Source organism: Hyperoodon ampullatus (genome assembly GCF_949752795.1).
Source record: "Hyperoodon ampullatus genome assembly, chromosome: X".
NCBI classification, from domain to species: domain Eukaryota; kingdom Metazoa; phylum Chordata; class Mammalia; order Artiodactyla; family Ziphiidae; genus Hyperoodon; species Hyperoodon ampullatus.
Window position 1 is genome coordinate 231,459 of NC_136913.1, and position 71,265 is coordinate 302,723.

At 56.3% G+C, this 71,265-nt stretch overlaps 1 protein-coding gene across 1 annotated transcript; it reads right to left on the minus strand.

The window, feature by feature from the left end:
* Window positions 1-859: 859 nt before the first annotated feature.
* PPP2R3B (protein phosphatase 2 regulatory subunit B''beta) lies at window positions 860-57,620 on the minus strand. The gene is made up of 13 exons (XM_079727921.1): window positions 57,271-57,620; window positions 36,294-36,479; window positions 15,838-15,941; window positions 15,496-15,598; window positions 14,672-14,746; window positions 13,143-13,229; window positions 11,916-12,072; window positions 6,369-6,417; window positions 5,737-5,826; window positions 5,333-5,508; window positions 4,563-4,681; window positions 4,283-4,389; window positions 860-1,025 (listed from the first exon to the last, which is right to left on the minus strand). Exons 1-13 carry the CDS (start codon window positions 57,601-57,603, stop codon window positions 875-877), a joined length of 1,737 nt encoding a protein of 578 aa, XP_079584047.1. The 5' UTR covers window positions 57,604-57,620; the 3' UTR covers window positions 860-874.
* Between the last annotated feature and the right edge of the window lie 13,645 nt (window positions 57,621-71,265).

Here is a 71,265-nt window from a genome sequence, read left to right on the forward strand (position 1 = left end):
GCACAGGTCAGAAGTGACCGCAGGTGAGAGTGGCCATCCAGATGGCCTCAGCCCCAGCACCGCGGCCAGAGGGTCAGGCTGCGAAAGCCCGGGGACCTGCGCCCCCGGCTCCCTGCCCTGAGGGCCGCCACACCCTGTGGTCTCCCCGCAGTGACACCACTGTCTGTCCCCACGTCCCTCTGTGACCTCAGTTCGGAATCCCTGGCCGCTGTGTCCGTTTTTGTCCCAAGGTGAGCCTGGGGCTCAAAATCTTTAAATTCTTTATTTGAAAATACAAACGTGATCTCATAAAACGTTTTTAAACTGCTCTGCACGGCAAATAAAACTCAACTTTACATATGCTGTACATTTACACAAAAACAATTAAAGATATGCTGACGTGGGCACTCCCTCTGGGGTAGAAGCTGCGGCCGGGACAGTGGCCCCTGCGGGGGCGCCCACGGGATGGAGGCGCCGGGGCTCTGGAATGTTCCTGACGACCACACCCCGCCCCGAAGTCAGCGCACATCCACGACCGCGGGCAGATCTTCTGGGGCGGCGCCTGGTTGCTGCTCAGCCAGACGACGCGAGTCTGGAAACACCTACACTTGGAAGCTGGACAGCGGGGCCGAGGTCACCCTGCCCGCCGGGGACGCTGGGGCGTGTGCGTCCTCACCGCCAGGCCGGGCCTGGGGCCCTCGCACGCGCGTCAGCTCCTCCGGGGCGGGTGGGGACCCACCTCAGTGACCATGGCCGTCTCTGACCAGCTTCTGTGCTGAATAAATAAGAATGTCTCTCCATACAAACGCACTTCACTTCCTATAAAAGGGCTCAACAAGCACACAGTTCTGTTCCTGAGGCAGAGGCTGCGCTCACGCCCCACGGAGGCCACAGGTCACGAGGGCGGCAGGTCGTCACCCCCGCGCTCGTACTCATATAGCTCGACGGCGCCCAGGCCGGTTGGCACCTCGAAGAAGGGCCTCTGGGCCAGCGGAGACCGCAGCGCACTCAGCTTCTGGTCCACGGGGCTGAGCTCCGCCTCGTACCTGTAGGGAGGGGCTTGGTGAGGACGCAGGCGGGCGCGCACCCCACCTGTGCTCCCCTACGGCCACAGGTGCTGCTGGCAGCCCCCCGACGCGTGAGCGCAGGGCCGCCACGCCGACGGCCTCCTTGCTGAGTCCTGCCCGTGGGGAAAACAGGCACGTCTTCCACCCAAACTCCTCCAGAGGGTGGGCGGAGGCCCCCTCACTGTTGCAGGAGGCCGTGACCCCGATTCCAGGGTGGCTGACAGGAGGCCAGCGTGAGCCCGGTGCCAAAGCAGGGCACGGTGTCACAAGGAAGTGCACGTCCTCTCTGCAGCACAGTCCAAGGACCAACGAGAAGGCCCACGCACTGTGACCAGGTCTGTCACGGGAAGGCACGGCCGGTTCAAGCACGAGACCCTCGCCGTGTCTGTATCGGCAGATGACAGGCAAGCAGCCATCTGGCCACAAAGGCACCTGACAAAGGGCAGGACTCAGAGCCTCCGCGGACGGCAGTGAGGCGCGGCGTCCGCAGGCTGGGGAAGCACGTGGGCTGGAACATCCCACAGCAGCGTCACGCTTTCCGGGCAGCGGGGGACTCCACACCTGACGTGGGATCGAGGCCACACCGTCCCCCGTCACCACGTTCATTCAGCATCGTGCCAGGGGGCGGAGGAACCACAACACGATGAATAAACCACATTTCTCTACGTCACCAGTGAACTGCCGGGATGGAGACTTTAGCAGGACCTTTTCAACGCCAAAAATGACGACGTACTCAAGTACAAATCTCACAAAATACGTGTAAGATCCACACACTGGAACCTACAAGACACTGGCAGGAGAAGTCAGAGACCTAAATAACCGGAAAGGGTGCTTTGTGGATCAGGAAACTCGATGTCACTAAGGTGTCACTGTCCCCAGAGCACGCGTTCCTTCCTCAGAGTCTCAGCTTAATATTGTGTAGAGACAAGCTTGTTTGTAAACATCCACGTCCAAACAAAGGAACCAGGACAGCCAACACCGTGCTGAAGGATGCAGGGTCTCACCACGCAGAGGCTGGGCTTCCTCGGAGCTGCAGGAAGCACAGCCGGTGGGGGGGTGGTGCGGCAAGAGGCCAGCCACACCGGTCACGGGACAGACGGTCCCGAGACCAACTCACAGGTGGTCACCTGGCCACGGTGCCAAGTCTCACCATGTAGAGACCAGGCTCAGCCCAGTAAATGTCCCCCAGGCTCTTCCTGGACAGTCAGGCCGACTCTATATGATTCACACAGAAGCCAGAGCAACCGGAGTGACCCAGACGATTCTGAGCGAGACCAGAGTCAGAGGCCTTGCTACGTGAGTCCACTGCCCACACCCCAAGGCCACGGCAGGCGAGACGGCGTTGCACTGGTGGCTGGACAGAGATGAGCGTCAACAGAACCGAAGGAGCTCACAGACCCCACAGACACGGTCCACTGATTCTCAACAGAGATGCCGATCTGGTGGCCTTGCGTTAAACTGGACATCCACGTGCGTAAAAAAGTAACCTGGACCAGACCCCATGCCCCCCAGAGGAGGTCACTCAGAGCAGATCACAGACCCAGCGTAAAATGAAAAACGCTGAAACTTCCAGAAGGGTCTCTGTGGCTTTGGATTAGACAATCCTTTCTTACACATGACACCAAAGCCCAGCCCACGAAGACAAAGTGACAAATGGCAGTTCATCAAAGTTCAGAGCGTCTCCTCCGTGATACACAAGGTTAGGAGAAGGAAAAGATACACCACAAACCGCTAGGAAATACAAGTCCCCTCCCTCCTGAAGGACTTGTATCCAGAAGACGTAAAGAACCCCTGAGACTCCATCAGAAGAAAACAAGTAACCCACGATGGGGAACAGAAGACAGAGCCCTTCACCAGAAAAGAGCAACAAGGACACGAATAGCTAAAGCCGGGATGCAATCCTGCTGCACACGTACGAGTGGCTACAATTTAAAAAACAAACCAACCGTAACCACGGCAGAGCCGGCGAGGATGTGGAGCCACGGGAACTCACGCCCGACGCTTGCGGGGACGCAAAGTGGCGCAGCCACGTGGGAAGATGGGTGGGCGGCTTGTGGAGGTAAAGGTGCATCTGTATACCAGGTGACCCGGAACCCCCCGCCCAGGTTCTGAGCCAGGAGATGAGCGCTTACAGCCCCACAAATCCAGCTCGCGCAGCTCGACAGCGGCACCGGCCACGCGTGCCCAGGCCCGAAGCAACGGCCACCAGGAAGCCAACGTCCACTGCTGGTGAGGACGCGACCAGGTGTGAAGGGGCCCCACCTCCTGACGCGCCCAGGGACCCGCGGGGCTCTCGGAGGCCTCGTGCTGAGAGCAAAGGCGGGCCTGAAGGGGCTCCACCTCCATGACCTTCTGGAGAAGACCAAACCCCTGGACCAAAGACAGGGCCTGAGGGTGGGCGGGACCTGGGGTGACGGGCGTGCTCACCCTCCTGCCCACTCTGAGCCCCCTCGGGGTGGGAGTCTGAGGACCCCTGGGCAGGCAGCATTGCTGGCAGCAAACTGAAGCCCCCCCTCAGAGGCAGAGGGTGACCCTCAGGCCCCGGGCTCCACTGCCACCCCGAGCACCACACGAGCAGCTGTGCCAACCCCGGCCCTGGTGCCGAGCAGCCACGCCAGGGGAGGAGGCAGGTCGGGCGGCTCTGGGCGGGGCTGGGCGGGGGTCCGAGCCCGCCAGGGACCCAGGCATGATCACTGGACCCCAACCCTCCTCTACCGCAAGGCTGCTTTCAAACCTGAGGACCAAGGCCCTGGGGGAGACGCCCAGTCCCCGGCCCCGCCCCCTCACCTGTCCACACCCGTCAGCCACGGAGGAGGAGCATCGTCAGCAGACGTGCCCACTGAGCTACAGCCACGCTCCCCGACGGGAGACTCCACGAGGGGCCGCCCCTCCGCAGGGGTGGGGTCTGCGCCCCTCCAGCCGTCTGCCGGTCCCAGCCCCGGAGAGCGGAGGGAGCTCGGGAGACGGGGCCCTGGAGGAGCCCGTGGGAGCCGGGGAAGGGGCTGCCTCAGCAGGAAGCCCTCCCGGGCTCAGGGCGGCGTGAGGCCGGGCGGTGGGGCGGGGGGCTGAGGGCCCGGCCTCCGTGGGTCCCTGCCCTCGGGGCGGGGAGGCGGCAGGTGGAGCGGAGCAGGCGTCTCTTGCCTGCGGCCTCAGGCCCTGGGCCGGCGGGCTCCTCGGGCTGTGACACGGGGCGAGCGTCCCCGCGTCCGGGGCCCCCGTCCCCGCCGCACCCTTACCCGTCCTCCCAGGGCTCCCCCACGGCCTCCTCAGCCACCAGGATGTCGTACTCCTCAGCGGCGTACCTCTCCCAGTCCGACAGCTCGGGGCCCTCGCTCTCGCTGTCCTGCGGGAAGCATGCGCGTCGTGTCACACGGTGGGGGGGACCCCGAGGTGCCCCCATGCGTCCCCCCCGCCGCGCCCCCCCGCCCCCACGCGACCCTCCACGCCCCACCACGCCCCTCCACGCCCCACGCCCCCACCATGCGCCCTCCCGCGCCCCCCCACGCTCCCCCGCACCCTGAACAGCGAGATCTGCTCCCTCTGCTCGTGGTCCAGGTACTTCTCGATGTTGAAGAAGGTGTCGAAGAAGACGCTGGCCAGCTTGCACCTCTTCAGGTCGTGAAGCGTGATCCTCCCTGCGGGCAAGGGCGGCACGTGAGCACACGCAGCTCCCACGCATGCCCAGGAACCACGTCCCCTCCGTGCGTGCGTGCGTAATGACACGCCTTAGGACACGGCACCCCCTGCCGCGAACCGGGCCACGGGTGTGGGCAGAGCCCGGGGGGTGGGAGGGGTCGGGAGGCAGGGCCCAACGCAGTGAGGGCCACCCGCGAGTCACCTGAGGGCGGGACCCAAGCTGCCCTGGACCCGCGGACACGGGGCAGGAAGGCCCAGGCCACCGTGGCCCCCGGTGACGACACCTGAGACCAGGGTCCAGGACATGGACGCACGACACCGACTGAGGCGGGTGGCTTCGGGCAGACCCTCCCTTTGATGCTGGAAGGTGTCCTGGGCGCCCCTGGATGGACGCACCTGGCGGGCTCCCGGCTCCCACACCCACGACACACACCCCGGGGACCCCAGCACAGGGCCGGACGAGGGGGAGCCGAGGGCGGGGTGCCTCTGCAGTGCCCACACTGGGGTTCCCGGCTTGGCCTCCCCACGTGGGCCCTGAAGGAGCACAGGCACAGGGCCATAGGGTCAGGGGACCACCTTCCCAACCCCCAAGGACCCACTCCCCCTGGGGTGCCCCTGTCTCACTGGGGGACCCCGCCCCCCGGCACCACCTTCGCTCTGGGGCTTCACCAGGTCCAGCATCTGGCACAGGCAGTCCTCAAAGGGCAGGGCCTCGATGGCCATGCTGTCCAGCCGGCGGCACTGCTCCTCATAGAAGTATTCCAGCTCGAACATGGACAGCACCCCGTCCCCATCCAGGTCCATGCAGCGGAACCAGTACTCAATGCTGTGACACCAGGCCACGGTCAGCATGGACGCCCAGGACGGACCCCACCACCTGGGGACGCCTCCCCCAGTGCGAGCCCCGCGTGGGACAGACGCCACCACCCGGGGACCCCCCCCAGCGCGAGCCCAGGTGGATCATGGGGCGGGGGCGCCCTGGCTCAGGGTGAGCTCTAGCCCCTGCTTCTAAGGGTTCCAGCAGTGGAGCAGAGGGCGGCTGCCAGACACTCACCTGGTCGGGGTTTTCTTGTCTTCCTCAGAGATCAGGAACCAGACAAAGTCAGCGTAGCTTATTTTTCCTTCTTTCTGCACTTTTTTCCCTCTGGATTCAGGGCCGGAATCGAGAGACAAAGACTGCGTCAGGGAGAAGCAGCCTGAGGCGGGGACCCACCCACTTCCCCCGGGGCGCAGGGAACCCTGCGTCTGGCCCAGGCCTGTACCCTTGGCTCCTACTCGGGACAAGGCCTGAGAGAGACCACGTGACCCGGAGGAGGGTCCCTGGGGCCCAGCTCGGGCAGAAGCAGCCGCCAGGGTCACAGCCGCCTCACAGCCTCAGGTGCAGGGGCCTGTGTCCCCGGACTCACGACCTCGTGGCAGAGGCGTGTATGCGTCCCAAGTTACGACCCCGTGTGACGATGGCGTGCCCCTTACATGTGACCTCATGTGGCTGGCATGTGTCCCCGACTCGTGACCTCGTGTGACAAAGGTGTGTACGCGTGTCCCTAACTCACGACCTCCTGTGACGATGGCACGCACTCCCAGAGCACGGCCACCTCACATCAGGAGCGAATGAGCTAGAGCCGGATGTGCATGTGCAACGTCAGCCCAAACCCTGACGAGCCCCGCTGGGCGGCTGGGACGTACCGCGTCACGGCTCCGGAGAAGATCCTGTCGATCATCTTGGTGGATATGGCTGCAAAAGAGGACGCAGGCCGTGAGCCCCGCACGCTGCTCCTGGCCCAACGTCGCGGCCCTGCAGGTGGCTGGGCGGGGCCCAAGCCCAGTCAGGGGAACCCTCGGGACCAAATCTCCTGCTCCCGGCCTCCCTCGGGCGCTGCCCGGCGCGTTCCTGTCCAGGACCTGAGCCCAGAGCAAAGCCGGAGTGAAGAGCTGGCCCAGGGGCCCCAAGACAGAGCGGCCGGTAAAGGCAGGACGCGCACGTCCACCCTCTCAGAGGCTCTGCCTCCAAACACTGTTTGTTGTGATCAGCACACAAATGCGTCCAACCCCCAGGCAACTAAGAGGCTGAAAGAGTGAAAGACATCGAATTAGTCGGCTGGGGCTGCCATAACGAAGCACCGCAGACGGGGCGGCTTAAACAGCACACGTTATGTCTCCCCCATCCCGGAGGCTGGAGTCTGAGATCCCGGTGTGGGCAGGGTGGTCCCTCCCGAGGCCTCTCTCCTGGGCGTGTAGACGGCCGTCTCCGCCCTGTGTCCTCACGTGGTCGTCCCTCTGTGTCTGTGTCCTGATCTCCTCTTCTTATAAGGACACCAGTCCTATGGGATCAGGACCCACCCCAGTGACCTCACTGTACCTTCGTCCCCTCTTTAAAGGCCCCATCTCCAAATACAGTCACATCCTGAGGTCCCGGGGGTCAGGGCTTCATCGTGTAAATTTTGGGGACACTTTGCAGCCCATATCCAAGATCTATAACCATGAAAATGGAGAAATAAAGACAAAGTGTCTTTTCCCCCAAGTCATCCTGCCTCAATGAAAGTCACCTCTAATGGGAAATGACTGGATGGTGTCAGAGGCTGAACAGTGTTTCTCAGAAAGACATGTCCACGTCCTCACTCCTGGGCTGTGAACGGGACCTTATATGGAAACAGGGTCTCTGCAGATGTGATGCAGTGAAGGGTCTGAGATGAGGTCCTCCTGGAGGAGGGTGGCCCTACATCCAATGACAGGGTCCTTCTAAGACACAGAAGAGGAGAGACACAGACACAGAGGAGAAGCCCCGGGAAGACAGAGGCAGAGACGGGAGGGACGCGGCCACGAGCCCAGGGACGCCCGGAGCCCCCAGAAGCTGGAAGAGGCGGGAAGGACCCTCCCCTGGAGCCTCTGGAGGGACCACAGCCCTGGGACACCCTGAGCTCAGACGTCTGGTCCCCAGGCTGGGGGAGGATGGATTTTAAGCCCCTGATTTGCGCTCATCCGATACAGCCGCCTCAGGAAGCCCCTCCTGGAAGACAGTCCTTCATAAATGCGCTGATTCTGGACCTCTGGCCTCAGAGCTGGGAGGATCATTTCCTGTTCTTTGAGGGTCCGCCCCCCAGCCCCCTGCCCGCCATGACGACAGCCCCAGGGAACTGGACAGCCGACTCACTCACTGCCACGGCCGGCCATCTGAGAGCAGAGCCCGCTCGTCCGTGGGACACGCGACAGGCCAGCCCTGCCTCTCCGCCCACTCCTTCCCACGACGTGAGGAGGAGCCCTGCTGCCTCTCATGCAGGACCGGGTAGGCTAGGAACCGGCAGGTGGAAAGGGAGGGATGCATCACGGCGCTCACGTCTGCAGCTGGGGGGCTGTGCCCGAAGCCACCCAGTGTCCTGTGCTGCCCGCAAGACCACGGTCCCCACAGTCAGTCGTGTCTCGAGGCCACAACGCCACCAGCCCTGCCTGGTGACAAAGCCCCGACACCGGCCCCACGAGATGCCCTGATGTGAGACCTCGATGGGGTGGACACAGGGACACAGGGATGTGGGCCCCAGGAGAGGGTCGTGGGGACGGGCAGGGACAGGTGACCCCCGATCTGGGGAACCACGTGCCGGCCACCACGGGTCTGTGCCTGGAGCTATTCCCGAGATCACAGAGGGAGTTGGAGTTGAGACCAGGCATCGAATTTAGGGACGGAGTTGAGAGAGACCCACGTCCGCTCAGGCGTCCACAAGCCAGCGTTCACGGCACCCTCGCGAGGCCAGTCTGAGAGATACAGCAAGCAGACGGTGCCCTGGGGAGCTCACATCAGGGGACCGTCCGGGCCCCATCGACCACAGATGAAACACACACCCGGAGAATCAGAAATTCGGGCGTGTGTGTGGGTACGTGAAAAATCCGTTACATGAAAACGTGCAGTCTTAAGAAAACTGTTTCTAAAACTAAGAACCCACGGCGCACTTAAATTCTGGCCCACTCTGTGCACCCTGAGCATGTGACTTCTTGTCACAGGAGGTGGGAGGTGATCATTTTCTCTTATCACAGAAGCGTTTACACTGGATCCCCCCGCTGCTCCTGAGCTGTGCGCAGGCCACAGTTCACCTTCTCAGGCCTCTGTGACGAGAACGCACGGAAGCTCAGCCAAACCCAGAAGCCAGAAGTGAAACCTCTCAGGGAACCGCGTCTCTGCTCCGCCGTTCCGGCCCCTCAGAACGACTCCTGGAGGCCGCCGCCACCGTCCCACCCGCTGCAGCCCAAGTGGCCCCGAGCTGGAATTTGGCCTCAGGACGGTGCCCAGAGCCATCCACGCAGACAGGGCACCATGCACTCCGCGGACAGGCCGCTCGAGGCCCTGACACAGAGCAGGAAGCCGCGGGAGGAGGGAGGGAGTGGGGGAACGCTGCCCCACCTGCAGAACAGGTGTTTGCTCAGCTACAGGAACAGGTGCTGGGAGCTCAGGGCGGCACCCAGACTGGCCCACGCCAGGGCTCATCAGGAGACCTGGCGTGAAATGACGGGTGGGGTGGCCCCCAAATACCTGAGGACAAATGGAGGGGAGGTGGGGCGGGGAGAGCCGGGGGATGGACGGATGCGGCCTGTGTGGGGCAGCCGCTACCTCTGCTCAGGACGGGGGCTCCACGCCCCCCAGAGAGTGCCTCCACCAACGGCAGGACCTCTGCGTCCTGGTCCCCGCAGGTCCTGTGCTGTGTCCCGTGCCCGCCCCGTTCCCCGTGTGTCCTGTGCTGCGTCCCGTGTCCGCCCCGGTCCCCATGTGTCCCGTGCTGTGTCCCATGTCTGCCCCATTCCCCATGCATCCTGTGCCGTGTCCCGTGTCCGCCCCGGTCCCTGTGGGTCCTGTGCTGTGTCCCATGTCTGCCCCGTTCCCCATGCATCCCGTGCTGTGTCCCGTGTCCGCCCCGTTCCCCATGCGTCCCGCGCTGTGTCCCGTGTCCGCCCCGGTCCCCATGCATCCTGTGCTGTGTCCTGTGTCTGCCCCGGTCCCTGTGGGTCCTGTGCTGTGTCCCGTGTCCACCCCGTTCCCCATGCATCCCGTGCTGTGTCCCGTGTCCGCCCCGTTCCCCATGCATCCCGTGCTGTGTCCGGTGTCCGCCCCGGTCCCTGTGGGTCCTGTGCTGTGTCCTGTGTCCGCCCCGGTCCCTGTGGGTCCTGTGCTGTGTACCGTGTCCGCCCCGTTCCCCATGCATCCCGTGCTGTGTCCGGTGTCCGCCCCGGTCCTTGTGGGTCCTGTGCTGTGTCCCGTGTCCGCCCCGGTCCCCATGCATCCTGTGCCATGTCCGGTGTCCATCCCAGTCCCTGTGGGTCCTCTGCTGTGTCCTGTGTCCGCCCCGGTCCCTGTGGGTCCTGTGCTGTGTCCTGTGTCCGCCCCGGTCCCTGTGGGTCCTGTGCTGTGTACCGTGTCCGCCCCGTTCCCCATGCATCCCGTGCTGTGTCCGGTGTCCGCCCCGGTCCCTGTGGGTCCTGTGCTGTGTCCTGTGTCCGCCCCGGTCCCTGTGGGTCCTGTGCTGTGTACCGTGTCCGCCCCGTTCCCCATGCATCCCGTGCTGTGTCCGGTGTCCGCCCCAGTCCCTGTGGGTCCTGTGCTGTGTCCTGTGTCCGCCCCGGTCCCTGTGGGTCCTGTGCTGTGTACCGTGTCCACCCCGTTCCCCATGCATCCCGTGCTGTGTCCGGTGTCCGCCCCGTTCCCCATGCATCCCGTGCTGTGTCCAGTGTCCGCCCCGGTCCCTGTGGGTCCTGTGCTGTGTCCTGTGTCCGCCCCGGTCCCTGTGGGTCCTGTGATGTGTACCGTGTCCACCCCGTTCCCCATGCATCCCGTGCTGTGTCCGGTGTCTGCCCCGTTCCCCATGCATCCCGTGCTGTGTCCCGTGTCCGCCCCAGTCCCTGTGGGTCCTGTGCTGTGTCCCGTGTCCGCCCCGTTCCCCATGCATCCCGTGCTGTGTCCGGTGTCCGCCCCGTTCCCCATGCATCCCGTGCTGTGTCCGGTGTCCGCCCCGTTCCCCATGCATCCCGTGCTGTGTCCCGTGTCCGCCCCGGTCCCTGTGGGTCCTGTGCTGTGTCCTGTGTCCGCCCCGGTCCCTGTAGGTCCTGTGCTGTGTCCCGTGTCCGCCCCGTTCCCCATGCATCCCGTGCTGTGTCCGGTGTCCGCCCCGGTCCCTGTGGGTCCTGTGCTGTGTCCTGTGTCCGCCCCGGTCCCTGTAGGTCCTGTGCTGTGTCCCGTGTCCGCCCCGTTCCCCATGCATCCCGTGCTGTGTCCCGTGTCCACCCCGGTCCCTGTGGGTCCTGTGCTGTGTCCGGTGTCCGCCCCGTTCCCCATGCATCCCGTGCTGTGTCCGGTGTCCGCCCCGTTCCCCATGCATCCCGTGCTGTGTCCCGTGTCCGCCCCGGTCCCTGTGGGTCCTGTGCTGTGTCCTGTGTCCGCCCCGGTCCCTGTAGGTCCTGTGCTGTGTCCCGTGTCCGCCCCGTTCCCCATGCATCCCGTGCTGTGTCCGGTGTCTGCCCCGGTCCCTGTGGGTCCTGTGCTGTGTCCCGTGTCCACCCCGTTCCCCATGCATCCTGTGCCGTGTCCCGTGTCCGTCCCGGTCCCTGTGGGTCCTGTGCTGTGTCCCGTGTCCGCCCCGGTCCCCATGCATCCTGTGCCGTGTCCGGTGTCCATCCCAGTCCCCGTGGGTCCTCTGCTGTGTCCTGTGTCCGCCCCGGTTCCTGTGGGTCCTGTGCTGTGTACCGTGTCCGCCCCATTCCCCATGCATCCCGTGCTGTGTCCGGTGTCCGCCCCGGTCCCTGTGGGTCCTGTGCTGTGTACCGTGTCCGCCCCGTTCCCCATGCATCCCGTGCTGTGTCCGGTGTCCGCCCCGGTCCCTGTGGGTCCTGTGCTGTGTCCCGTGTCTGTCCCGTTCCCCATGCATCCTGTGCAGTGTCCAGTGTCCATCCCGGTCCCCGTGGGTCCTCTGCTGTGTCCCGTGTCCGCCCCGGTCCTTGTGGGTCCTGTGCTGTGTCCCGTGTCTGCCCCGTTTCCCACGCGTCCTGTGCCATGTCCCATGTCTGCCCCGGTCCCCAGGGTCCTGTGCTGTGTCCCTGTCTCCCGTGTGTCCTGCAGGAGGACACCAGAGGCAGTACAAGGTTCAGGCCTCGAGGGTCAGGGAAGGCAGCCATGCTGGTCTCCCTGGAGACGCAGGAGCCCAAGGGCAGCGCCCGCCCCAGTGCTGTGTCCCTGCTGCCCGCAGGCCACGTCCTCACCGTGGTCATTGTGCCGGGCCAGGTCCTGCGCGTCAATGAGCAGGTCGTGGTCCGTGTCCAGCTCCCAGAACTTGCAGTAGATGACATAGAAGTGCTCGTAAGAGAAGAACTCCGTCAGCTGGTTGATGTCCACCTCATCTTCCAGGAGCGCCACGTTCTGCCACGACAAACCCAGAAAACCGCTGCCAGGCACCCCCGGCTGCAGCATGGGGACGGGCCTCCCGCAGGTGGGAGGCCCCCCAGGAGTCTCACGTCATGAGGGTGGAGGGTCAGAGCTGGTGGAGACCTGCTTGAGGGCCGGGAGCCCAGCACCCAGGTCGGGGTGCACCTGGTCAGGGCCGCGAGACTGCAGCACGGAGCAGCCCAAGCACGTTTGCTCCCGTGGCCGGGGGCTCCTGACGCGAGCGGGTCGGCCCCGCCCTTGCTGTCACGCACAGGTCCACGGAACCCGGGTGCACCCGCTCCCCAGAGGGCGGGGCCGTGCCTCCGGGACGGACGAGGGCAAAGGAAGGGCACACGACAAACGGAAGAAGAAAAAGCGGGGGCGGGTGGATAAGTGAGAGGCAGGACAATGAACGGATGACGGACGAGTCGGGGGGTGAGGGGTGGACGACGGCGGAGGGCCGGAAGGTGGGTGGGGTGACGACGACAGGTGGGCAGGTGAACGGGGTGACCGCTGGGAAGCTGGGTGCTGGGTGGGTGGAGGGAGGGGGAGGGAGGCTGGGAGGGCGGACAGACGGATGACCCGGGGTTGGTGTAGCGATGGGTTATGGTGGTGGGGGACGGTTGCAGGGACAGGCGATAGGGTCGGGGAGGAGTGGGTGACGGCCGGGCGGGGGGACAAGAAGGTGGACGACGGGTGGGTGGACTGCGTGGGAGGCACAGGTGATGCGTCAGTCGATGGAGGGACGGGTGACAGGCTGGTGGGTGCAGGGAGACACGACGGGTGGGCGGACCGACGGGCGACGTGTATGTGGGTAAAGACTGCGCTGCTGGCGTGTGGGTGGAGAAATGGATGGCGCTGGGGAAGGGAGGGAAGGGGTCCGGGTGGGGTAATGACGACGGCTGGGTAGACGAGTGGGGTGACCGCTGCCAGGCTGGGGGAGGGATGGGGCATCGATGGGGGGCGGGGGCAGGGCGGGTGGATGGGTCGCGGTGGAAACTGGGGAGGATGAGTGGGCGGCGCATGCAGGAGGCCCCGTGTCCCCTCGGCCAGCCGCCACGCACCTGCAGGAACGTGCTCCTCCGGAGCTCTGCGCACGTGATCCTCCCGGACCAGGACCTGTTGACCGTGTAGAAGATCCTCTGTATGACCTGTAGGAGGAGGCCCGTCGGCTAAGCACCGGGACGCTGGGGGCTGGGGGCCCCGCACGTGACTGTGCAGCAACCCCACGTGTGGTCCTGCAGGTACCGGCCTGGGACCTCGCCTACGAGCTCCTGCCTGGCCTCACCAGGAGCTCCGCACCCTGGGCCGCAGGGCCCCGTGTCGCCGGCAGAGGGCGACCGCCCCGCACGTCATCAGACGGGGGTGGTGGGGGGAGCAGTCCCGCCTCCAGCTGCAGGGAGGACACAGGTGGCAGGAGAAGCGGACCCGCTGCCACGTGCGGGGGGACGTCCGGGTGAGACGGCCGCCCCTGAGCTGGGACGGCGTGGGCACGGAGTTCCTGCGTGGCTGGGAGCCCGTCTTACACTGCGGGTGGTTTGAGAGACTGCCCCCAACGCTTCCACGGACACTCAACTGACCACTGAGTGAAAAACGTTAACTTAAGGGCAGACAGTGCCCCTGCCCCCTGCACAGTGAGGCCCACCTTGGCCACGGGGCTCAGCTCCGCTCCCAGGTGCGGATGTCCCCACCTGGGACACCCCTCGCCTGTCCCTGTCACGGGCCGTCCCCTCACCTGCCCTCCTCCCGCGGCATCCCCGCCAACCTGTCCTCGTCCGAGACATCCCCTCCCCCCCTCCCCCCGGACGTGCCCTGCCTTGTCCTGTCTGCACAGGGAGGTCGGGGCATGGGAACGGAGCACCTGGCGCACGGCCCCGTTCCCACGCAGCGCTCCCTGCCGCCGCTGGAATGAGGCACGGCTCCGGGGGCCGCTCCTCGGCCACGAGCCCTCAGGGCGACGCGGACCGGTGAGGGGGCGGAGGGAGGCCTGGGGAGCCGCGGGCACGCGGACTGCCACGAGCGTCCGCTCCGCGCCGCACGACAAGCGCGCCCCCGGCCGGCGTGCCACGGGGCCGCCGCGCCGCCCGCGTCCACCTACAGCCGGAGGGCGTCCTCCCCCCGTGACCTCAGACCGGGGCGGGGGCTGGGCCACGGGGTCCTCGTGTCCCCGGGCCAGGCCGGCACCCCGCCTGCAGCGCTCAGAGCGCCGCGCTCCAACTCGCTGGGCGTGCTCGCCTGGACCCGAGGAGACCGGGCCCTCAGGAGGAGGGTCCCGGGCGTCCTCTGAGGCCCCTCCTGCCCAGAGAGGGAGACCGCTGGGTCTCTGGACGTCCCCTCGCCTGCCCCGCCCTGTCCGACCCCGGGGCACGCGGCCAGGACCACCCAGGCTCTCGCTGAGTGCGCCCAGCTGGGGACCCAGGGGGGATACACAACCCGCCCGCGCCCGAGGCCCACACCCGCTTCCTGGTGAGAAAGCGGGCCGTAAAGGGCCATGGGTCCAGGGGCTGGGTGTCCGTTCCCTCACGGTGGGCCTGGAGCCCGGGCCTCAGGCGCCCACGGAAGCCACAGGGGCAGCGGACGTGCTCGTACTCACTGTGGTGATGTAGCGGGAGTGGAACTCTGACGCTTCCTTCAGGAATGCCAAGCCCGGGTGGGTGTTCACCACGTCCTGCACACGGGGGACAGGACACGGCCCTGGGATGTGCCACCAGGCCCAGGGATAAGAACGCACGTGTCCACCACCAACATCCAGCTTCACACATCCAGCCACAGAGCCGCTCACGCGTCACCCCAAACACACGGTTACATGAAATCACATCAAATTAAAGGATCACACAGAATCATCTGGGCCACGAGCTAAGGAAGCACGCCACCTCTCGCGGCCAAGGGTAATAATCTGACACGTGGAAATGTATAAAAGACCACCGTGGAAGTCCATCCCGGATTCTGAGAAAGAAACCTTGCGATATCCTCACTCAGCAGAGCACTGCAGTCCCAGGAGCCCTGTAAGTCTCTTCCATTCAAATGGTTTTGGAAACTTTGGTTACTCCGTGTTCATGGGAAACACGCGGGTAACCGGGGACCGCCTTCGATTCCCCTCTACAGGATGTAACACAAAGCGCTAAATAAAACCGTGTTTACAGGAACCAGAACGGCATTTGCAAACGAGCGTTCTGCAAACCGCGACCGGCCGGGGTGCCCGGCGCCCCGAAGGTGCTAAGCCCTGTCCAGCGCCACGCTCCGCACGCTCAGGTGTGGAGCTGTCCACGCCGTCCTGCCTCTCACGCGGGTTTGGAGGGGCTGCATGGAGCCAGCTTCGGAGGAGCCCGCCCGCCCACCCGCCCCCGGGGCTCAGACACTGGGGCGCGCCTGCGAGGAGGGGGCGAGGGCGTGTGCAGCGGGGAGGCGGGGCCGCACCTGCAAGAAGGGGACGAAGTCCTCCTGCGCCAGGGAGTTGCCGCCGGGGCTCGTGAGCAGGTGGACGAACTTGGCCGCGTCATCGTGACAGCTCTGGAGCATCCTGGGCGACAGAGAGCACCCCGGCTGCACCCCGCGCGCGCGTCCACAGGCCCCTCCCCAGACTCCGGGGTCGGGTGCTCCGTGAGGACGGGCACAGACGGATGGGGCCCCGCAAGGGACACGACGGCCGTGCCGGGCACCCCTGGACATCCGTCTCAGTCCCTTACTGTCCCGGCCGCAGGAGCACCGGCCAGTGGAGGCAGAGGCACGGCCGGGCCACCATCCCGCCCCGGGACTCACTTTCTCCACATGGCGACGAACTTGTGCACGGAGACGGAGCCCGTGCGCTCTCCCCCGGCGCCGCAGAAGAGCGGCCCCTTCCAGTAGAGCGGGCAGCCGCAGGCCTGCGGGGGGAAGGGGGGACGACACAGGGTTAGCGCGCCCTGGGCCCCCGGCTGCCCGAGCCCCCGAGGCGGCCGGGCGCGCACCGCGTGCAGACAGCCCTACCGCGCAGCCCAGCGCCTGCGCCAGCCGCAGGGGCCTCGGGGGGAGGAGCAGCCTCTCCCAGTGGACACTCCGGAGACGCTGACGGAAACGGCGCTCCCGAGTACGGGGCACAAACCACCCGCCCCAACTGGTGGTGGCTCGTCGGCAGCTGTACAGAGGCAACGAGCACGTCCCCAGCCCTGAACGTGCAGCACCTCCGACGATGCGTCAGGATGGCGTAAACGACAGAGCAGGTCAGGAGACGCTCGGGGTGCGACAAGGCCGAGGCTGCGGCCCGGGCACATCTCGGGGGTCGGGGCGACCGCAGGGCCGTCAGCGCAGGTGCTGACCGGGAAGCAGGCGGGAAACCTGCGCTCTGAGCCTCCCTCCCGAAGACGCAGAAGAAGGGCGGAAACAACGAAGGCTGAGAGAAGAGACAGAGAGAGAGGATCCGCGACAGAGAAAAGCCAGCACGGCCGAGCCAGCTCTGCGGAAAGCCTCTACGCAGGCAGCAGCCCTCAGCGACACTCCTGCAGGAGCAGAAAAAGGAGGCGCGCGCTCCGCACGTCAGCGGTCACTGCAGAGCCCACCAGCGCCGCGCAGACAGGCAGTGGACACTCCCAGCAGTGGAGGCCGGGAAACGCAACAACTGCAGGCGAACGGCCGGACTCCTGACTAGCGAACGTGTCTAACCAGAACTGACAACGGACATCCAGAAGGTTCTACATTTCAAGAGAGCGAACCCGTGGCTTAAAACCTTCCCACTAAGAAAATCCCGGGCCCAGCTTTAGGGAAGAAATCACGTGGATGTACCCACACTCTTCCAGAGAATGGAAACAAGGGACGTCTCCCAACTCCTGTTACGAGGCTGCACGTCCTGGACCCGGACACCTGTGAAGGGAGATCAGGCGCCCTCAGCTCCCAGGAACAGAGACGCCAACATCCCACACAAATCCAGGCCGGCAAATCGAATCCAGCAGTAAAAAAAAAAAAGAAAAATCACAGTGAAACAAACAACAGGCCAGGAAACTTAAGAACAGGAGGGAACACAGCACTGTAATTGGGGGCGTACACAGGAGCCCACGGCTCGCATCTGCACGTGGGGAAGCGCGCAGGCCAGCTCTGCCCTGAGCTGGAACGGGACAGGCTCCACCAGCAGAGATGGAGGAGGGGACGCTCGGGGCAGAGACAAAGGGGAACCTGGTAATTCAAAAACACGTGGCGCTAGGGAGAATTCCGAAGGGGTTACGAAGTACCAGAATGACACTAAGTCCCCTACACACGAACGAGTTCCATCCCGAGAGCACGTTCCGAAGTCCAGTTTGTCCGTAAGTCCGACAAAGTCAGCCTAGGTACCCAACTAACACAATCGGCTGCATAGTACTGAACTGTAACAGGTTTCTAATGCTTTCCATGCAAATGATACATTAAAAACAAACACAAAAGATGAAGAAAACATTTTTACAGTCCCTTGAAAAGTACAGTAGTGCAGTACAACAGCTGGCACATGGGGGCTGGCATCGAGGGAACAGGCCAGAAGGGTTACTGCCTGGAGGAGAGGGAGGAGGTGGGAGATGGTAGAGCTGAAGGGTCGCCAGCAGTACCCGGCGGAGGGCCAGCTGCGGTGCCACTCGCACTCGTGCCTGACGCTGACAGTAAGCCCGTTTGCATCTCGAAACGTTCCCAACTTGAAGGTTGTGTACGTAGGGGACTCACGTGTAACAGAAAACCAGCAAAGCTGCGGGATCCCAGGACAATGTACAAAAATCAATTCTATTTCCACACACTGGCAACAAGCAATTAGAAAATAAAAAAGTGCCGTCCATGAAAAGCATAAAAAACATCAACCTACAGGTAAACGTAACTGAAAGTGCGAGATCTCTACAAAGGGAATGAGAAAGCGTGGCTGGGAGAAATCAAAGACCCCCCAAATGGAGGGACAGACCATACAGATTCCTGGACTGGACACTTAATGCTGCTGACACGTTTTTGACCGGAGACGTTATTACAGGAACAGGCGTTAGTTTCTGCAAAAATACCCCGGTCAATAATGTGTGAAAATGTCAACTGTTCCCCAGATGACCCACAGATTCAACGCAAAGCCAATGCACACCCAGCAAGGTGTGTTTTGCAGAAATCAACCAGCTCATTCAAAGCCCACATGCAAACGCACACGACTGTCAAGCCTTCCGTGCAGTCACAGCAGTGAGGCTGTGCATCAGGGCAAAGAGGAAGTGATCAGTTTAGGGTCAGACCCCCCACGTGCCACCCACCAACTCAGCACACAGACAAAGCTGGCGGCAGCTCAGAGGGAACGAGTGTCTCTAGTGAGAGCCCAGCTGGTCAGCGGGGCAACTCTACAAAACCATGAGGGAGGGATCCCAGCCCCAAGCGTGGACGGTGAAACTCCAGAAGGAAATGTAGGAGATCGTCCCGATGCTGGAGAAGCAAAGGTTCCCTAAACGTGACTCAAACACCAAAACTCTGAAAGAGAAGGTGGGTGAACTGAACCGCTTCCCCACCAGAACTCCAGGGCAGAGGTCACCGAGAGCATAAAAACAAGCCGCAGACCAGGAAAACGTTCGCAGGGCATTATCCTGACAAAGAGGTCACACACAGACTTTAAAGCAAAGGTACAGGAGAAAAGGCAAAGGGCCCAAGAGAGCGACAGGCCCTGCAGGGAAAAGGGTGTGAACACGGCCAGGACTCCGGAGGGAGAGGCAGAGGAAAGGCGCAAACCGGGTCCCCACAGAAGCCCACACAGGACCCGGGTCACGGGCATCGCCCGCAGGTCAGGGAGCTGCCGGCAGATGGTCTGGCAGGACGCACCGCCCGACCCGAGCACCGGCCATGCACGCCCGTGGCCAGGGGCCGCCCTGAGGGAGACCACCAGAGTCCGCTCCTGCCCACTGTGCCAGGCCCAGAACGTACCGGCGCCTTATCCTCGGAGCCCCAGGAGGGAGCAGCCCAGCTGCGCGGGAGCCGTGCGTGTGGACGCTCTGTGGCTTCACGCACACGCTGGGGTGGGGACCACGGGGCTAGGTTCGGGCACAGTGCGGGCTGAAAGGCCTCTGCTCCGTGCAGGTGGGCGCGCGTCCTGGGGCGACGGGCAGCAGAGGCCTCCTGCCAGGGATGCTGGCGCCAGGGCCCCGAGGGGGCTGCGTGAGCCGGGGCGTGGAGGACACTGGCCGCTCCCCGGGACGGGGGAGCCAGGGGCTGCGGGCATCTCGCCTGGGGTGCTCGTGCGGACACGTGAGAGCTCGCTGGGCGGACTTGGGCGACGGCACCGTCCCGTCCCACGGCCGTGCGTCCGTCCACCGCACGGCAGTAGTGTGCCCTTGCCCGTGGGGTGACGCCTGCATTCCCGTCCCCAGACGAGCGGCGCCTGCACTTCCAGGCCCACCCCCCGCCCCCACAGGCAGCTGCAGAGTCCATCCTAACGCTGTCACTGTGACCTCTGTCCGCTACCTCTCAGGACCGTCTACAAACATTCTAAGGGAACGGGAAACACCAACTCTGAAATCCAGAGGTACGAAGAAACGCGTTTAAAAATATGGTAAAATGTCACCCTGAAAGGAAAAACACACGACATGGTAAGGTTTTACAGGTTTGTAACGTCTATCTAGTGTACGTGATGGGAGACCCGGGCAAACGCCGAGGCCCGCGTCACCCCGTCAGGAGCAGCCCTGCGGTGACCCCGATCCCCGCCCTCACGCCCCTTATGGCACCCCCCGACGCCTGCGCACACACAGAGCTCTCCGTCTGTCTACACAGCCTGTCCCGAACACGGCAGCATCTGGCTGGGGCCTGGGGTCTGGCTCTGCTCACGTGGCACAGGGCATCTGACGTCCACCCGTGCAGGACTCTGCGTGTGGACCGTGAGCAGGTGCACGCTCGCCTTTGCCCGGTTCCCCCTATGGGGCTCCTGACCGCGTGGGATCCCCTCAGAGAGGGAGTCCCAGAGCAGCTGTGCTCGCGCCACGAACACCTGGTGCCGGGAGCGTCTTCTGCTCTGATATTTGGCCTCTGCCCCCGGCTCCTGACACGGAGCCCCCAAGTCCCTTGGAATCTCCTGGGGGGACGGGAGCCTGTTGGGTCGTGGGCGGGGCTGTCCTTACAGAGCTCACGCCATGGTTCCTGAGCCAGAGCTGTCAGCCCCCGGCGTTCTCTGCAGAGGGTGAGGGCAGAGGCGGAGGGAAGCCTCGATCATGCGCACGGGATGAAGCCTCTGAAACACCCGCTAAGGGAGCGGGTGCGGGGGCCTTCCAAGTTAGGGAACGACTCCACCGCACCAGGTCAGAGGTGCACCCCAGCTCCGCCGGGACAGACTGCTGCACTGGGGACCCCCGACGCCCCACCCCGACGCCTCTTCACCGGGCCGCTCACCTGCACGCCTCCTCATACCCTCTATAAGGATCCCTTTATAGTGAACTGGTGTTTCCCTGAGTCCTGTGGGCTGCTGAGCAAACTGCGGAACTCAAGGGGGGGTCGTGGGAACTCCCGGAATCCAGAGCCGGTCAGATGGACACACAGGTGACAGCCTCGGACTCGGGCCTGGCGTGTGCAATGAGGGCGGCCCTGTGGGTTCAGCAACCCCCGTGCTAACTCCAGGCCGAAGGGCTCAGAACTGGACGGACTGCAGGACGCCCAGATCAAAGCCCACGCGTGTGCCGACAGAGGCCTCCGTGCGCAGGGAAAGGAAGCGGAGACTGCCCTTTTCACGGATCAGCCGTTTGCCCCTCTCTGTGTTCAGAGAAGCCGGTCCACTGATCGTGGGCGCGCAGGCTCCCGAGAAACACGTCTCGGCAAGAACAAGAGTCGTGTCGCGATGACGGGAGAGAAGACGGGGTGTGAGGACGGAGCTGATCTGGGGACGGGGACAAGAGGTCCTCACACGACACAGCCGCCCACAGAGGCACAAAGGCCACGGCCCCCAGCCCACAGCTCCCCGGGGAGACCCCGCAGCCACTCAGCATCGGGAGCAGCACCCTCTCCCGTAAGCGACGGAACAGGCAGAAGCTACCGAAACGCCGGGACCTGGACACGCTCGGAACCCAGGGAGCAAACCGACACTCAAGGGCTGGAGGACCTTCAAGTGCACGTCTACCAAGACGACCACTCTCAGCCCAGAAAACACGTCTCAGTACATCTGGAAGCCCTGAGACCAGAACACCCCTGCCCACGACAGAACGAAACTGGAAATCAGTAACCAAAACATGTCTAAACAAGCTGCAGGAGTTGAAAATCAAAACAACGAAATTCTAAATAACACATCGGCCAAAGGAGAAGTTACAAGACAAACACAAATGTAGTTTGCACTGAATGAGAAGGAAAAAAAAACACGAGAAAACCCCAAAACCAACACATCAACAGCGTGTGGGATGTCGGCCAAGCAGCACCGGAAGGAAGTTCACAGCATTGAGTGCTTGCGTGAGCAAAGCAGAAAGGCTGAGTGGACAAAGCTGCCTCGTAAGAAACCGCAAGGAGAACACTTAGCCCTAATGTGAGCAGAAGAGGGGAAACAATAAAGACGGGAAATCGATGCGATAGGACATCATTACAAAACAGTTAGCGAAACTAAAAGCTAGTTCTCAGAAAAGATCAGGAAAATAAAAAACTTCGGGCCCAACTGACTGAGGATAAAGACAGAGAACACAAATGCCAACATCACAAGTGGCAGAGGGAGGTCAGTACAGGCCCTAAACGTGTGGAATCTCATCAACAACGTGTGCCAATAAATTCACCAAGTCATGGGAGCTGGGCACACACTTGAAAGACGGGAACTACCCCATCAAACGCAATGTCCACAACCTTCCCAGGGAGAGAATGTCCAGCCCCAATGCTTCACTGTGAATTCTGCCAACGTTTAACATAGAACACCAGCCCAGTTCTAAACACGTGGCTCCAGAAAAGAGGGCAATAGCCCAACCAATTCTGTGAGGCCAGGCCACCCTGCTACCGAACCAGAGAACTCACTAGACAAGGCATCTCCAGATGGGCGTCTTTCCAGAGCCGGGATTTAAACCTTAACAAGACACAAGCAATCAGAATCCAAAAGCACGTAAGGAGGAAGAGACAGGATTTATGATGAAATGGGATTCATCCAAAGACGCAAGACAGCTTGAGGGAAGAAGAAAAACCACAGGAGCACTCAATACGTGCAGAAAAGCACTGGGCAAATTTCAACACGCCTTCAAGATTTTACACAGTAAAAGGGCTCTCAGCAAACTAGGTTCCTCAACCTGATACAGGACACAGGAGCAGCTGCAGCTCCCACGCTGCGTCTGCGGGGAGCGACACGCCCTGAGGCCGGGGGTTGAGGGCTATGCTGCTCCCACACCCCGAGTCAACGTCCTCACGGAGGCCCAGCCAGCACAGTGAACAAGGCAAGAAAGAGGATACAAGACACGCAGATTACAGAGGAAACGGGGACACTCTCTTTATCTGTAGAGGATGTGATCGTCTATTAGAAACTCCTAAGGAACCTGGAGAAACTGACCTGATGAGTATGTTTCGTCCAAAGTCAACACACAAAAACCAACAGTAGTTCTGTACCCTTCCAGGAACAGCCATAAACTGAAGTAAAATAACGCTACTGACAGGATCATCAGATATGAAACACTGGCTTGTGCCCAAGTATTCATACATTTGATGAAAGATGAACATGACAAAACGGTACTGAGAGAAATTAACGATGACTTAAAGTCTGAGAAATGTCGGGGTCATAACCCAGCAGACTCGATGTTGGAAAGGCGTGGACTGTCCCCACATTCACCCACACACTCAAACGATCACAACCCGAATCCCAGCAGGCTTCTTTCGCAGACGTGGGGAAGGTGATTCTGAAGTTCATGTGGGAATGCAGAGACACCAGAACAGTCTCAGCACTTGAGAATCAGAGAGAAGCAGGAAAATCAGCACTGCCTGAAATGAACACAGCAGTGAAGCTACAGCAGCGGGGCCAGTGCTGTCCTGCTGTGACAGACAACCCGTCACCGACACCCAAGAGCGTCCAGGACAGACTCATGTACAGCGATTCCTGTCGGAAGGAGGTGCCGAGGCAAGTCAGCAGGAGGACGAGGGGCCCAACGAGCGGGTCTGGGGCCACTGGACTCTGTGTGCACAGATGCACCTTCCCTCCTACCCCACGTGTGCCAGTACCCAGCTCAGAGTGGAGCAGAGACCTGAAGCGAAGAGGTACCCGAATCGGCCTTGAGAAGAAAACACAAGAGAAAAATCCTACTGGCCTTGGATTTGCCAACACTTCCCATCAAGGATACAAATGCATAAACCAAGTAGGGAAAAAATCTGAAAACTGGACACAATCAAAATGCAAAACGTTTGCAATTCCAAAGACTGTTACGACAGCAGAAAGACAAGCGAACATGGGGAGAAAACGTCTGCTACACAGCACCTCTGACGAGGGCTTGTATCTAGAATGTATGCAAAGCACATATAACTCAATAGTAAGAAAACACCAGGTTTTTAAATGGGCAAATCATCTGAACAGGCATGTCATCAAAGAAGACATTCAGTGATAAATGGGCACATTTAAAAGATGCTCACCCAGTACTGTCAGTCATTAGAAATGTGCAAATTACAACAAGTTATCTCCATATACCCAAGAGGATAGAGCTGTGGTCTGAATGTTTGTGTCCGCCCCCCACCGCCCCTGCAAAGTTCTTATGTTGAAACTTAATCCCCGAGGTGATGGTGTCAGGAGGTGGAGGCTTTGGGAAGTGAGGAGGTCATGAGGGTGGTGCCCTATGAACGGGATTAGTGTCCTTAGCAAAGGGACTCCAGAAAGCTCCCTCACCGCTTCCTCCGTGCGAGGGCACAGCGAGAAACTTCTGTACCCCAGAGGACAGCCCTCACCAGAACCAGCCCTGCTGACACCTTGATCTCAGACGTCCAGCCTCCAGAACTATGAGGAGTAAACTTCTGTTGTTTATAAGCCACCCGGTCTGCAGGATTTGGTACATCAGCCTGAACCAAGACAAATGGCTACAATTAAAGAGAGAGAAAAGCAAGCGTGCTGAGGATGTGGAGCGACGGGAGCCCACACGTGCTGCTGGGGATGCAAGACGGCGCAGCTGCCGTGGAAATCAGCTGGGTTGTCCCTCGGTAAGTCAAACACAGAATTACCATATGACCTAGCAATTCCACTCCTAGGTATGTGTACACACACACACACCACTGCCCACCCCCTCCCCATAGCCAAAAGAACTGAAAACGGGACCTCACACAAACACTCATACTCAAAAGTTCACAGTAGCACTGCTCACAGCAGCCAAAAGGTGGAAACCACCAAACGCCCATCTATGGATGACTGAATCAGCAGAATAGGGTCCAAGCACCTAATGGAATATGACCCAGCCATGAAAAGGAGTGAAGCCCTGACACAGGCTACCACACGGATGGACCTTGAGGACGTGATGCCAAGTAAAGGAAGGAAGTCAGACACAGGACAATTAGTGTATGGTTCCATTAATATGAAATATTTAGAACAGGCAAATCCACCGAGACAAGCAGCAGATGAGCGGTGTCAGGGGCTGGGGGAGGGGGAATGCAGTGACTGCCAAGGGGCCCAGAGCTGCTTTTGGGGTGATGAGAATGCTCTGGAACTAGACAATGGCAAGGGTCATGCAACACTGTGTATGTAATAAGGGCCTCTAAAGTTTAGAGTTTAGAATGGCTAACATGCTGATAGAGTTTTATGTGAATTTTACCACAATTAAAAAAAATAAGTACCTACTCTGTGATTCTGTTTACATTAAGTTCTAGGAAACACTACTCCATAGTGACAGAAAGTAGACCAGTGGGGGCCTGGGGCTAGGCCAGGATGGACTGGAAAGAAGCCAAGTTTGGGGGATGCTGGAAATGCTTCTCATCTCAATTGTCTGCCTAGCTTCATGGGGATTCACACACATCAAAGCTCACTAAATGGTACACAGTAAACATCTACTGTTTACCTCACATCAGTTATACCTCAAGAGAGCTGCCAAAAAAAGAAAAAGATGCTGATGAGAAACAAACACATAACCAGGGATTGAACATAATCATTAGGGAAATGAGACACAAAGCCACAGTAAGTGACCTCTGCACAGGCACCAGCTCGGCTAAAGTTAAAAAGCGTCAACACCAAGTGCTGACAGCTTACAGAGCAACTGGCGTCTCACACACTGCTGGCTGGACACACATAACGGACAGTCACACTGGAAGACAGTTTTACAGTTTCTTATAAAATTAAAGATATAGTCACCAGATGACCAAGCAATTCAACTCTGCAGCATTTCTTACCTCAGAGAACTTGCAAAGGTGTTGCACAAATCCTGTGTACAGACATACACAACAGCTTTATTCATGAGACAAAACTGGGAACAACCTTTCATCCACCAGTAAACAGATACACCAAGGGACATGTGTGCACAGAATGCTACTCAGCAGTAAATGCTAAGGACAAACATTGACAATTAGGCTGGGTGAAAGAGGCCAGAAAAACCCAAGACAACCCACCACATGATCCCATTCATGTGAAATTCTAGAAAAGGCAAAACAACAGCACCATAGGGCCAGGGAGTGAGGGTGAGATAGGCCAGGACCTGGGACCCTTTGCTGCAGGGCTTGCACATGGACAAACGTCTCCTCCAGCAACAGATAAAAGAAACTACAAGGGACTAAAAATAACTGCACACACGTGCAGCTGGGGCAAATTATGAACAAGACACAAAAAAGTCAGAACCTAACTGTCACTTCTGCGGTGCCAGGAGCAAAAGCAGGGTCCTGCACCCATGATCCCTGTACACGGCACCACCAAAGGGGTGGGCAGATGCCCAAGCCACTCCCTCTGGCCCAACCCACTGATCAAGGAGTCCAAGGGACGTCCCTGGGAATTAGTGTTCCCTACCTTGCCGGTGATGTGGATCCACAGGGGTGAACATTTATCAAATTCCGTCAAACTGTATACTTAGAACTGGGGAGTCTAACTCTGTGTCAATTATATCTCAATAAAGCTGACTGAAAAATAACTGTTCAATTCAAGAAGCTGGAAAAAAGTGACAATAGAAAAAATGTAAGAAAGTAACAAAAATGAAAGCAGAGGTTCATGAAGGAGATGAACAAAAAATTACTCAATGAAGCTGACAGATTCTTATCTGAAAAAATATAAATTAACCTCTAGCATGACTAGTCAAAAGGAATCAGAGCTAAATAACCCTACAAAGACAAAGGGTCAAATGTTCAGATTTGATGTTCTTGGATTGAAAGAATCGATGCTGCCAAAATGAATATACTACCCAAGGCAATCTACAGATTCAATGCAAACCCTATCAATTTACCAATGGCATTTTTCGTAGAACTAGAAGAAAAAATTTTTAAATTTATATGGAAACACAAAGACCCCCAAATAACCAAAGCAATCTTGAGAAAGAAAAACAGAGCTGGAGGAATCAGGCTCCCTGGCTTTGGACTACACTACAAAGCTACAGTAATCATAACAGTATGGTCCTGGCATAAAAACAGACACACGATTCAATGGAACAGGATAGAAAGCCCAGAGACAAACCCATGCACCCATGGTCAATTAACCTATGACAAAGGAGTCAAGAATATACAATGGAGAAAAGACAGTCTCTTCAATAAGTGGTGCTGGGAAAGCTGGACAGCTACATGTAAAAGAAAGAAATTAGAACACTGTGTAATGCCATACACAAAAAAAGCTCAAAATGGATTAAAGACCTAAATGTAAGACCGGATATTATAAAACTCTTAGAGGAAAACAAAGACAGCCACTCTGGCATAAATCACAGCAGTATCTTTTTGGACCTAGCTCCCAGAGTAATGAAAATAAAAACAAAAATAAACAAATGGGACCTAATTAAACTTACAAGCTTTTTCATAGCAAAGGAAACCATCAAAACAAAACAAAAAGACAACACACAGAGTGGGAGAAAACATTTGCAAACGAAGCAACTGACAAAGGATTTATCTCCAAAATATACAAACAGCTCATGCAGCTCAGTATGAAAGAAAACAACGCAATTGAAAACTGGGCAGAAGACCTAAATAGACACTTCTCCGTAGAAGACATACAAATGGACAAAAAGCACATGAAAAGATGCTCAACATCAATAACTATCAGAGAAATGTAAATCAAAACTACAACGAGGTATCACCTCACACTGGTCAGAACGGCAATTGTTAAAAAATGTACAAACAATAAATGCTGGAGAGGGTGTGGAGGAAAGGGAACCCTCCTACTCTGCCAGTGGGAATGAAAGTTGGTGCAGCCACTGTGGAGAACAGTGTGGAGGTTCCTCAGAAACCTAAAAACAGAGTTGCCATGTGATCCAGCTAACCCACTCCAGGGCATATATCCAAAGAAAACCACAATTTGAAAAGATAAACGCACCCCAATGTTCATTACAGCACTATTTACAATAGCCAAGATATGGAAGCAACCTAAACGTCCATCAACAGGTGAACGGATAAAGATGTGGTACATACGTACAATGGAATATGACTCAGCCATCAAAGAGAATGAAATAGTGCCATTTGCAGCAACATGGATGGACTTAGAAATGATCATACTAAGTGAAGTAAGTGAGACACAGAAAAACAAATACCATATGATATCACTTATATGTGGAATCTAAAAAAATGATACAAATGAACTTATTAACAAAACAGAAACAGACTCACAAACTTAGAAAACAAACTTATGGCTACCAAAGGGGAAAGGCAACAGGGAGGGATAAATTAGGGGTTTGGAGTTAACCTATACACCCTACTACATACAAGACAGATAATCAACAAGGACATACTGTATAGCACAGGGAACTCTACTGAATATTGTGTAATAACCTAAGTGGGAAAAAAATTCTGAAAAACAAATAGATATATGTATAAGTGAATCACTTTGTTGTACACCTGAAACTAACACAACATTGTATATCAACTATACTCCAAAAGAAAACAAAAATTTAAAAAGAATCATACAAGAAGATAAGGAAAAGCTTTAGAATAATACATTTATAATCATGCCAAGGATTGTTTTAGAAAAAAACATAAATGACCAAAATCGACCCCAGAAATTAAAACCCTTAATAAAGCAGTAACGTTAAAGGAAATTAAAACTCAAAGAGGAAAATGTGGAGGAAAGAGATCACGGTGGAGGAGGAGAAGGACGAGAAGGACGTGGAACTCACGTCCTCCCACAAATACATGAAAAATCCACCTGCGTGTGGAACAGCTCTCACCGAACACCTACTGCACGCTGGCAGAAGACCTCAGACTTCAGAAAGGGCAAGAAAATCTCCATGGAACCAGGCAGGGCAAAACAAAGAAGAAGAGAAAAAGAGAGAGAGAGAAAGGAATGGGGACAGGACCTGGGCCCCAGGGAGGGAGCTGTGGAAGAGGAAAGGTTCCTGCACCCTGGACAGTGCCCTCGCTGGCAGGGAGATCAGCGTGGACAAAGGAGGAGCTTCAGGGCCTCAGAGAGAGCACAACAGCAGGTCTGCAAAAGGCAACACAGACAGTGACCTGCACATACGGTGCTCACTGCTGCCCTGTGCTCCCCAGACTGAGACACCCGTCCACTGGGGCGGGCGGGGGCTGGGTGCTGAAGCTTGGGCTTCAGAGGTCAGACCCAGGGAGAGGATGGGGGTTGGCCTGCCGATGCAGGGGACACGGGTTTGTGCCCCGGTCCAGGAGGATCCCACATGCCGCTGAGCGGCTGCGCCCGTGAGCCATGGCCGCTGAGCCTGCGCGTCCGGAGCCTGTGCTCCGCAATGGGAGAGGCCACAACAGTGAGAGGCCCGTGTACCACAAAAAAAAAAAAAAAAAAAAAAAAACCTAGGAAAAAATCAATAAGACCAAAAGCTTGTTCTTTGAAAGGGTAACAAACCCAACAAAAATTGACAAACCTCTGGCCAGGCTCACCAAAAAAAGAGAGAAGACTCAAACAAAATAAGAAATGAAAAAGGAGAAATATCAACCAATACCACAGAAATACAAAAAACCATAACAGAATACTATGAACAACTATATGCCAACACATTCGACAACTTAGAAGAGATGGACAACTTTCTAGAAACATAAAACCCACCAAAATTGAATCACAAGAAATAAGATACTTTGAAAGCCTGAAAACTGGAAGTGAAATAGAATCTGTAATAAAAAAAAAAAACTCCATACAAACAAAAGTCCAGGACCAGATGGCTTCACAGGCAAATTCTACCAAACATACAAAGAACTTTTACCAATCCTTCTCAAACTCTTTCAAAAGACTGAAGAGGAGGGAATACCCCAAAGACATTCTATGAAGCCACCATCGACCCAATACCAAAACCAGACACTATCAAAAAAGAAAATTACAGGCTAATACCTTTGATGAACATAGATGTAAAAATTCTCAACAAAATACTAGCAAACCGAATCCAACAACACATAAAAGAGATCATACAACATGACCCAGTGGAACTCATCCCAAGTTCACAAAGATGGTTCAACATATACAAATCGATGTGAAACACCACATCAACAAAAGAAAAGACAAAAACCAGATGATCATCTCAATAGATTCAGAAAAAGCACTTGACAAAATTCAACATCCATTCATGATAAAAACTCCTACCAGAATGGGTATAGAGGAAACATATCTATAAACATAATAGAAGTTATTTATGACAAACCCACAGCTGATATACACTCAATGGGGAAAAGTTAAAAGCCTTCCTGCTAAAATCTGGAACAAGGATGCCCCCTCTCACCACTTCTATTCAACATAGTATTGGAAGTCTTAGCCACAGCAATCAGACAAGAAAGAGAAACAGGTATCCAAATTGGAAGGGAAGAGGTAAACTTGTCACTACGTGCAGATGACATGATACTATATATAGAAAACCCTAAAGAGGCCACACAAAAACTACTAGAACTGATAAACGAATTCAGCAAGGTACCAGGATACAAGATTAACATACAGAAATCAGTTGCATTTCTTTACACTTTAACATACAGAAATCGGATGCATTTCTTTACACTAAAAATGAAAGAGCAGAAAGTGAATGTAAAAAAAAAAACAAAAAAACACCAAAAAACCCCCCAAAAACTAAGGAATAAACCTGACCAAGGAGGTGAAAGACTTGCATGCTGAGAACTACAAAACATTAACAGAGGAAGTTAAAGATGATTCAAAGAAATGGAAAGATATCTCATGCTCCTGGACTGGAAAAATGAATATTGTTTAAATGGCCATACTGCCCAAAGCAATCTACAGATTTAATGCAGTTCCTATCAAATTACCCATGACATTTTTTCACAGAACTAGAACAAATAATCCTAAAATTGATATGGAACCATGGAAGACCCACAATTGCCAAAGCAATCCTGAGGGAAAAAAACAAAGCAGGAGTCATAACCCTCCCAGACTTGACAAAATACTACAAAGCTACAGTAATCAAAATACTGTGGTACTGGCACAAAAACAGACACGTAGATCAGTGGAACAGAATAGAGAGCCCAGAAATAAACCCACGCACCTACAGTCAATTAATCTTCGACAAAGGAGGCAAGAATATACAATGGAAATAAAACACTTTCTTCAAGTGGTGGTGGGAAAGTTGGACAGATGCACGTAAATCAACGAAGTCAGAACACACCCTCACACCATACACAAAAATAAACTAAAAATGCCTCAAAGACTTAAATACAAGACATGACACCATAAAACTCCCAGAAGAGACATAGGCAAAACATTCTCTGACATAAACCGTACCAATGTTTTCTTAGATCAGTCTCCCGAGGCAACAGAAATAAAAACAAAAATAAACAAATGGGACCTAATCACACTTTACAAGCTTATTTTTGCACAGCAAAGGAAACCATGAACAAAATGAAGACAACCTACGGAAGGGGAGAAAATGTTTGCAGAGGATGCAACCGACAGGGAACTGATTTCCAAAATATCCAGCCAGCTCAGCGACTCAACAACAAAAAAACACCCAATCAAAAAATGGGCGGAGAACGTAAATCGACATTTCTCCAAAGAAGACAGATGGCCAACAGGCACATGAAAAGATGCTGAACATCGCTAGTTATCAGAGAAATACAAATCAAAACTACAATGAGATACCACCTCACACTGGTCAGAAGGGCCATCATTAAAAAGCCTACAAATAACAAGTGCTGGAGAAGGTGTGGAGAAAAGGGAAACCTCCTACACTGTTGGTGGGAACGTAAAGCTGGTGCAGCCACTACGGAAAACAGTGTGGAGGTTCCTCAGAAAACTAAAAATAGAGTTACCATATGTTCCAGCAACCCCACTCCTGGGCATATATCTGGAGAAAACTACAATTCAAAAAGATATATGCATCCCTATGTTCACAGCAGCACTATTCACAACAGCCAAGACATGGAAGCAACCTAAATGTCCAGAGACAGAGGAATGGATAAAGAAGATGTGGTACATATATACACTGGAACATTACTCAGCCATAAAAAAAGAATGAAATAATGCCATTTGCAGCAACATGCATGGACCTGGAGATGATCATACTAAGTGAAGTATGTCAGACAGAGAAAAACAAGTATCATATGATAACGTAAATATACGTGGACTCTCAAAAATGATACAAATGAACTTATTGACAAAACAGAAACAGACTCACAGACATAGAGAACAGACTTTGGTTGCCAAGGGGAAGAGGGGTGGGGGAGGGATGGATTGAGAGCTTGGGATTAGCAGACGCAAACTAGTATCAGGTTGGCCAAAAGGTTTGTTTGGTTTTTCTTTGTAAGATGGCTCTAGTAGCACTTAGTTGTCTTTAACTTCATTCAAAACAATTTTGTTAGACTGTATGTGACAGCTGTCATACCAGCATGCATTTAAAAAAAGACTTATCAAAATTGGTTAAATTTTTGTGTAGCCATTTTAATACTGAGGATGGGAGAAAAAAAGCAACATTTTCAGTATATTATGCTTTATTATTCCAAGAAAGGTAAAAATGCAACCGAAACGCAAAAAAAACGATTTGTGCAGTGTATGGAGAAGGTGCCATGACTGATCGAACGTGTCAATAGTGGTCTGCAAAGTGTCGTGCCGGAGATTTCTCGCTGGACGATGCTCCACGCTCGGGTAGACCAGTTGAAGTTGGTAACAATCAAATCCAGACGTTAACTGAGAACAGTCAATGTTACACCACGTGGGAGACAGCCGACATACTCACAATATCCAGATCAAGTGCTGGAAATCATGTGCACCAGCTTGGTGATGTGAACCGCTTTGATGTCTGGGTTCCACTTAAGCGAAAAAAACCTTCTTGACCGTATTGCTGCATGAGACTCTCTATTGAAACATCATGAAAACGTTCCATTTTTAAAACAAATTGTGACAGGTGATGAAAAGTGGATACTGTACAATAATGTGGAATGGAAGAGATTGTGGAGCAAGAGAAATGAACCACCACCAACCACACCAAAGGCCGGTCTTCATCCAAAGAAGGTGATGCTGTGTATATGGTGGGGTTGGAAGGGAGTCCTCTATTATGAGCTCCTTCTGGAAAACCAAATGATTAATTCCAACAAGTGCTGCTCCCAATGAGACCAACTGAAAGTGGCACTCGATGAAAAGCGTCCAGAATCAGTCAACAGAAAACGCATAATCTTCCATCAGGATAACACAAGACCGCATGTTTCTTTGATGACCAGGCAGAAACTGTTAGAGCTTGGCTGGGAAGTTCTGATTCATCCACCGTATTCACCAGACATCACACCTTTGGATTTCATTTATTTAGGCCTTCACAAAATTCTCTTAATGGAAACAATTTCAATTCCCTGGAAGACGGTAAAAGGCACCTGGAACAGTTCTTTGCTCAAAAACATAAAAGGGGGCTTCCCTGGTGGCGCAGTGGTTGAGAGTCCGCCTGCCGATGCAGGGGACACGGGTTCATGCCCCGGTCCGGGAAGATCCCACATGCCGCGGAGCGGCTGGGCCCGTGAGCCATGGCTGCTGAGCCTGCACGTCCGGAGCCTGTGCTCCACAACGGGAAAGGCCACAACAGTGAGAGGCCCGCATACCACACACACAAAAATAAATAAATAAATAAAATAAAAGGTTTTGGGAAGATGGAATTATGAAGTTGCCTGAAAAATGGCAGATGGTAGTGGAGCAAAAGGGTGACTACGTTGTTCAATAAAGTTCTTGGTGAAAATGAAAAATGTGTCTTTTATTTTTTACTTAAAAACCGAAGGCATATATATATACAATGGAATATTACTCAGCCATAAAAAGGAACGAAAATGGGTCATTTGTAGAGACAGGGATGGACCTAGAGACTGTCATAAAGACCGAAGTCAGAAAAAGAAAAACAAATATTGTATATTAAGGCATATTTGTGGAATCTAGAAAAATGGTACAGATAAACTGGTTTGTAAGGCAGAAATAAGAGACACAGATGTAGAGAACAAACATATGGACACCACGGTGGGGAAGCAGGCGTGAGATGAACTGGGAGATTGGGATTAACATATATACACTAAGCTGTATAAGACAGATGACTAATAAGAACCTGCTGTATAGCACAGGGAACGCCATTTCAGTGTACGGTAGACACTAACAGAACATTGTAAAATAACTCTACCCCAATTAAAAATAAGTTGTAAGTATGTGAGGTTATGGATGTGCTAACTAACATTACTGTGGTAATCATTTTGCAATAAATACATCTATTGAATCACTATGCTGTACACCTTACACTTACACAATGTTGTACGTCAATAAACTCAATAAAGCTTACACAATGTTGTATGTCAATAATCTCAATAAAGCTAGAAATAAATAAATAAATAAATAAATAAGTACAAAACCCAAAACCGAAGTCACTTTTTGGCCAATCCAATACATATAGAATGGATAAACAACAAGGTCTTACTGTATAACACAGGGAACTATATTCAATATCCTGTAATAAAGCATAATGAAAAAGAATATACAAAAGAATGTGTGTACCTGTATAACTGAATCACTTTGCTGTACAGCAAAAATTAACACAACAATGTAAAACAACTTTACTTTAATATTAAAAAAGTGGGAAAAAAAGTGAAAAAAATCACCCAGATAATGGGAGAAAATATTTGCACACTATATATACCCGATAAGGGATTCTATCTAGACTGTGTAAAGAACTCTTACAATTCAACAATAAAATGACTAATACCTCAACTGAAAAAATAGTCAAAGGATCTGAAGAGACGTTTTTCCAAAGAAGACACAGAAATAGCCAATAAGCACATGAACAGAGGCTTAACATTAATCATGAAGGAAATGCAACTCCAAACCACAAGGAGGCACCGCTTCACACACACTGGGATAGGATGGTCTACAATCAAAAAGACAGGCCACAAGTGCTGGCGAGGATGTGAATACACGGGGGCCCTCACACGGCGCCGGTGGGTGGGAAAGTAAAGTGGGGCCGCTGCTTCGGAAAACAGTCTCCTAGTTCCTCAGACAGTTAAATAGTGTTACCGTCCAACCCAGCAATTCACTCCTAAGTATCTACCCAAGAGAAACGCAAACATGTCCGTCTACACAAAAACTTGTAGCACCTGAATGTTCACAGCAGCACCACTCACAAGAGCCAAAAGGTGGAACAACCCAAGTGTCCACGAAAGGATGAATGAATAAATATGTAAAGGAATATTAAAAGGAGTGAAGGGACTTCCCTGGTGGCGCAGTGGTTAAGAATCCGCCTGCCAGTGCAGGAGACGTGGGTTCGAGCCCTGGTCCGGGAAGATCCCACATGCCGCGGAGCAACGAAGCCAGTGTGCCACAACTACTGAGCCTGCGAACCTAGGGCCTGTGCTCCGCAACAACAGAAGCCGCAACGAAGAGTAGTCCCCGCTCGCCGCAAGTAGAGAAAGCCCGCGTGCAGCAACGAATACCTAACACGGCCAAAAATAAATAAATTTATCAAAAAGGAGTGAAGCACGGGCTACAGTGTGGACGAACCTTGAACACATGATGCTCAGTGAGAGAAGCCAGACAAAGGACACACAGTGTGTGATTCCACTTAGAGGAAACGTCCAGAACAGGCAAATCCACAGAGACAGAAGGTAGATTAGTGGCTCCCTAGGGATGGGGGGAAGGGGATGGGGGGATGACAGCCAAAGGGTATAAGGTTTCTTTCTGCGGTGATAAGAATTAACTGTAGTGATGGTTGCACAACTCTGTGAATACACTAAAAACTACTGAGTTGTATACTTTAAATGGGTGAATTGTGTGGCATGTGAATTACATCTCAAAAAAGCTGTTAGAAAAAGAAGAGAAGGCAACTGCTGAAAACTGAAAGCAAAAGGGAGCACATGAATTTATTCAGCAAACAGAACAGGAGAACTTTTCAGAATGCACATAACGGACAGAGGATCAGCCACCAGGACTTAGAAATTTTACAGGCGGAGAGGGAGAATGAAAAAAGAGAACTCACCCCAGCAGCACCAGGGGCAAAGGAGAGGCACAAGCAACCCACTGAAGAAACCTAACGATGAATTCAGAAGCACTTTGTAAAAGCAGCCTGACCCACGGGGGACCGGGAGGTACAAACTCAAACACCCAGGAAATGCCTGCGCGCAGCTGCCAACGACACAGAGAGCTGGGGGGCTGGGTGCGCGGGAACCTCCCACGGGGGCACAACTCCACTAGGCAACCTGGGGCATCTCATGGAGGTGAGGGTGAGGACTGTCCTCTGTCCAGCAAGCCCACCCCCAGGGTGAGACACCAGAGGGACTACGTGGAACCCAGGTCCCTCGCCATAGGCAGACAGCCAGCCATCGGGGATGGATGAGTACACCGTGGTGTGTTCCCACAACAGAGGGTGCAGCAACCAAACTCACTGGGCGTCCACACGCGGGACCCTGACACACACCGTTGGAAGGAAACACCGATATTGATCAGGGATGCGCACGGCGTGAGAACACCTGGGTTAAGTTTAAAACCCCACACACGGTGTTGCTCCATGCGGACTATGGGTCCACATGCGTCCGCCCAGAACACCACCATCCTGCACAGCAGAGACACAGAGCCCCTGGGCAGGGTCCCTCCAAGCTGCCCACACCTGGGAGGACGGCACACAGACACGCCCGAGGACAAAGCGTAGCACGAACCCCTCTGTGCCTCAGGTCGCTAAGGACCGAAGTAAGCGGGACGCAGGCGAGGTGAGCTCACGCGTGGCCACGACGCAGGGGGGCCGCGGGCCATGGCCCCGCGCGCGGACACCCACCTTGGCCACTCTGCCCATGTCCCCCATGGTGGCCCTCTCGTGCGGGAACTGGGCGAAAGTCCTCTCGATCTTGGCGATGCTGGCGTCTACGTTGACGGTGTCCTGCGGGCGGCCTCGGGGGAAGTAGAACGTGGGGATGCTCAGGCTGGCGGCGGGCGGCAGGGGCTGCTCCTTCCTCGTCTGCACCTGAGAGAGAGAGCGGTGAGGACCCAGCACGGCGAGCACCTGCTGCCCGCCGGTGCGCACTGAGCAGGCGCGGGCTGGACCAGAGCAGCTGCCCGGAGCCCAGCGAACCCGACTGTGGACAGAACGCCCAGACCATCGCCGGGCTGACTGCAGACACGGGAGGTGACGCGGCCCGTGGCGGAGCGCCACACACACAGCCCTGCTTCGCCCGATCCTGCCTCGGGCGTGACCCCTCAGGACAAGGACAGCTGCTGAGAGAACCTGCCCTCCTGCCTCCTGGGAGGTCAAGGTCGGCACAGGCGGGCTGTCCCCTCGTTTGCGTCTCGCGCCTGGAACCGCCTGTCCCCACACCGTCCTTCCCTGTGGATGGGATGTGAGGCCAGCGCCGTGGCCGGGCACGGCCCTCAGAAAGCACCGCAGCCCCGAGGGCTCGGCGTCCTGGCACAGGGAGCAGCCGGGAGCCATCCTGGAGCGCACACTGCGCCTTCCAGACGGCAGCGTCAGGATGTCTGCCCGGTGGCCGGCGGGGTGACCTGTGAGCTCAGTGCAGTCACAGGTCAGAAGCGTGCACCACGCATGCAGAGGAGGGCTGCGTTCGCCAACGCCCCTGAGTAGACGGGACCAGCCAGCGGAACCACTCAGGAAGCACCTGCCGGGAGTGGACGCGCTGGGACTGGGCAGGTCTGGGGAGGCCCGGAGGGTGGCCGCACTCGGTGAGGCGTGCTGTCCCTGGACTGTGGGACACTGTCCCCCTGCAGGATGTGCAGTGTCCCTCTGCACTGACCCGGGAAGGCCTCCTGGGTGCCAGAAACAGCTGCCCCGAGTCACGGCCCGTAATGCCCACGGAGACTCACGCATCCGGGCGTCCCTGACGGGCAGGGACGGGGAAGCACGGCCCGCCTCCTAGACACACCCCAGGTTCCCTGGGGACACGAGGACACACCCTGGATTCCCTGGGGACACGAGGACGCACCCCCGGGTTCCCTGCGGCTGGGGACACGAGGACGCACCGTGACGCAACAGGAAGAGCCCAGGGTCCTGGTGGGAAGCGCTGGAGCAAGGGAGGAGCACCCAAGGCCTCAGGCCACGGGACCGGTGGGGGATGGGGAGTGACCAGGTGTTCCGGAGAGGGGACGGCGAGGGGTACGCGCCCGCCAGCAAGGTCTGGGAAACTCAGAGCACACAGGGCACTACGGACACACGGAGCCCACGGCCCCTGGGCATCCAGAGACACACGCGGAAAAGCAGATGGAAGGCAAACGCAGGAGAGGGGGCTCACAGGCAGCACTGCCCGGCCAGGGGTGGTTACATCCAGGGGGTTGGAGCGGGCAGCCAGGCCCGCACAGCCGAGGACAGGGCGCGGTGGCGGTCTGCTCACGGCGGGGTGCCCCCGTCCCAGCTGCCCCGACCAGGCACACACAGCACAGATCCACGCCCACAAGTGCCAGGGGCCCCGCCACCAGCCTGCAGCCGAGGCGCAGCACACGGCCTTCAGGAGTCACGCCGTGCACTGATGCTAACGTTGTGAGTGGACGTCACCCCTACAGCCTACGACCCAGACTGCTTCTCCACCCGCAACACAGCAGGAGACGGCAGGCACCCCCCTCGGTCACACCTCGAGACCTCCTGCAACCCCTCGGTCACATCAGGGACCTCCCGCGACCCCTCGATCACACCTCGGGACCTCCCGCGACTCCTCGGGACCTCCCGCGACCCCTCGGTCACATCAGGGACCTCCTGCGTTCCCTAGGTCACACCTCGGGACGTTCCGCGACCCCTCGGTCACATCAGGGACCTCCCGCGTCCCCTGGGTCACACCTCGGGACGTCCCGCGACCCCTTGGTCACATCAGCGACCTCCCGCGTCCCCTGGGTCACACCTCGGCACGTCCCGTGACCCTTCGCTCACATCAGGGACCTCCCATGTCCCCTGGGTCACACCTCGGGACGTCCCGCGACCCCTTGGTCACATCAGCGACCTCCCGCGTCCCCTGGGTCACACCTCGGGATGTCCCGCGACCCCTCGGTCACATCAGGGGCCTCCCATGTCCCCTGGGTCACACCTCGGGACGTCCTGCGACCCCTCGGTCACATCAGGGACATCCCGCGTCCCCTCGGTCACACCTCGGGACGTCCCATGTCCCGTCAGCCACATAGGGGATGTCCCGCGTCCCCTTCCGTCACATCGCGGATGCCCCATGTCTCCTGTGTTTCCTAAGGCCCCAGCTGACGAGGCAGCTGTTCGGTGCTCAATGACCTTGCACGGGGCAGTGACCTTGCACGGGGCGGTGACCTTGCACGGGGCGGTGACCATACCGAGAAGAGGTGGAGCCCTCATGAGTCAGCCGTACCAGGTCCGTGTGGCAGCCTGGGGACACTGGGCGACGAGCTCTGTGATCACCACGGGGCCAACATAATCCTGAGGGGCTGCGTGCAGACTTGGCTCAGTCCTGAGAGACGAGGGGAGAGCTGGGAGGTGCACGGAGGGGAAGGAGAGGAACAGCAGGCGGCCCTGAGGGCCGGCACGGCCACGGGCTGGGGCAGCGACAGCACGGGCATGGGGTGGGGGGACGGCAGGAAGCGGGAGGACAGGCCCCAGGGGAGCCCCTGCCCCGGGAGGGGCCGCGGGACGCCTCGTCCCACGTTCCATTCGGACTCGGCCCTGTCGGCGCCCAGGGACAGAGGCTGACCCCCTCCTCCCAGCCCTAGGACGTCCTGGCTCCGGGATTTGGTTTCGCGGCAGAGCTGCTGGGCTGTGATGCCCGCCTACGGTGGCAAAGAACAGCCGCGGGGGAAGCGAGACCCAGCGCCGGCCCTGCGGACGGAGAGATTCGAGGGTTCACGCGTCTCCTGGGGATGCCAGGCTTCACCTGGGGAAGGTTTCCCCCGGGCTCACTCCTCTGGGCGGGTTCAGTTTTCCCCAGTTTGCCTCGCCTCTGTGTGGAGGGCAGGATGGAGCGCAGGCCCCACGTCCTGGCTGTCACCTGTAGCAGCTCACGGCTCACGCCTGCGGAAAGGGCTGCTGGCTTGCACGAACGCCTCTGGCATCCTCCCCGGCACGGCGGCGCTCAGCGCCGGGTGCCACCATCGCCCATCCCTGAAGCAGCCGGGCCGGCTGGTCCCAGGGCAGGTATCCCCACCTGCCAGGCCACGGCCGCAGACACACACAGACGAGGTGCCGCTCAACATGCGCTCTTTTCTCCGCTGTCAGGACGGGGACGCCGCCCTCCCCAGCCACCCGGGAAGCGAAGGGAAATGCAGCCGCCAGGGACACGGCGGAGCAGAGTGGAGCCTCCTGAGAGCAGTGAGCTCTCCCCACGCCCCCAGCTCCACGGCGCCTGCCCCACGGTCAGCTTGTAGACCCCTCCCGGGAGAACTGGGCTCGGGCAGGAAGCGACGCGCTCCCAAATGGAAGGTCTGAATTGCAGGACGGAACGAAGGGAAAGGAACGTGGTGCCGACCTGGGTACGTCCACGCACGCGCCCTCCACACACATCGGTGAGAAGAATAGTGTTTTACCTCCTCTTTAAAGACTCTCAGGACAACAACGTGAAACGGGAGGGGGCCGGCGTTGAAGGGCTTGACGGTTCTGAGTTCGAGGGTGAAGATGCTGACTCTGTACCTAGAGAAACGAAGTCACTGCCTTGTAAGATGAGCAGTAAGCTAGTATTAACTACTCCGGCGAGGAAAAGATAAAAAAGAGGGAAAGGAGAGCATGAACAGAAACATAAATAAGTGTGAAAATAAATCAGAACGGATTCATAGTCCTTATAAAAGAAAATGGATGAAATGTTCCAATTAAAAAACAAAGATCAGATGGAAAAAAGAAAGAGTGACTTACAGGAAACACATGTAAGATATAAGGACACAGAGGTTGAAAACTTTTAACAAGTGGAAAAAGATACAGCAGCCAACAGTGACAAAAAGAAGGCTGGCATCGCCATATTCACGCCCAGATAGGGCTGAAGGTCTGGATGTGACAGAGAGAGATGGTCAGGACACCACGCTGGGCGTCCATCACGGGAAGCTCTGCCGACCCGCAGCTGACCAGTGCCCCAGCACAGCCTCGGCGCCGACCAAGCCAAGGTGCTGGGGAAATGCAGGGACGCGGCACAGAGGCAGGCCAGGCCTGCTCCCCCGCCACCCCTGACGGACCACCGGATGACGGAAAAACAAACAGCTGGGCACGGACACGGGAGATTTTTCAGTGTAATCTCTGGGCCATAAATAGAGCGCGGCTGGCACAGCTGCAGGACACGCGTTCTTTTCCAGCACACGTGGCGCTGTTGGGAGCCGGCCACCTCCAGGCCCCGAACAGGCCTTAGCAGAGCCTGAGGGGACCACGGGGGCTGTTTCCTGAGCTACCGGCGGCCAGGCTGGACATCCACAATGAAAGCGGACGTCGCACAAATACGTGTGTGTGTGTGTGTGTGAGACAGACAGACAGACAGGGAGGATTCTCAAGCAGGGCTGACGCCTCTCAGAAGCCAACACAGCAGGTGGGGCACTCGGCTCCCAGAGCAGGGCAGCTTCCCTCCCAGCGACACGCCTGACACCCGCCTCCCGGCTGTCACCCGGGCACCGGTCAAGATGACACCTGCTCGCAAGAGCTATTTCTGTCGCCGGCACGGCCACCAGCGCAGCCTGACTCATCACGATTCCAGACAGCACGGAGACGCCCGGGGCCCCCAGAACACAGGAGGGCTGAAAACTCGGCCTCATGGGAAAGCACGGCCATCCCTGCGCAGCGGCAGGGGCCCCGGGAGGTGGGCCCGCACAAGTGCGCGCCCAGGCCAGCCTTCTCTAAACGCAGCCTCGCACGGCCAGCGCCCCCTCGGGCAGACACACGCTGGGGCGGCGGAAACGACCGCGGCTCCGACTCTGCCAGGGCAGGATGCAGGGCGAGCGTGGCACAGCCCGGGGGCAGCAGCCAGCGGGCCGGCCCCATCAGAGCTGAGACCCAGAGGCAGCGGCCGAGCCTGGCGGGCGGCGCAGGGACAAGGGCGGGCACAGCGCCCATCAGAGTCCACCGCCGGGCTGGGAGGCCGTGCAGGCCAGAGCTGCTTCTCTTCCGACCCCAGGGCCCCTCTCCACCGGCTGGCGGCAGGCTCCCCAGCTAGACCTGCCAACGGCCCGCTGGACGGACAGGAAGAGTCCAGCTGTGAAAGTTTAAAGCAGAGGCGCCAACCAAAACAAAGATGAGAACGGCTGGCCCTGCGCGTGGGTTTGTTCAAAAGTCCTCTAGCCACCACAGGAGAGGGACCGGCGTCGAGGGGCCACATGAGCCACGGAGGTTTCCAGGGGAGAAAAGGCGGCTGGAGAGCAAACTCTCAGACCCACGAAGCGCTGGGCCGAGCAGGGCGGCTGCCGTGAGGGGACAGGCTGGGGCTCCACGTCCACGAGGCAGGGGCCTGAGACGTTGGCTGGGTCTGCACCCCCAGCCAGAGGACGCTGGGGCCCACAGGGCCGGAAGGCAGGGCTGGGGGCGTGGATGGGACGGGGGGCGGCGTGAGGGGTCACATCTGTGGGCTCAGGGACCTGGGGGCCCACATCCAACCCCTAGGTACTGGGAGCATGGATCAAGGGGTTACTCAGGGCCCACCCTGCGCAGCGCTGTGACCCCGTGCGGTGTCCGGAGACGATCAGAGTCCCCAGACTAGGCTGTCACCGTGTGGAGGAGAGGTCAGGTCAACACCCAGCACTGTCCCCCAGGGGCGGCTGCGCTGCGTTCTCGGTGCCCCATGGGGCCCGTGCATCCACCTGAAGGACCCCATGGGGAAGCTGGACAGGCGTGAGCGGGACCAGGGCACAGTGACAGCGGAGGAGAGTGTGTGCAGAGCCCGAGAGTCAGTCGCCGGGGGACGGAGGGTCGGGACCCGGCTTGGACAGGGCGGGCAGCACGGCCATAGCAGGCCCGCGAGGGCTTGGGACAAGGTCTGAGGGACGTCGCGGGGCTGCTCAGAGCGCGCAAGGCGCGGGCGCCACAGGCAGGGCAGGCGGGCGGACATGGGCCGCAGGGGCAGGACAGCCTCCCACGCACGACACAGCCTCGCTGCACACCTTCCCTTGGCCCCGAGTCCAGCGCGGATGCCTCAAGCTGGCAGCAGGGCCGGCACGTACGAAGCATCCCCCCAATCCCTTCACAGTCCCCCTCTGCCCACAAGGCCAACCCCACCTCCCTCAGGCCATCCTCTCCGGCCACGCCCCCATCTCCACACCTTCCCCAGCTGCCCTCCGCCCCCATCATCTCCCCACGCCCCCGCCACCTCCCCACGCCCTGAGGTCTGCCGACCACCCACGGCTCTGCACCGAGTCCACGCTCAAACACCAAGGGGTGAAGGAAGCCAGGAAAACTCGCCTCCCCGACACTCCCCCGATGCCCGCCCCTGAGAAGCACTCACTCCACGCAGCACGTGCAGACGTTTGTGGGAAACGTCATTGGAACACATCTGCCATAACGTGAAACTTCTTCCTCTTAAAGGCAACAGCGAATCGCATATCCCAAAAAGTGATTCTGTAAGACGAACAGGCGTCCTGGAACAACCAGGCTTCCATGAACAGTTCTGCGTGGAGCCAGGACCCCCCATACACCAAGATCAAGTCACAGCCGCCGTGGGGGGAGGAGGAGGACTCCCCAATCCAGGGAACACCCCGGCGCAGCCTGTGTGCACCATGTGTGCGCCACGCACACAAACGGTAAACAGCAAACATCACACCTCCTCTCTGTAGAAGATCACCCTTAGCTGATTCCACTTTAAGGTCTCCACGTTCAGATTCTAAATAGACTTTCCTTCTCCACAAGCAACAAACATACAAGCATCAGCCACTTGCAGACAGAATTTCACAAGTTGAAGGAGAGAAGTCAGACAAAAAAGTACCAGAAGCCCTGTAAAATTTGAGACATGTTCCCAGGAAAAACATCCAATTACACTACCAGCAGAAAGCAGGTCTTTTTTCCCACCCCAAACAGCCTGGTTTGATTCGATGTGATTTTTTTTTTTGGCCACGCGATGACCTTTAACTCCTCGCCTGGGCGAAAATACAAGTGATGAACGTGCCAAATATCCATAAGGCAGCAGAACCTCCAGTTGCCAAAAGATCCCAGGTGGCCATGACTTTTAAATTCCATGGTCCCCTTACACGAATTTACAAAGCACACACGAGGCACAGACACGGGGTTTGCTTCTGTGCGCGCTGAGGAGAAGCGCCGTGATGTTTACAAGCCGAGTCGTCACTGAAGCCGCGGAGAAGGCGCTCCGGCTGGTACGTGCCTGCGATAAAGCCCTTAAAACAACGCAGGCGCTCGCGGCAAGCCGCGCTCTCCTTTCCAACAGCGCTGCGCTGTTATTACCCAGGGCTCCACACGCTCCAACGACACGGAGAGGCTCGCTGCGCACCTACGGAGGGTCAAGTCCCCAAGCCTCCTACTGCCCGAGGTCGACACCTCCCCGCCTCGCGCAAGACCCACCACGACGTTGCCCCGCGCCGCGCCCGGGGTATCCGCTGCTAGAACTCCAGGAAAGGAGATGCCGGCGGCTCCCTTCACAGCGCTTTCCCTGACAAACCGCACGGGAACACCTGCTCTCTGCGCGCACGGGCGCTATTCCAGGGGAGCCGCGCACGGGCGCAGGTGGAGCCCCCCGAGCCCAGGCAGCCCCCCACCCCGACTTCGCCAGAGCGGCGAGGAGCCCGCGGACGCAGCGGACCCGCCCGCCCGCCTGCCGCACCTGCTGGAAGGCCTTGAGCCTCTTCTTGAAGCGGGAGGGCAGCACGAAGTCGCAGCCGCGGGCCAGCGAGGCCAGCTCCTGCCGCAGGTCGGGGTCCTGGCGCAGGGACAGGTCCCGGAGCCGCATGTCTGCTCGCATGGGCCGCCGGGGCCCGGGCCGGGCGCGCTCGCGGGGCTGGAGCTGCGGCTGGCCGGGGCCGGCGGGGTCGGGGCGGTCCAGACGGCCGGGCTCAGCGCGCTCCATGCATCGCCGGCCGGCGCTCTGGGGGCCGGGCCTCGGGCGCGCGCATTCCTCAGGCGGGGCCGGGCGGGCGCACGCGGCGGCGGCGGGGACAGGGGAGGCGTGGCGGACGCGCGGCCCCTCCCGCGGCCCGGGCTGTGCTCCGCGGTGCAGGACGGAGCGCCGGACGCCCGCCCCGAGCTGGCCTGCTGCGCGCGGAGGCGGCTCTCCCGCCGAGAGCCTCCCTCAGCTCAGCCAGTAGGCAGGCCGGCAAGGGCAGCGGACCTGGAGACGCCGCCTGCCGGCTCCTGGGAGGGTGGGCCTTCTCTCCGGACAAGGGCAGCCTGTCCAGGACTAAGAGGAACCTGCTACAGAGCCTGCGGCCGGCGCCCCGGCCACGCCCGCCCGACAGCCCACGTGCGGCCCAAGAGCTGGTACGTCGGGAAAACGGCCCCAAACGAAGGGGCCACCCACCAGCCCTTCAGGAGTTGAGAAGATACACTTAAGCGGCAGAGGACGCTCTGACGGCCTTTGTTTAAAACTCGGGGTTGGGGTGGAACTCGGGGTCTTATAGCTCTCGCCGTGGCGTACACGGCTGTGTAGAGTATAGTGGAACGCAGATGACATAGATGGTGTGCATGGTGTGGAATACGACACCGATGACGCACACCATCGTGTCACGTGAGCCATGAGAGCACGCGACTCAGCCCCTAACACGAGGCCGAAGCAGCAGCAGAGCCAGGCCCCACCTCTGGGCGGTCTTTCCCCCCACATACCGTCTAGATCAGGCCTGCATGTCCCACCCCTGAAATCCCAGGACCCCAGGAATGCCTGCTCGGCCAGAGCTGACCTTCCCTGCTCCCTTCCCTCTGCCCCCAGACAACGATGTTGGGGACATGACCCCGGGGGGTCGGAAGGCACTTCACCCACCCACCCTCCTCCTTGTCTCTCTAATGGACTTTTTTTGGGGGGAGGGTAGTTTTTGTTTTACAGAGACGCTGGGCAGAAAGTACAGAGCTCCCGTGGGCTTCCCCTGCGGAGCCCAGGTTCCCTGTCACAAACACCCCGCACTGGGCGCTGCATCTGTTACAGCGATGAGCACACAGATGACCCCATACTGATGCTGCTGTGAACAGAAGTCCGCGGTCCCCCCTAGGGCGCGTCGTGGTGGTGCACATTCCGTGGGTCTGGACAAACGCACAGAGACGTGTGTCCACTATTACAGCATCACGCAGCGCGGGGTCGCTGCCCTGGAGCCCCCGGGCCCGGCCTGTTCACGTCCCTCCCCAGCACTGACTTCTTACTGTGTCCGTGTCCTGTCCCAACCCTAGCTGGGGTCTGCCCGTCCCGGCGTGTCCCCTAGCCGGGATCGCAGGGCTGCAGCCTCTCAGACCCGCTTCCTCTTTCACCTGCACCATCACCCTGCCCCAAACTCCTGTTCAGGGGGCCGCCCTCTCTCCGTCCTTCCCCTCTGCCTCTTTCCCATCTCTTTACCCTATTCCGTCCTTCTCCCCATTCCTGGAACATCCTCAAAGTTTCAGAGGTTGGCTGGCGACCCCTCTGGCTCTCCGGACACACAGACAAGGGCAGTGTATGCACCGCACTGTGGCCACAGAACCAGCCTAGCTGGTGTGAGACCACAGCGCCTAAGCTCTGCCCCATCCAGACCCGGACACAACACGCAGGAAGGCCCCCAATACCACGCCCCGGGCAGGGACCAGGCTCAGGACAAACTTCTGATTTCAGGGTGTCGGCAGCGGGTCATCAGTGGCTCAGGGAGACCTCCGGGCCCAGGCGCAGCCCTGTGGCTCTGCGCTACGCCTCTGCCACGAACGGCCGCACCTGCAGGTTCACTCTTGTTCCCCCTTCCCCTGCAAACCCCAGGGCAGAGGCGCTCCTCCTGTAGCTTGAAAAACTGTCCAGGTCCTCCACTGCTGGCCCCTGCTATGCAGCTCCTCCCAGGGGAAGGCAGAGCATGTGTCCTGCCCCAGACCTGGGCTTGTCCCTGTGCCTGGCCCTGGCCCTGGCCAACCAGCCCACGGTATGGCCGCAGGTCCCGTGCCGGCACAGACTGGGGAACACAGGCTGCCGAGAACACAGGGGCTGCTAAGCCCAGGGGTGAGTTTTCACAGCAAAGCTCGGCGCTGCTGCACGGAGCAAGAGAGGCGAGCACAGGGGCAGCTGGGGCAGCACAGGAGCTGCCCGCAGGGCCTCCCGGCCACACAGACGCTGCGTGTCCCAGTCAGCTCTCAACTTTCCTGCTTTAAGTTTCTGTAGCGATGCTGGTACGCGTGCGTCAACTGCAGTGCTGAGGGTGCGTGAAACCGACACGGAGAGAGTCCCCAAGACCCCTCACTTGTAGCTTACAATTTGGCTACAAACCAGAAATTTAACCCAAGTAGAAAAAAGGAATCTTTTACTCATTTCTCCACTTCTAGGTAAACTGGGGAAAAATCCATAGCTCCTCCAATGCTCAAAGGTAGCTCAGGAGAGAGGGAGACCGAGACCCCCAGCAACCTTCAGTAACATTTCTGCCCCAGAGCAAGGGCTCACCTGCAGGACCCCGGACGGAGGGAGGAGGTGAGGAAACAGGCCGCAGGCCACGGGGTGGAGTGGGCCCAGCTCAGGGAGGCAGCTGATCCTGCGCAGCACTGACGGCTCCGGGCCGCTCCACAGATGGGGAACATCTGCCCCCCGCGGCCACTGCTCTGAGAGCAGCACACCCACCGAGGCAGCGTCTAGAACCACGCGGGCGCTCGGCACGTGCAGACACAGCATCACCGGCTCTCTTTCCCCTCCTTCAGCCCAGGCCCTGGTGCTCCGGAACCTGAGCCACTAGCCAGGCTGCAGACCCTGTCACGAGGAACAGAAAGAGCCACGGGGGCCAGGGGGCGGCCCCTCGCTGGCAAAACACCCGTGAAAACTCCTCTTAGCCATGCCCGGTATGGACGGCACCCAACTCTGGTGGTGCAGACCCTGGGGCTGGCAGCAGGCCACGGGCACCCCTGAGGCCCCGGGTCTCCATGGAGGCCTGAAGTCCCCGGGACAGCAGAGAACAGCCCATCCCTGCCACCAGCACCCCCTCCCCATGTTGCTCATCCCATGATTCTCTGAGCTCGGAGCCAAATGCTGGCCAGAAAAACTAACACGTGATGGACTGTCCACAATTTAGCGTCGATTCAGATAAAATAACGATTCCCGACGATCAGCTCTGCAGCCCGGCTACAGAGTCACCTCGGCCCTGGCCTATCTCCTGCCCCAGCTCCTAAATGGCCCAGAGGCAGCCAGGCCACGTGCACACGAGGCCCCCAGACGGAGGCGGCCAGAGACAAGGAAGTGCCAGCCTCCTCGTGTGGTCTGAGCTATCTCAGAAGGCTCACGGCGCTTCCCCTCTGGCGAAGGAGTTTTCTGGAAGTCTGTTCTTAAGTTTCTGGACTTATCTGACAGCGCTGACCTCTACGCTGCTCTGTGACGACAGCGTGTTGTCTGTAGGACGGAAAGGATCTGACGTTTGTTCAAACGGGCTCTGTGGTCTGGGACTCGGCACCCAGGGAGGTATCTTTCAACAGTGACGGTGAAACTTCTGCTTCCAGACAAAAGAGGAACAGAAACCAGATTCACCCCCTGCCTAGATTCTATAGAGCATTTTAAGGAAGAAATGATACCGATATTGAACACTCTTACAGAAAACAGAGCAAGGAGTAACCATTCCCAGCTCCTCTTGGGAGGCCAGCATCCCCCTGACACCACGGCCAAGGACATCACACAGAAGGTGGGAGACGACCACAGACACACTGATCTCACAACACGGGAGCCCTCAGAGCCCAGCAGCGTGCGAGATCATCAGCTGGGATCAGTGGATTCATCCAAGGAAGCAAGGTTGGTTAACACCCACAGATCAAGTGAGAAAACATCACGTGATCATAAAGAACTGGACAAGATTCAACACCCATTCATGTTAACAGTTCCCAACCAACTAAATATACAGGGTAGCTTCCTCAACCTGCGGAGGGCGTTATGAAAACACCTGTATCTATGTCATCCTGAGGAAGACGGGATGCTTTCTCGCTGAGCCGGGACAAATCGAGCACCTCCCCTCTCAGCGCTGCCCCCTGACCAGGCCCCGAGACCTCAGCTGAAGTGTCGGGCAGGAAGGAGAGTCCCAGGCACGCCGGCCGGGAGCGGTGACGTGGGACAGCTGTCCCTCACGCCAGCACGTCCCTGGTGCAGAGTCCTCGAGCACCTACCGACCGCAGAACTGATCAGCGGGTCAGCGACTTCACAGGGTGGGGACTCAAGAGCATGGCTGTCGGAAGTCAGCATGCGGAGGTGCCGGGAAGACAGTTCCACTCCCAGCAGCAGCACAAGGAGCAAACGCCCCAGCAACTCGTCTAGGGGAGGCACCGTAAGACCTGTCCACCCAGCCAGAAACCCCGCGGACAAGGACGGTAGCCTCCATGACGGGTGACCCGCACTGCCGGGCGGCCACTGCCCCACAGGGTCTGCAGACAACGTGGCCTTGATCTAAACCTCAGCCGCCTTTTTGTGTAGAACTTGGCACCATGATTCTAAACATCTACGGCAGCAAAAAGCACCCAGAAAAGTCATCCCAACAGCCGTGCACCGGGGTGGGCAGGGTGCTGGTTTCAGCTCACCAGAACGCAGGGCGGCCTGCACAGCGACCTGCAGCGCACGCACAGGTGCTCACAGGCGCAGGACAGAAGGTCCAGGAACCATCCAGACACCTGCGGACACGGGACTTCCGGCAAAGGCGCCGGCACAATTCAATGGGAAGTCATTTCAGAAAGCGACGCTGCAGCAATTGAGTAATCACGTATAAAAAAGCACGCTTCGAAACTTACCTCAGACCACACACAGAAATTAACCTGAACGAGACCATAAGTCTAAGCATAAAAGCGAAATTTGGAAAAGTTCTAGAGGAGACATAGGAGAAAACCTATCTGCCCTAGGGTATGACAAAGGTTGTTTAGATTATGGACTATACTTTTGGGAACATCAAATAAGTAATAAATTGGACCTCATCAAAATTAAAAACTTTTCTGCTTCAGGAAACACTAATAAGAATATAAGAGAAGGTGAAGGAGACTGAGATACAGACTTCCAGTTGCAAAATAAATGAGTCAAGGGTATAAATGTACAGTGTGGGAAACAGTAATTATGTAACATCTTTGTAGGGTAACATATCATTACTAGATTCATTGAAATGTATAGGAATAGCAAATCACTATCTTGTAGAACAAGAACATAGTTTTATAGGTCAATTATACTTCAAAACAAACACTCATAGCAAAAGAGATCAGATTCCCTTTAGAGGAAGTGCGGGTGTGAGGAGGGAATTGGATGAGGAGGTCAAAAGATACAAACTTCCAGTGAGGGGATACCTGTGTACTAGGGATGTAATGCACAACATGGTAAAAATAATTAGCACTGCTATATATGGAAGTTGTTAAGAGTAAATCCTAGGAGTTCTCATCACAGCAAAAGAAAAGGTATCTTTTTTTAATATATCTTTAATGTTGTATCTATATGAGATAACGAACTATACTTATCCTGGTCAGCATTTCACCATTACGCGAGTCTAATCATTACGCTGTACACCTTAAACTTAGGAAGTGCTGCGTGTCAACTATATCTTGATAAAAGAGGTAGAAGAAATGGAACATAAGAGAAGTCATTCACTAGGAAGACAATTTGCAGATCCTGTACGTGATAAAGGAGTTGTATCCAGCATACACACAGGACTTACCAACTGAATGAGAAAACCAACGACCCAGTGGGGAAAATGGTAGAGGATCTGAACGGACACTTCAGCAAAAAAGCCCAACATCACCGTCACCAGGGAAACACAGAAAAAGCCGCAGAGGTGCCCCCAGAGGCCCACATTCCAGAACGGGGCAGGTCAGAGGCCTGGCGATACCCAGGGCTGGTCAGGATGGGGCAGGAACACCAACCGCGCAGCCCTTTGGAAGGCAATCTGACAGTCTCTTCAACAGCAAAATGCACATGTGCCATAAAACCCAGCGATTCCTCCTTAGGCCCGTCCCTAAGGTGAGTGCAGACACGGTCCTCACGAGGACTCACGGGCGAATGTGCTCAGCACGATACCCGTGAGCTCAAAGCCCAGGACAGGCCCAGGGTCCAGCAGACACAATGCGAGGCAGCCCCGCTCAGGGAGCAGTGCTCAGCAAGGAGATGGGGTGCGGAAGCACGTGCTTGAACTCGGTGAGCTTTATGGGATGAAGGACACGAGAATGCAGCTGGTAAAAGTCCGCCTGCAGTTGCAGAGGAGACCTCGGACTGCTATGGACGTTGTTGAGAGCCCTGGCTGCCTCAGTGGGTGACTAAGGCGGGAGAGGGTTTGTGCACAACTATTAACTTCCCTGGAACCCTAAATGGGAGGGCACCGCATCTCCAAAACTAAGCCATCCACTCTCGGCCAGCCAGAGGGACACTACAGCTCTGCCCTGGACGGTCTGCCGCACCTCTGCACAGCCCGGTGACCTGCAGCACCCTCCAGCACACGACGCTACCGACACCAGGCCACCCCACTTCAAAGCGGAGACGCGGCTGACACACTGGGAACAGCACTTGCCAGCCAATCTGTGGCAGTTGGAGAAGCCCAGGTCACAGTCAGCCAGGACCTCCACCCAGGGCGGCAACAGAGCCCTGCAGCTGCAGGCCTGAGAGGACCCCGTCAGCCACAGGCAGCCCTGCAAGTCCAAGGACCAGCAGCTGCCCCCCACCTCCTCATGGAGACCACGGCACCCACGTCCTCCTGGAGACCCTGCACCCACCTCCTCGTGCAGCCCCTGGACCCTCCCCTCAGCCCCTGGCCTCTGTATCCTGAGGAGCCCCGTTCCGTTGCCTCTGACCCCCTCCTGGGTGCCCAGCTGGGTGCTGGTGCCACCCCCAGAGCTCCGCCATCCTCCCCAGCAAGCGTCCTCCAGGACCCCCCTGCGTCCCTTCTCCTGGGGCCCCGGGGATCCTCAGGGACCCGTGCACCACGCGTCCTCACTCTCCCTTCCAGCACGGCCTTGCAAAGGTGCTTCCTTCTTCCAGGACCACTGATGGGGCACCTGCAAGAGGCAAGGAGCAGGGAAGGCCCAGCCCCACCTCCCTGGGGCTGCAGCGCAGACAGACGCGAAGCAGGTGGCTCCAGGGGATGAAGAGGTGCACGGTGGGTGGTCAGGCTGGCAGGACACGTAGCACAGCCTGGGAGCCGTTCCCAGGCCCAAATGCTGCCCCCGACCCCCCACATGCGAGACAACCACCACTCTGGCCCCGGCGGGTGCAGGGGGAGCATCCACGGGGACCCTGCCGCCTTCCCCTGGTGGGGACCCAGAACGGTCGCACCCGGCCCCTGAAACGCGAACTCTGCCCAGAAGACTCTGATCCAGGGCGCTCCGGAAGCCTCCTCCTTTCGTCCCGGTCTAATTACACACGCGTCCGTACCAACAGCCCCTGTGGGGACACGAAGTGCTCTTCAGCACGCAAACGTACCCTTGGAACACGTTTGCGTGGACAGGCTTCCTGTGGGACCGTGCCTTCCTGGACACCCGAGCCTAACCACGCTGTTAAGAGCAGGCAAACAGGCAGCCGTGACAGCGGGGTCTGACCTCTGACCCACCACAGGGTCTGCTGGCTCTGTGCTCGTCAGGACACTGCAGCCCGGGGCAAGGAGGTGACATCGTGAAGGGACCGGCCAGCCGGCCTCCCGAGCAGACCTCGGCCTCGGCCTCGGTGCTGTGCGCACGGGGGGTGGACGACTGTCTGCGGGGCGGGGCGTGGGCGGGGGGCAGCCCTGGTCTCCACCCCAGATGCTGGGGCCCCTCCCCCAACCGCAACAACCAGAAACGTGGCGCACGCGGCCGCCGGGTGAGCAGTGGTGCTGTGGCCGCAGACCGACACACTCACTGGCCCCCCGGGCTCTGTGCTGGCAGCTGGTCTCGGGGCACCGGCAGCTCAACTTCCACCTAATCCTGAAAAGCACAGACTCCAGAAACGGCACAGCGTCACTCGGACAGACACGTTCCAACGTGGGAGCACCACGGGCCTACTTCCGAAAGCACGGACGCCTCCGCCGTGGCCCCCCTGCAGGCCCGCCCGTGGCGTGAGCACAGCGGCTCTGAGCGCCCAGGGCCCCTGCTCCGCAGCTTCCCCGCAGGGAGCTGACGGTCCCGTCCTAACCGCGCGGACCGGAGGCGGCGCACGCGCGCGCGGTGCGCCTCGGCCCAGCTCCCGCCGCAGTCACGCGCGCCGGCCCCTCCAGCCGCGCCTCCCGCGGCGACGCCACTTCCCAGCCAAGGTGAAGACTGTGTAGACGGCAGGGCCCCGGTCCTGCTGCGGGGTCCGAAGTGCCTCCCCAGAGCCCCCCCCCCCGTCCCCTGCACTGACTGACTGTCCCCACTGCTCCGAGCACGGGTCCTCCCAGGGGTTCCCAGCAGCAGACCCTGGAACGGGGCAGAGACGCAAATTCCACCACCACCGCAGCCCCCGAAACTGGAATTCTGGAAAGGGGCTCAGCAGCTGTTTTCACGGGCCTCCCTTGCACCTGTCCACCTGTCCCCAGGACACCCACGCATCCGTCCAGCCTCAGGACTCTCCCGTCCACGGCCCACCTGTCCCCAGGACACCCACGCATCCGTCCAGCCTCAGGACTCTCCCGTCCACGGCCCACCTGTCCGCAGGACACCCACGCATCCGTCCAGCCTCAGGACTCTCCCGTCCACGGCCCACCTGTCCCCAAGACCGTCTCATCTGCCCCTGCATCCGTCCGTCCCCAGGGCCCTCCTGAAGGATGTCATCAGCTCCGCCAAGCAGGTCACCAGGTCACAACACTCACAGAGGATCCCACAGCGCTCTCTGCTCTGGACCTGTTCCCAGATTGCCCTTCAAGGCTCTGAAAGACTCCCTGAGTCTGACGCTGACCTGAGACCCGCACAGTACTGCTTAGAGTGCTGAGAAAATGAATGCTCCAAAGAAACAAGTGTAAATCCTAGGCAATTCTGTCACAAACAGGGCTGAGGGGTGGTACACAGCTCTGCTCTAGACAGTCACTAACCCAGCTCCTGAGGCCCTGGGCTCTGAGGCGCCGCCACGAGGACTCCCACTGGCAACTGTGCAGGTGAGTCCTCCGGGGTGGGGAGGGCCCTGATGCTGCCTCCCTACAAGCCCCACTCAAAGGTCCCATCCCACGTGGGGCAACGTGATGGGCGCGTTCTGCCTTGGTGGGGCCCTGGGGATAACAGAGACCCAGGCTGAAGGCGCCTGCTCTACGGGGAACCCATGGAGACGCCCCCCGGCTTCAGCTCCAGCACCCTCCTGAACCAGAACTAAACCAGGGCTGAGCCAGGACCACTGAAGCACGGCCCTAAACCAGGACTGAACCAGAGCCCTGAACCAGGTCTCGTGAACCAGGGCTCCTAAACCAAGACTGATCCAAGACTCCTGAACCAGGTCTGAACCAGGACTGGATCAGGGCCCCTGAACCAAGACTAAGCCAGAGCCTCTGAACCGGGACTGGACCAGGTCTCCTGAACCAGGACTGGACACGGGCCATGAACCAATGCTCCTGAGCCAAGCTAAACCAGGACTGAACCAGGACTCCTGAATCCGACCAGACAAGGGCCCTGAACCAGGACTGAAGCAGATTGAACCAGGACCCCAGAGCAAGGAGTCAAACACAGCTCCTGAACCAGGGCCCCTGAACTAGGACTGAACCAGGACTGAACCAGGGCCCCTGAACCACATCCTCTGAACCAGGCTCCCCTGGATTGGGTTCTGCCATGTAGTGTTCCCCCACCCGGGCCTCAGTGGCCATCCAGTGGCCGAGCCTCAAGTCGGCCCCTTTCGACCCAGCAGCCTGGACAAGGCCTGGGGAAGCTGGTCCACGGGGGGCCCACAGGCAGCTTTGGGGGAGCTGAGGGCTTGGGGGCGAGGCGATACCCACCATCGCTGGGGAGTGGGCTGCGGCCAATCTGCATCTCAGGCCCCTCAGGCTCCTCACGCAGCCCTCTCTGTGGCCAGTCAGGAACAGGAGTGGCGGCCCAGGCAGCACCCAGGTGGACGCCGGGTACCAGATGAGGTACCCTTGGCGGGCACATGCAGGCTGCAGGTGCCGGGCCCTGTTTGGGAGGCCCGAGAGGACAGGACAAGAGCACGCACACACCCCCACCACGTGATCGCGAGAAACCTCCAGGTTCCACTCGTCAGGAAGAGAACGGAGGGCGTCTAGGTTCGCACCGCTTCAATGTGGCAAACTCCTGACCAGTGATTAAAAGTTCTCAATATTTCCCCTCCTTCCTGCACAAAGATTCTCGTTGATGCCAACTACAAAAACCAGAAATCGTTCTTCACTAAGAGATCCACAGAATGCAACGTGGCCAAGCTCAGCCCCTCTGTGAAGTCACGGTCACCGGGCAAACTCAAGGCCCCCGTCAGACATGCTCTCAGGATCCTGACCTTCTGCTCTGAGGACTTCCAGGTCCTTTCTGTCTCCAACACATCTGCTGGAAAATCTAAGGACGCGTCAAAGTAAACACACGTGCCTGCTGTGTGTACACGCATCTGCACGTACACACGAGCGTGTCTCCAAGGAATGCACTTCTAACCTAGAACATGGTCACATGTCCTGAGGGAATCAATGGTTAACTGGATACCCCCAAAACTACAAAACGGCTGCAGAGAAAGATCTAAATAGATGGATAATAAATTTAACCAAGGAGGTGCGACACCTGTATGCACACAACATTGCTGAGAGAAATTATGGGACACGTAAGTAAATGGAAAAACATCCAGAGCTCATGGGCTGGAAAACTCAACTGTTTTGGGGTATCAGTTACACCCAATTGTTCTACAGATTCACTGCAATCCCAATCAAAATGCCAATAGGCCTTTTTTGTACAAGTTCATAAGCTGATTCTCAATGTTAGGTGGAAATGCGAATGTCAGCATAGCCAGGGCTGTTTTAAAAGAACAGAGTTGGCCGTACACCACCCACTTTCCACAAGTTAGTCTACAAAGCACCCCAGAGTGAGAACACAAACACAGATCAGTGGGTTAGGGATGAGAAAATAGACCCAGACGCATACGGTCAATTGATTTCAGACAATGCAACTCAATGGGAAAATGATAGATTTCAAATCTGCTGTGTACCTGGATATCTTACACCACATGCAGAAACTTACATGAAATGGATCAGAAGTTTAAATGCAAAAGTGAAAACCAGGAAGCTTTTAGAAGGAAAAGAGCAGATAACCCTGAGAGCTTGGGACAGGCACATATTTCGTAGATCGGATGTAAGAAATAAGAACCATAAAAGAATAAAATTGAAAGAATCAAAAAACTAACAGCTTTTGCTTTCAAAACACATGTTAAACAAATGACAAAACGGGCCACAGACTGAAGAGAAATACGTGAAAACATGTGTCTCATAAAGGAGCCGCATCCAGATTCTACATAAAGAGCCCTTACAACTCAATGACAGAGAAATACCCAGTTTTCAAAAGGGGCAGCAGATTTGGACAGACGGTGCACAATGGCTGATAAGTGATGAAAAGATGCTCGCCGTCACCAGAAAACAGGGAAATGCAGATAAAACCATGACACACAACACGCCCGCCGGGACGGCTGAAGTAGAAGTCTAAGGACAGCCAGTGCCGGGGAGGCGTGGACGAGGACCCGCACGCACGGCTGGGGAAACGGGACGTGACACCTGCCTCAGAACAGTGTACGGGCTTGGGAGGCTTTTCAGGTTTTTTTGTTTTTTAAGTTAAACACACACACAGCGCACAGCCCAGCAATTCCACTCCGAGGTCATTCATCCAAGAGAGATGCAAACACCCGTCCACACGAGGTTCTCAGCAGCTTCATTCATGAGGAGCACACGCAGAAACAGCTCGAGTGGCCTCCAGTGCTAAAGTGACAATCAGGCTGTGGTCCATCCACGCAACGGGACCCTACTCGGCAGGGAGAGGGAAGCAGGGCCCGCCGCACGGCGGCAAGCACCTCAGACAGATCCTGGGAGCCGGAGTGGCTGCCTGGGGTGAGGCGCACGGGGCCCTGGGGGCGGGAAGCGCTCTCCTCCTTGGTGTGTTCACATGTGTGACGACCGGCCCACACACCTATAGGCACCATTCCCTGTATGTAAACTAACCCCCCACAAACTGGACTTTTCAAAAATCAAGGGTTAAGAACAAGCCCCCCCCGCCGTCCCTGACACCTCTGCTTTTCCCTGACACCTCTGGGAAACCAGCAGACTAAGTGACGGGGGAAGTCCCTCCTCCTGATATGCTCAGCGCTGCTGATGGGATGGATGCGGGCTCAACCGAAAACACTTAAATGTCATCAGCAAGTCCCAATGGAACAGTCACACTCCTTCAGGCTTAGGCGTATGCTAGGGGTACGATATGCAGCAACCATACGTTTTCCCGTAACACCTGGAGACGCTTTATTACTTTTAACCGACACAGTATTAAATATCAAAAAGCACCTTTTTAAAAAAATTAAATATACTGCTGTCCAGCTGTCCTTATTGTAGATAAGTGGGGCATAAAACCTCTAGGTTCAGAAGCTAGGCAGAATAGAAGAAGCTGAGCCATGGATAACTAAAACCAACCGGAAACAAACTCCAGAATGACGACCAACTTGGGAATCTGTCAAAGACAACATTTTTCTGTGTGCGAGACTTTCTTGGCAGGGGGAAGAGACTAGACGTGCAAGCGCTTTCACGCCTGACATTCCTCCAGCATCTTCGACCACCCTCAGCTACACGTCGGTAGGCGACCCGAGTTACCTCCGCAGGCGTTAGAAGGAAGAGTAACTTACTACTCTCGTCCCTGCGGATCGACGAGGCCCTCGAACAGGTGGTCCACTCCGGGCACTAGAGGCGGCTCCCAGGGGGAGAGCGGTGGACGCGGGGGACGGGCTGGGAGCCCCTGGGCTATCCAACCCGCGCGGCCTGCAGGCGAGGGCCGGGGCTGCGAACGGGGGCCCGGGCTGCCCTGAGTCTCCCCCGACCCCCTCAGGCCCCCCGGGCATCTTGATCCTCTGCAAGCAGTCTTGGAGCACTGCCTGCGTGCTGGACTCGCTGAGCCAGCACAGGAAGAGCTCGTCCACCTTCATCTTCAGGACGGGCTGCAGGACTTTGCCGGGCGGCATCTCCGGGGCTCGGCCCCTCCTTCCAGGGGGACTCCTTCCTCCTGCACAGGTGCCTGGAGCCGGGACCGAAGTCCGGCCTGAATGGATCTCCGCGTAGTAGGCGACGGCCGCCAGAGGGGACGAGCCCCACGGGGGTCCCGGACCCGTGGTCCCGGGTGAAGTCGCCCGGCCCGGCGGGCGTGGCGCGCCCGGGGCCCGGTGAGGAGGCAGCGGCCCGGCGGGCGTGGCGGGCCCGGGGTCTGGTGTGGCATCAACTGCCCGGCGGGCGTCGAGGTCCGGGGTCATCGGTCAGGGGTCAGGGGTACGGCGGCGCCCCGCCCAGGGGCTGCGCGGACTCGGGAGCCCGGCGGAGGCGGAAGGCCGGACCGCGGCGGGGCCCGCCCAACTCAGGGCAGCTTCAAAACGGGCGCGCCAGCTACGCTCCCAAAGAAGGTCGCCTATGTTGTGCGTCACCGTGACGCGCGGCATCATCACGGCGCCGCCCGTCGGCGCCTACGACTCCAGCCGCGGCTGTGCTGGGGCGCTTCGGTGGGCTGGAGGGCGCTCAGGAGCTGGAGTGGGGGCGGGTGGTGGCGGGCACCCCACCCCATGTCTTTCAGCTTTTAGGCTTTCTTGGGGTGAGGCCCGCACCAGGCACGTGCCCTTATGTCCGCGGAAGTGCAAGCATGGGCGGTGCGATCTCGCCGGGATGGGCGGGGTTAGTTGGCTGGTCTGTTGGGCACTACAGTGCATGCCTGTAGTGGCGGCGCTCGGGAGGCCCGTCGGTCGAGCATGAGCAGTGCGTGCTCGCCGGGAGCTAGTCGGAGACCGGGCATTGTGCGCGGAGAGGGCGCGGTAAAACGGAGGAGCATGCGCAATGCGTGCCCGCCGACCGCGGCAGCGAGCACGCGCGCTGCGGGAGCGAGCGGGAGGTGGGCGTGCCGGCGGTTGCGGGGAAATGCAGTTTTTAGATAAAACGGGCCCCTTCGGACCGCAATGGTCACGGTTACGTTAAGTTTGTTAAATGATAGTGACGGGTTGGAGGCGTGCAGCTGCTTTAGAGCTGGCCTTTCAGGCTGAGAATGAACTGCTTTTGTAATTGCAAAAATAATAAATTTATTTTGATGGAAGTGGAAGTAATTACTTAAGTGACTTTGGCCCCATGACTAGCTTATTTCAGTTTATCCTTTTAATAGTGTCTATAAATCATCCACACAGCACACATGCACCTCTTTTTTTTTAATGCCTTGATTTTTTTTTCTTTTCTAAGTTTTTTTTTTTTCTCTCTCTTAACATTATTTTATGAGTTTTCACTTGGGTTTGCTCTTTTTTAGGAGGGAATTCCGAGGTCTTATGAGCTGGGCTCTCCTATTTCTCAGGAGTATAAATATAACTAGACTCACTAAATAACTCTTAAACTATGGTTTTATTTTGTGCCTACAATGATTTCAAACTTCGTTTGTGTTTGTTGACTGAAGAAAAATGCACAGCCTAAGAATTGAGAATTATGTTTTATTCCGTGGACTTGCTGAGGACTTAAGCCAGGGAGGTGGCCTCTCAGATGGCTCTGACGGGCTTCTTCCAAGAGGTCAGGGAGGAGCCAGGGTACAGAGGCCTTTTTTTGCAACAAAAAATAAGATAGTTGGAAGGTTACAGTTAATGAAAGAAAAACAGACATCTCAAGTTAATGAATTTAGCACTTTTCTATGGATGGGAAGATGCTAAAGATAGGAAATCACTTTTTTGATAGGCACCGTAGCTATCTGGGACCAGTATCCTGCTTTTCTCCATCCTGAGTCCCCCCAGGGTGTACAGTCCAGGGTGCCTGCAGTGGCTGAGGGCTTGATGGATGCAATAAACTTTGTTTACTGATATGGCTTGAAGGTAAAAATTCGACTATCCTGGGTCAGGACAGGGCCATAACGCAGGAATTCTGTGTGCTTATTTCTATTCATTGGGAAGCTAATGCTTGTGTGCGCAGGCTGTCACTTCTGGAGAGAGGTAAATATTAATACACGTCTCTGAGTTTATCACATACAGACATCTTGTCCAAGAACAAATGTGCTTTTCACTCGGGGTCTGTAAACGAGCTGCCATTCATCCACGTGGTTTTGGGGGGGAAATGGTCTTTCTGAGTCCCTGCACAAGACGGCTTTATACCCTGGGGCTCGGCGGGGCCTAAGGAAAGGTCTGTGCGTCTGCCAACGGGACAGCAACAAACTCCGGGAAGGAAACAGAACCTCCTTCAGTCTGTGCGGTGGATCCTGCCGCAAAGGACAGAGAGGTGCTGTGTGGCCCGAGGACGGCGGGGCAGAGGCCGGAGGGGCCTGGGATGTGCACCGCCCACCCCTGAACAGAGGCAGGACTCTGCTGATGGCAGGAATGGAAGCACAGCTGGCTGCATCCGCCTTCCAGGGGTGGCGGAGGTCTCAGGGCGGTGTGTGGGGGGGTGGGGGTGGACAGCGTGCACGTGGAGAGGAAGATCCCAGAGGGCCCCCTGCGGGAGGGCATGCACTGCGCATGCTCTCCATGTGGGAGGGCGGAGCTTATCCAGGGGAGTGGGAGGGAGGGCAGTCCTTCCTTCGTCCACGGGAGCCCAGGTCCCTTCTGTGGCCGTCAACTCAAAGCCGGTGGGACGCACCAGCTTCAGCCCCAGGTGGAGCTGCTCGGAAAGGCAGGCGCTCCAAACATCCTGTGGCTCTGAGTCACGCCCGCCTGTCACCAGAGCCCAGGTCGGGTGGTTGATTGCACACTCAGGCGTGAGGCATGAAGACGCCCTGGACAGTGTGCTATGTGGTCAGTCTCACTGGTCCTGGGCTGACCCTGAGCTCCAAATATACGTGTTCTGTGCAGCTAGAGGTCAGAGTGATCAAGGTTCTATCTGCCACGGCTGTCCCACCTGAGTTTCTTCTTTCTTCCCTCCTTCCTTTCTTCCTTTCTCTCCTTCCCTCTTCCTCCCTCCGTCCCTCTCTCCCTCTCTTTCTTTCTTTCTTTCTTTTTTTTTTTGGTGTTTGTCTTTCTTGTGAAAACGGACTCCTGAACAGCCACGAGGGTGCATGTGTTTGATTTCAAGTGACTTCCTCTCAAAGTACTTAATGGGGAGTTCCATCAAGTACAGTGTGGAGGCTCTTTTCTGACTGGCGTGTCTTTTCCACCTCTGTCTTTTCCCTTCCTTGTCTTTATTTGCTTTGCTTTATTCCCGACTGATTTCCTTTTCAGCCTTGGTTTCTTGCTGGATAAGACTTCCTTTCAGACCATGCGAAAGTGGAGGAAGTGGCTGGTGCATCCCATCACTGTGGGGCAGCCCCGGCAGACACATCCCCTTACGGGAATACTGCACATTCCCTGATTGTCGAGGAACCATTTCCTTCCTGTGAACCTCGCTCACCCCTGCACCCTCTAACTTGTGGGACTCAGACAAACCCCGGACCCAGTGCCCCCGAGTTTCCCTCCATTGAAAGCAAAGTGGTTTTGGGGAAAGGTTTCCAGACACAGAACCAGGGATCAAATGGCCTTTGAACATTTTTTCAGCATTCATTATGTGCTAAGGTTTTCCTGCAGCCAGGACAACAAGGAGGGGGAAATCCATTGAACTTTTGCTATATAAGTAGTAGCATTTTAGGTAAAATGCGATATGGACCTGATAATTAAAAACTAAAATTTTTTTTTGTTAGCACCCATTTTGATAAGCTTTCAAAGAATAAGAATTTTGAACAAAAGAGGAAAAATGAAACGAATTCATAGCAGTTCTAACCAAACTAAAGAGAACTGAAAAGTCTCAAATGCTAAAAATAAAAAAAAATAATAATAATTTTAAAGATTGGAGGGGGGAGGGATAAATTGGGAGACTGGGATTGACATATACACACTACTATACATAAAATAGGTAACTAATAAGAACCTACTGTACAGCACAGGGAACACTACTCAATTCTCTGTCATGGCCTATATGGGAAAAGAATATGAAAAAAAGAGTGTGTATATATAACTGATTCACTTTGCTGTATACCTGAAACTAACACAACATTGTAAATCAACTATACTCCAATAAAAACTAAAAAAAAAAAAAATGGGGAGTGTGCATATAATCTGCCTTTTTATCCACAAGACAAGGTTTTACAGAAGTTGTGTATGTGCATGGTTTTGTACTATTTATAACGAAACTTTCCAGACATCCACTGATGGTCTTGATTCAACATCCCAGGTCTAAATGCTGGCTCAGGACCCCATCCTCTAAATGACCTTTGACTCTGCCCCATCTTTTGTTGTATTTGTCCAGCTGTCAGCTGTCATGGTTGTGATCCGCTGTAACTTCATGACATCAGCTCGCCCCCCTCTATCAGTCCCTTGTCTTTTAATTTACTAACAATTTATTTGTTATGCTGGGACGCAGCATAATTAACTGGGTTAGTACTGGGTCGTCTGAGTGTGTGCAACACGCCTGAGGACATAGATAAATAAAACAACTCATGATCTCAGAGATCCGGTAGTGGAATGGCGTGGGAGGGGGGAATTATGTAATTAGATAATTCGATGTCCAGTTATACGGTATGATGCCGAAGGATGATAGAAAAGTGAAAGCGGGGAGACAGGACAGGCTTGCGGGGGGTCGGGGGGAGCGCTATTTAAGCAGAGTTGTTGAGGATGATTAATAGTGGAAAGCAGGCTGTGTGGAAAGAACACACAAGAATTGAAGCTGGAACCATTGTTTGAGGGTCTGTCGTGAGGGGCTTCTGTGCCAGGCAGAGACTTCGGACGTTCTCTTGTACAAATACCTTAAATTGGGAGGCTGGAAAAATAGTGATCATGTTAAGTTATGGTGGGATAGTTGGTAAAACCATGACTTGCATTAACCTGGGAGGCAAAACATGTGCCTTGTACACCAGCAGCTCTGGGAAACCATCTGAAAACAAGACTGCAGGCTGGTTGTGACCAACTGCATTCCATCAGTTTCTACATGAAAGAAAAGTAAAGAATGGGCCAGTTTGCCACCAGAATTTTACAGAGAATAAGGCCAAGCCCCCAAACTGCAGGGTTAGAAATTGAATCCATTTTCTTTCATCCAATCAGAAGTGTGTCCACATAACACAACCTTGGAGAAAAGACCTAATGCGGGTTTGATTCCCTTTGTGAAGACCTCTGAAAGAACTAGAGTGGGCAAATTGGGGTTGGGGGACTCTGAGAAACAACCCAGAATCCTTGTCACTGAGTTTAGAGAGAAGGGCCAGCCCACGTCAGCCAACTCTGAGCCGTGGATACAGATGCGCAAGGGAGAAGAAATGATTGTTATTGTAACCACAGAGTTTGGGGATGGTTATTACACACCACTAACTGCCTGATACACAAAAGGCAGACTGTTGAAATGCAAAAGGCAGGGATTGAAATGATCCAGTATGTCTGAGGCCTTTAACTCTGACAGTGAGGAGGAAGATGAGTTACAGGCATGGGAATCTAGACAACGATTCCAAGGCTGTAAGGGATTTTAGCGGGTGCATTAGTTGCCTAGGTCGGCTATAACAAAAAGCCACAAACTCAGTGGCTAAAAACAACCCAAATGTCCTCTCTCACGGTTGTGGAGGTCAGAAGTCCAAAATCAGTCTCGCTGGCCTGCAGTCAAGGGCTGGTTCCTTCTGGGGTCTCCAGGGGAGAATCTGTGCGGTGGCTTTTCCAGCTTCTGGAGACAGCTGCCTTCCTGGGCCCGTGGCCCCTTGCTCCATCCTCAAAGCTCATCACTCCAATCTCTGTTGCTGTAGCCGCACAGCCTTCACCTCTTCTGCCTTCAAATTTCCCGCTGCCTCCTCCAAAAAGGACCCTTGTGGTGACATTGGGGCCACCCAGATAATCCAGAATCACCTCCCATCTCAACACCGTTGATTTCATGACATCTGCGAAGTCCCTATTACCACTGGTGTTAACTTCCTGGAGCTGCCATAAGGAAGTAGCACAGCTGGGGGCTTAAACAACAGACATGTATTTCCCAGTCCTGGAGGCTGGAATCTGAGATACAGGTGTGAGCAGGGCTGGTCCCTCCCGAGGCCTCTCTCCTGGGTGTGTAGACGGCCTCTCCTCCCTGTGTCCTCATGTGGTCGTCCCTCTGTGTGTGTCTGGGTCCTGATCTCCTCTTCTTATAAGGACAGAAGTCCTATGGGATCACGACCCACCCTAGAGACTTCATTTTACCTTAATCACGTCTTTAAAGACCGTATCTCCAAATACAGCCCCATTCTGAGGTCCTGGGGGTCAAGACTTCAACACAGGAATTTCGACAACACGGTTCAGCCCGTAACAGGTGAAAGGGTGGGCTGGGGAGGGGTCTTGGGAACATGAGACATCGTGAACGGTAGCCATGACTATTGCCTGGAAACCTCACCTGTCGAAAAAGCAGCAAAGAACTCAGAAGCAGAGAAAAGACTGCTTCTTCTTGCTTCCTCTTTATAATTTCTGTCTCTTTATTGAAATTCTCTTGGTCTCCTTTAGCTCTTTGAGGTTATTTTAAGCATCCATTTAAAGCCTCTTGGGGACTTCCCTGGCGGTCCAGTGGTTAGGACTCCGTGCTTCCACTACAGGGGGTTCGGGTTCAATCCCTGGTTGGGGAACTAAGATCCAGCAAACCATGCGCCATGGCCAACAACAAGCAAACAAACAAAACAACAACAGAATAAAGTCTGTTGAGTGAGTGCAATGTCTGGGCACATACTGTGTGATTCCTTTTATGTGAGATGTCCAGAACGGGCAAATCCTTGGAGACAGAGGGCAGATCAGTGGTTGCCAGAGGCTGGTGGAGGGGGATGGAGGGTGACAGCTCATGGGGACGGGGTCTCCTTTTGGCATGGTAGAATGTTCCGGAACAAGACAGAAATGGTGGTTGCACAATATTGTGAATGCGCTTAATGTCACCGAGTTGTCCAGTTTAAATGCTTATTTTTATATCATGTGAATTTCACCTTAATTTAAAAAATAAAAAAAGAAAAGAAAGCACGCAGGTAGAGAAAAAACGAGAAACAGCCAAGAAAGGGACCCTAGGTCAGGAGTTGGAAGACTAGAGGTGGTGGAGTGTTTCCTCTGCCGTCCCCTGAATATTTGAGGCTTCCGAGCAGACTCAGCACTAAGGCGAGTGCTGCTTCTTGTTTTGCCTTAAAAGCGCCTGGTGACGTAGGTCTGATTAGCCACCCGTGTGTAACTGATGGAGGCATTTGAAGCAAGTTGACAAGTGGCCGGAGAAGTTCGGAGAACGAAAACCCAGCCAAGTCATCCCAAGCTTCGTGTGGCCTCTGAAAAGGGAAACACTGTTCTGATGGAGATGACTATTCCCTCATCACCCCGGTGTAAGGGATTCAACAGGGGCCCCCAAAAGTTATGCCCTCATCTTGACCCCAGAACCTGTGGATGAGACCCCATTAGGAAACAGGGTCTTTGCAGGTGTGATGAAGTGAAGGGTCTGAGATGAGGTCCTCCTGGAGGAGGGTGGCCCTGCATCCAATAACAGGATCCTTCTAAGAGACAGAAGAGGAGAGACCCAGACACACAGGAGAAGCCCTGGGAAGATGAAGGCAGAGACAGCAGGGATGCGGCCACAAGCCCAGGGACACCTGGAGCCCCCAGAAGCTGGGAGAGGTGGGAAGGGTCCTCTCCTGGAGCCTCCGGAGGGAGCTCAGCCCTGGGACACCTTGACCTCAGACGTCTGGTCTCCAGGACTGGGGGAGGATGAATTCCCGTGGTTTTAAGGCCCCCATTTTTTGGGTGATGTGTTACGGCAGCCCTGGGACATTCACACTCTGGGTCCTTGTGAAAATGGGGTCGTCCTGGAGGGAAAGTCCAGAAATCTGAGCTTTAATCCAGCCCCGTTGTCTGAGATGCTCTGTGAAACTCTAATAAGTACACTGTGTCAATTTTGCGTGTCTCAAGTCGGAGGAGAGGAAACAGAAGAAGCAGAAGAAGCCAAGAATGGCTGGCGCCCCGTCTCACAAGAGAGCACGGAGGTTGCTTCTCCCTCCCCTATAACTCCTCAGGCCTGCATCCTGATCCATCGGAAGGAGACCCTGACAAACACCTCTTTGTCCTGGGCCCTCTCATGGCCACTTGTTTGGCAACATAAAGGGTCCGTTGAAAAATGCTCCTTTTCCACTTTCACGTCTAATTGAATTCTCTCCCTGAGCCCCCCGCACCCCCCAGTTCCCCACGGCGCCATTTCAAGGTTTTGATGATAAGGAAAAGAATCTCGTATTTGGATAATAAAATTTTCTGACTTGCCTTCCGCCACCTTCAACTCAATTTCCCGTCCCCGGAGACGATGTGTATGATAGAATAGAATCAAATTCCTTATTCATGGGGAAAAAGCTCCAATTTAATCTGAATATGCAGCACTCTGCACGGGTCAGGGTGATGGATGGCATGTGGAAATGCTTCTGGGGCAGGTAATCAAATGGGAGAAGGCAGGGCGGGAGAGCTGGAAATAATGAAGTCGATTGAATATCCCCTCAAAGTGCAAAAATGCACATTACACCGCGAGACCCCGCATCCTCCTATTACTGTACCAATAGCAGCTCTGTCGCAGCGGAAAAAATGATAGGTCACAAATTAGGACTTAATGTATGGGAGCACATGGAAGTGCATCCGCTGGGCTGGGCAAGGTGGCAGCCGCCTGCCACCGCGGTCGTGGAGAAGGACAGATGTCCTCGCAGGAAATGAACAGAAGCTGTGGGTCTCGCCAGACCTTGACGCGTGTCCGAAGGAGTCAAAGGAGAAGATGAATCTGCGGGGGCCACAGAGAATTGGAAACACCTTGTTAGAGACGAGCATGGGAATTCACAGCATGGACAGCCTGGAAGGTTGAGCCCTGGCCCATCCCAACACCAGAGGCAGGACTGGGGTTCTCGGGCATAGAGGTGCATCGGGGTGGAGAAATCAGGCTGAAAAGGCAGAGATTTGGAGCTTGGAAGGAGCAGCCCAGGTCCTAGGCTGCTGGGCCCTGCGCTTTCACTGTTCTGGAGAAGCACACACGGGAATGTTCCTTGCTGTCTCAGGTGCCCCGTCCCTCAGCCTGCTTTGGTGGGGAGTGATGAGAGTCACCGTGGTCCAATGAAGCCTGCCCACAAGGAGCGCGTGGGGAATGTGTGTTCCGTCGTCTATTTATGCTGCGAACGCTGGGTGTTTAGTTTGTTTCTTCCTTGGTCATCAAGGCAGGGACGTTGTAGAGGGAGACTCGGGGGCCTTAGTGTGGCGACACGTCTTTCTGGAAAGTATTTAGGGGAGGAAGACTCTGACTTCCCGTCAAAGTCCCCTTGAGACACGTGCGATTTCCACAGGGTCCCAGATACAAGAAGGGGCTCAGCACCGTCCTTGTGTGGACTGGACGGTGAAGCCGATCATTAGATCCCCAGACACGGGGCTGGACCAGCAGGGCATAGGGGACTGAGATGTCAGACTGACCTCCATGACCCCAAAATCATCCCCTGGGTGACCTCTGAGACCCCACCATCCCTGATCTGTCACAGACATGGCCTCACAGTGCCCTGGACTCCCTGATCTGTCACAGACATGACCTCACAGTGCCCTGGACATAAACATCATCCTAGGTGACCTCTGTGACCTCACCATCACCCAGGTGACCTCTATGACCTCTGTGACCTCACCATCCTCTGGGTGACCTCTGAGATCTCTGTGACCTCGCCATCCTCTGGGTGACCTTGATGTCGCCATCCCCCAGGTGATCTCTGTAACTGAGCCATCCCCTGGTCTGCTCTCAGGCATGACCTGGATGTGGGTGGGCCCTGTCCTTGGATGACCCCAGTGACCCCAGCTACGCCCACTTTTTTTCTCTCAGGTCACCGCTTTTCCAGCCCTTCCTCGCCTGGGCACAGGTGGGAATCCAGGTGGCCCCGCCCCGCCCATCACACTGATCTCCTGGGCTTGACTCATGGGCAGTAGAGCAGGGAGCGGGGCTGTGCAGAGGGCCGTGCTGTAGGAGGCTCTGTCCAGCCCCTGGCCGCACCCCCAGCCCCGCTGCTGGGGGAACCAGGTGGTCTCCGGATGGTCACCTGGCAGAACCGCTCTGTCGCTATGGTGGTTCCCAGAGCTACCGGAACCCCTTCCTTTTGTCTATGACCCAGAATGTCACATGCTGGCACACAACTGTTCCGTTTTATAAAATTTAGTTTTTAATTTATTCAGGTGAAATAACATAAAATTAACCATTTGAAAGTGGGTAAGTCGGTGGCATTGAGCACATTCACAGTGTTGTACAACCACCACCTCTATCTTCTTCTCATCCCCCCAGGGAGTCCCCGTCCCCATCAGCTGTCACTGCCCATGCCCCTCCCCCAGCCCCTGGTAACCATGAACCCACTTTCCGTCTGTGGATTTGCCTGTTCTGGACGTTTCCTATCAATGGAATCACACTGTGTGTCCTTCTGCATCAGCTTCTCTCACTGAGCATCCTGTGTTCAAGGTCCAAATGCGTTATAGCCTGTGTCAGAGCTTCACTTCTTTTCACGGCTGAGTCATATTCCACTGTGTGGATGGACCCCATTCTGTGTATCCATCCATCTGTCCATCCATCCATGGACACTTGGGTGGTTTCTGCTTCGTGCCTGCTCTCAATCGTAATGCTATGAAAGCCTTCATGTTTTAAGGGAAAATGCTTATCATTCGCTGTGTCACTGAGGTCTACTCGGGGATCAGAGCTTTGACTCAGCCACTCTGACCCTCAGTTGCCTCCTTGGCAATGTTGCCTTCATTACAGCCCTCACCTGGCAGATTCTGACACACATTAGATGAGCTGACATGGGAAAGGCACTCACAACCATTCTGGAACCTCGCAATGAGGGCTCGGGATGCAGTGTGGGCCCCTCGCTGGGTTCACGTGAGCCCTGCTCACTTTCAGACACCCACACAGACCCTGCCCTGCCCCCACCGGGCACAGACCATGGCTATGGGCTGGACGGTGGCCCCAAAAAGATACGTGCATGTCCTGACCCCCAAAATATGGGAATGAGGCCTTATTTAGAAACAGAAGCTGGAAGAGGTGGGAAGGGCCCTCCCTTGGAGCCTCTGGAGGGAGCAAGGCCCTGGGACACTTTGACCTCAGACATCTGGTCTCCAGGACTGGGGGAGGATGAATGTCTGTGCTTTTAAACCCCCCGCTTTGCAGTCATCGGCCACCTTGAGGAACCCACAGAGTGGGAGACATCAGAAACTGAACACAGCCTGTCAGCCTGGTGCCTGGGTGTGGGCACAAGTCCCAGTGACCGTCTTAAACAGCGCAGGGTGGCGTCTCGTGACAAACCATTCAAACGAGGCTGCCCCGACCCCGTGCTCTGTCTCTGGCCACTGCCCCCAAGGTTGAAGAGGCCACACGCTCAGCTGCTCTGGCCGTGTGCCGTGTCCCCCCAGGAGTCTCGGGAAAGGCATTTCCTCGTGGGGACAGCTGAGCACAGGCTTGTGCTGACAGCACATAACTCGGGTTATTTTAAGGGCTTTCGTTAATGCCCCAGGGGTTACGTACCAGCAAATTTCAGGAAATCACAGCCACGCATGGCATTAAAGCTGCATTACTGCCGGGCTCCGGAATCTGAAGAATGTCATTAGCTCCTAATCCTCACCGGTGACCTCGGTCGGGCTCTTCAAGGAGAGAGAGGCACTGAGCAGTGGGCTTTCACTGGAGGGAGGGGATGCAGAACCCGTGTGGGTTCAGCGGGCATGGTAGTTGGTGCTGCGTGCGCAGGGCTGGGCACAGGCACGGGACAGGATGGTTCCGTAGCAGCAAGAAGCGCCTTCATCCACCTTCTGGTGACGTCACAGGCACGCTCTCACAGGGCTGGTGGCAGTTCTTTGGTTTTTTAAAATTTTTTAAAAATATGTATTTACTTTATTTACTTTCCTTATTTTTTTCGGCTGCGTCGGGTCTTAGTTGCAGCACGTGGGCTCTTCGTTGAGGCACGTGGGATCCTTTGTTGCAGAACGCGGGCTTCGCTCTAGTTGTGGCGTGCGTGTTTTCTCTTCTCTAGTTGTGGCCTGCAGGCTCCAGGGCGCTCTGTAGTTTGCGGCACGCGGGCTCTCTAGTTGAGGCGCGCGAGCTCAGTAGTTGTGGCGTGCGGGCTTAGTTGCCCCGCGGCATGTGGGATCTTAGTTCCCTGACCAGGGGTCGAACCCACGTCCCCTGCATTGGAAGGCGGAGTCTTTACCACTGGACCACCAGGGAACTCCCAGGCTGGTGGCAGTTCTGATGTTCAAACAGAGCAAACACCGTCAGTGGGAGCTGAAGAAAGTCCCCCACCACAGTCAGGAATGTGAAGGGTCAGACAGCTCTGGCTTCTGTGGTGTCTGAACTTCTCTGCTGGATTGCCGTGTTCTGGCCACAGGGAGCGTGGCAGAGTCAGAACTGGGTTTCAGGGAGGAAGTGGGTTATTCACCGGGGATTTGTTTCTGACCCACTTTAAACACAAACCTCATCGTGTTGCCCAAACCAATTAAATTCTTTCTGTGCAAATGCACTGAGAGGGTGGACACTTGACGCTTTGAAAAGTAACTCATACATTGAGCTTGAGTTTCCTTCCAGACATGGGATGAAAAGGAAATAGACAGTAGATAGATAGATAGATAGATTAGATTAAACTAGATGGATATATAGATTAGATAGACAGATGATAAATAGGTTAGTAGAAAAATGATAGCTAGATTAGATTAGGTTAGATTGATAGATAGATGCCAGATAGATAGATAGATAGGTGATATGTATTTCCTTTAAGATACATACACATATGCCACTTGGAAATAAAGAGTTTATGAGATACGTGAATATATATATAATGTGTATTAAAATTATATAATTATATATTATAGTTTATAGTATTCTATAATATGCATACAATGTGCACCATATAAAATTGTACAATACGTAGTTATATATTACATACATATAATACATATGTATACATCTTATGTAACATAACTTTAATATATATGTACATATCATATAACAATATAATATTAGATGCTTTGTATTATGATACTATATTATTACATAGTATATATGTTATATAATTAACATAGTACAATATAATAATACTATACACTATAAGTTTCATATGCACATGACACATGCATATATTATTATACAATACAGTAGTATGCTACATTATATATAATTTGACTTCTTTTTTTGCATCATTTTTACAATCCAACAAATTATTAAGATGGCTTTGAAGTTTTACACATGGATTCCAACCCTGTGCCCACCCCATGGAGTGAATTCTCCGGAGTCTTCCTGCCTGGAACCTCCCCAGGGCGGCCGTGCGGTGGGGTCTGTGGACAGGTGCTGCCTTCCCACTGGGGTCAGATCTGTGTCTGGCCAGAGAGGGATTCAGGACAGCCCCTTCCTGGGTGGCCTGGGCCCCAGAGGCTGCGGGTCCCCAGCTGCGCTTCTCACCTGCTGTCAGGCGCTGCCCAGGTCCCCCCGCCTGGATGCCAGAGCAGCTTACCCACACTGGTGCGCCACGAGCACTGAGGTCCACAGAACGCACCTGTGGGCAGGTTTCCCGTCTTTCTCTTTCCCCCTTGAGCCTGTAGACTTGAAATGCTGACTGTGCCCCATCTCTAGGTGTGGAAGAGGGGACCTGACCTTACAGCAACTGATGGGAGGGATCACAGGCCTCAGCTGGGGGGGCACCCACTGCAGAGGCCACG

Excerpts from the sequence above, each read along its gene's own strand:
- PPP2R3B (XM_079727921.1), bottom strand. The coding sequence starts at position 57,603 with ATGCCGCCCGGCAAAGTCCTGCAGCCCGTCCTGAAGATGAAGGTGGAC. Across the intron at positions 36,480-57,270 it reads GATCCGCAGGGACGAGAGTA|GTGCAGACGAGGAAGGAGCA; the intron begins GTAAGTTACTCT and ends TCTCTCTCTCAG. Across the intron at positions 1,026-4,282 it reads GGGGAGCCCTGGGAGGACGG|GTACGAGGCGGAGCTCAGCC; the intron begins GTAAGGGTGCGG and ends CCCTCCCTACAG.